This window comes from Lichenostomus cassidix, chromosome 2 (genome assembly GCF_008360975.1).
Source record: "Lichenostomus cassidix isolate B80296 chromosome 2, HeHo_3.0, whole genome shotgun sequence".
NCBI classification, from domain to species: domain Eukaryota; kingdom Metazoa; phylum Chordata; class Aves; order Passeriformes; family Meliphagidae; genus Lichenostomus; species Lichenostomus cassidix.
Genome location: NC_139482.1, coordinates 61,593,578 through 61,654,787, shown reverse-complemented (window position 1 = coordinate 61,654,787; position 61,210 = coordinate 61,593,578). Strand labels below are relative to the sequence as shown.

The 61,210-nt window shown below is 38.2% G+C and overlaps 2 protein-coding genes and 1 pseudogene across 9 annotated transcripts; 2 read left to right on the top strand and 1 right to left on the bottom strand.

Moving 5' to 3' along the window:
• Window positions 1-12,198: 12,198 nt before the first annotated feature.
• Window positions 12,199-37,926, bottom strand: BRD9 (bromodomain containing 9). 6 transcript variants are annotated; one of them, XM_085051760.1, is made up of 18 exons: window positions 37,796-37,926; window positions 36,684-36,904; window positions 35,881-36,013; window positions 34,127-34,187; window positions 33,108-33,252; window positions 31,083-31,193; window positions 30,142-30,317; window positions 27,988-28,077; window positions 27,033-27,165; window positions 24,661-24,736; window positions 23,235-23,330; window positions 22,354-22,486; window positions 21,453-21,564; window positions 19,823-19,861; window positions 19,274-19,345; window positions 17,878-17,980; window positions 15,959-16,126; window positions 12,199-15,259 (listed from the first exon to the last, which is right to left on the bottom strand). In XM_085051760.1, the coding sequence occupies exons 1-18, from the start codon at window positions 37,866-37,868 to the stop codon at window positions 15,159-15,161; spliced, it is 2,043 nt and encodes a 680-aa protein (XP_084907886.1). In that variant the 5' UTR covers window positions 37,869-37,926; the 3' UTR covers window positions 12,199-15,158. The 6 variants fall into 6 exon arrangements, with proteins under 6 accessions (XP_084907886.1, XP_084907887.1, XP_084907888.1 ...); XM_085051761.1 differs by having other exon boundaries at window positions 30,142-30,257; XM_085051762.1 differs by having other exon boundaries at window positions 30,142-30,254.
• Window positions 37,816-50,324, top strand: TRIP13 (thyroid hormone receptor interactor 13). 3 transcript variants are annotated; one of them, XM_085051768.1, is made up of 14 exons: window positions 37,816-37,949; window positions 38,341-38,443; window positions 39,978-40,143; window positions 40,447-40,576; window positions 41,790-41,845; window positions 43,522-43,612; window positions 44,885-44,957; window positions 45,872-45,935; window positions 46,188-46,274; window positions 47,112-47,218; window positions 47,868-48,021; window positions 48,203-48,315; window positions 49,491-49,560; window positions 50,131-50,324. In XM_085051768.1, the coding sequence occupies exons 2-14, from the start codon at window positions 38,352-38,354 to the stop codon at window positions 50,224-50,226; spliced, it is 1,299 nt and encodes a 432-aa protein (XP_084907894.1). In that variant the 5' UTR covers window positions 37,816-37,949; window positions 38,341-38,351; the 3' UTR covers window positions 50,227-50,324. The 3 variants fall into 3 exon arrangements, with proteins under 3 accessions (XP_084907894.1, XP_084907893.1, XP_084907895.1); XM_085051767.1 differs by lacking the exon at window positions 37,816-37,949 and adding an exon at window positions 37,954-38,087; XM_085051769.1 differs by lacking the exon at window positions 37,816-37,949 and adding an exon at window positions 38,116-38,235.
• A 1,168-nt stretch (window positions 50,325-51,492) lies between these two features.
• LOC146441467 (endogenous retrovirus group K member 113 Gag polyprotein-like) lies at window positions 51,493-53,211 on the top strand (annotated as a pseudogene).
• Window positions 53,212-61,210: the final 7,999 nt, after the last annotated feature.

The window sequence follows — 61,210 nt, the reverse complement described above, 5'->3', positions numbered from 1 at the left end:
GAGTTCTAAAACTCCGATTTCTAGAAGGAAATGCAAAATGATGAGGGATTTTTTAAATTATTATTTAATGACATACAAAATCTTGAACTGATGACATGAAATCCTTACAACACAGAGAAATTCATAACAACCCGGTTAGAAAAGATCATTTAATATTAATAAGTTAAACTTGGAAAACAAATTCTTACAATTAAAAAAGTCATACCTTAACAGTTTCATGGTTTGTTTTCTGCATGTACTCAACTGAATATTTTACTACAAAATGTTGGTTTTAGTTCTGATTTGGTTTAGAAATGTATAAAAATGTCTTGCTTTCTGCTGAGTTTTCATACAAGTGTGTGGGACATACATAAATCTCATGTTAAATAATTTACTTTATATCTTCCTCTTACTCTCTCGCCACAATCCACACTCCTCTACCACCCCACTTACTTAAAAAAATAAGCATTTTCTAAACAGAAACTTCTTTCTTCATGTTCATAGATCAGGAATTGAACTAATTTAATTAATTGGATTCTGTTTGCTATAAAATGGAAATTGTTATCAATTTACATAATCTAATAGTCAGCCAGGGAAACTCTTCATTTTCAGAAAATATTAGCAATGCTTAGTTAGTTTCAAACATCCCCATATCCCATGTCTAAAATACATTTGTTGCATATTTTTGAATAGAATACTTTTCCCAATTTAGAATATACAAGACCATAAGAATTCAGAGTTCATTAAGATGTCATAAAAATAAATAAAAATTTAAAATAAACTACTAGGGAGAGTAAATTGCTCAGAACAGAGCAAAAGAAATCTGGTAGTAAAGCAGCAAAATGACACAGGAAAGGTGACCAACATATAACAATCTGCAGCTCTAACTTTCACGATACATATCTGTAGGCTGAAGAATTTTACTTCACTTGAATCTTAACAAAATTAGCTTATCTGTCTTCAAGCCCTGACATTTTACTCAGTGAGCAACTTTTCTTTTTTGCTGTTTATTTACTCCGATCTTCAACCACTGGAACTGACCCAAACCCTCCGGCAACAGAAGGATCAGAAGACATGACCAAAAGAATAATTATCTCAGGGAGTATATAAATAATGATCGCCAATTATTGTTAAAAAAAAAAAAAAAAGCTTATCTCAACACAAAAGGCACTGAAGGATGTTCTTTGTGTAGACACAGAAGTGTAGCAGTGGGTCATTGGGTTCTATACCTCAAGGTGACTAGTGGAGAGATATGTCTCCCTGTGGCAGCCAGACCAGTGTGGGGGAAGGGGGCATGTGGTTCAAACCCAACAGGGAGTCTAAAACTCGAGCAACTGATAAAACATATTTTAATTTGTGCCCATTTTCTCTTGTTCTTTCAATAAGGTGAGAAGAATCTGGTACCCTCTTCTTAACTTCATCCTGTCAGATATTTGTACATGCAGATGAGACTTCTCCAGACCAAAGAGTGCCATCTCTCCCAACCTGTCCTTATTTGAGAGGTGCTCCAATCCCCTCATCATCCTTGTCAGCCTGTGCTAGATTTGCTCCTGGAAGTCCATAAATAACTTAATAAAGCTCAGAGCTGAAGAACTTTTGTTGCATCTTATAAGTAATTTTTAATAAAATGCAGCAAATCTGCATATAAATATTATCTGAGTGAATTACCTGAGGACTTGGAGAGAAACTGGTAAAGCACGCAATGACATTTCTTAAGTTTTGGTACAGCTGACACTTCATCTTTTATTTGGAACTGGCTTGATCTTTGAACACTGGAAGCACTAAAACAGAACATCAGAAATTTTCAAGAAACATCACACTCCAGCCTGATTTCATACAACACCCCAAATGGCTTTCCCTTAGCTTTCTGCCTAAGGCTACAAGATTGCATTTTTAAGTGTAAAATATTATTACACAGAAACCACTGTAGTAGTAGTAGTGTTTTTTAAATTATTTTTAAAATTATTTTTATTATACTGGGACCACTCCAGTAATAAATTCACTATTTGCACAGGCAATTCACTTATGACATTGCAGCCCAAGAGTGAGTAAATGCCTCTGAAGGACAAAACAGCCTTTCTTGATTTTCTGATGATGATTTTAGGGGCTCTGGTCTGCAGGTAGAAGGCTGAACATTTGTCTGTTTGCTTTACTGCAGCCACTGTGACCCACATGGTAGAGGTCATCCTCTTAAGAGACACTAATTGACAAAATCTGTAGGGCCAAAAAACATTAGACATGGCAACAAGAGAAAAATATTGTTATATTTACCAGAACACTGATACAGTTTTTAAGTCAGAGCTGCAGAGCATAAACTGAAATCTAGTACAGAACTTGCACTAGCCTCGTTTATTTCAGATATTCAGAATATCAGCAGTACCAGCCAAGTGCAGTAACGTATGAGGCTGCTTGGCAATTTGCAAAGCCCAAAGTAGTTGGGCTTCTAGAAATACCTGAAGTAAACAGACAATAACTAAATACTACCAGGTGTATAAAGGTCCAACACTAGAAGGCTTGCATTGTTACTATTCCCATCTTTTCCTCCACTTTATAAATGGATAAAGCAGTCAACTTAATCAGTGCTAGAGCCCGATTACAGAAGTACCGACCGACTTGAATAAAGAAAAAAGCTTTCCTCCAAGAGTAGTATTAATCAAAATTCTACCTTACTTTTAATTTTATTAAAATGTAAGCACATTGTTGTGCTGGCTTCCTGTCAGAATTTTCCAAGCAATTCTTTAGTAGCAAACTACAACCCGTCATATCATTCAGAAAAAAAGAGGTATCACAAATTATCTTTCAGAACTGGATATTGCAAATGAAATAAATCTCTGGTTAATCATAATCGGTGTTTTTCTTTTTTGCAACTGCTACATTTTTTACAGGTTTTTTAGTGCACTAGATATGGCTTAATTGTGTAACAGTGCAAAACTATTTTAAGTTTGCGCAGGTGGTGTTTAATTTTTAAGGGGGATTCACAGCTAATACTCTACAAAACACAACTCAAGTTTACCAAGATACTGATCTCTACCTCCAAGGTATAGGAGTAGAAAAAAAAAATCTGCTGAATTTTTAATTAGAAAACAGAATGTGTTTTGCTGATTAACCTGTAAGCCATACGAAGAAAGTATGCCTATAATTTTCCATCAATTAAAAAAGCATTAATGAAATACACCTCTACTCCACTCTCATGAGACCTCATCTTGTGCACTTCATCTAGTTCTGAGGTCCCCAGCACAGGAAGGACATTGATCTGTTGGGGGGAATCTAGAGGAGACCTCCAAGATGATTTGAGGGATGGAGTATGTCTCCTGGGAGGAAAGGCTGAGAGAGTTGGGGCTGTTCAGCTTGGAGGAGGCTCCACGCAGACCTAATTGGGCCTTTCCAGCACCTAAAGGGAGCCTGCAAGAAAGATGAAGGGAAACTTTCTACAAGAGCATGTAGTGACAGGAAAGGGGGAATGGCTTCAGACTGAGAGTAGGTTTAGCTTCTTTACAGAGGGGGATGGTGGGGCACTGGCACAGGTTGTCCAGAGAAGCTGTGGATGCCCCACCCCTGGAAGTGTGCAAGGCCAGGTTGGATGGGGCTCTGAGTAACCTGGTCTAGTGGGACATATCCTGCCCATGGCAGCGTGGTTGGAACTAAATTATCTTTAAGGCTCCCTCCAACCTGAGCCTTTCTAGGATTCTATGATTTTATGAAATTATAGACATATCTAGTTTCTTTTTTAAAAACCAACAAAAAAAACCGCCAAAAAACCCCAAAACAAACAACCAAACAAAAAACCCCCAAAACCAAAACCAACCAAACAAAAAACAAACAAACAAAAACCCCAAAATACAAAAACCAAAAAAACCCCAACACACAAAACAAAAAGATGAGCAGCAAAAGAAGCACTTTGACATGGAGAATTATTTGCATTACTCTTTATCTGAAGTACACACATCTATTACATATACTGGCACAAGATGCACGCCTGTGTGCAGTGCAGGGCTTCACTTAAAGCAAGTCCATGAAGATCTGCTAGAAGATTATGTCTGCAACTCTCTTATTTAGTGCAAATATCAACGAGCATTTCTGTGCTCATCACACCCACAGTGTTATACCTGCCTCAATTCAGTTATTTCTTAAATCAAGTTACAAGGCTGTCCTGAATTACAACAGGAATACTACTGCATAGCGCCATGAGTCACTGCAAGCCAGTTTGTCTAGTAGTAAACTTCAAAAATGTTCTAGTCCCCATGCACCACAGGCCAGGAGATGATTTTTTCTGGAGCTTTTCAAAGCATTTCTGGCAGCAAAGTAGCATGGCAAGAACAGAATGCTAGAGACAACCTCCTCTGTTATCTCAGTTGCTAAGCTATTGCTTGAGTCAGGTAACAATTCAAAGGCCAGTATAAATATTTATATTTTATTAACATTGGCCAAGCCTTTAGACAAAGAAAGCACCTTAAAACAGAGGACCTAAAGATGCAAATAATTTGAAACAGAAGCTACACATTACTGTTTAAGAAAACCTGTGCACACATAAACTCTTCATTCATTCATTGTCATAATCCAGAGGGTTTTGACTTTGTTTTAAAAGCAGGAGTGAAATGTTAATCCTCCAAAAATTATTCAGTGATTTCATTCATCAGGAACAGTGTTACAAATTTTCTGTGTGTCTTATGTCAGAAGCAGTTTAACCTGTATTGTGTGAGCTCAATGGGACAGGTTTCACATCGTAGTTTGCTGACCAGAAGATAAGAGAACAAAACCGTCAGAACTCTGGCTTGGAGGTAGCAGCAAAAGAACAAGAAAATGGAAAAGAACAACAATGCGAAAACCTTCAATAATATTACAAGCTTCAGACTGATTGTTCTCAAAGCACAAAAGAACTTTTGTTAGAGCTTCATCTAGTATACAATGGCACAAAAAATATTAATTGGAAGATCTGCCTCTACTTTCAAAAGGTAGAACCTGTTTGTGCTTGATAAACAGAGTGGTGTTTGCTGTCCAGATTTCAAAATGCAACCCTACATATTCCCGGGGCCCTTTACCAGGATTAACCAAACTGACTAAACCAACAGGTGACCTAGAAATGGAAGCAGTTTTCTCTACACTGCATGGTGTCTACTCAGCTTGGGGAGATACACAATATGTAGCTAAAGGCATACACACAAATGGCAGATGTCCAAAAAACCACACAAATAGACATGTGTTGCAATGACCTTAGCTCAGATAAGCTTGGAGGCAGACCTACCTGAAGAAGAGCCATGGGTCTGAGGAGACCTTTAGCTCAGGGTGACAAAGAGATGGTCCCCCAAGATACCTTGCAGCCAGCCTCCTCAATATGCATCAGGGAACAAGAGTATTGGTTTTTGGACTTCTCCTCCTCTTTATCCTACATGGAGTTAATAGATAGAATGTTCTACTCTGTTCCTTCTACCTGAGGTTTACTATTGGTTTTCAAAGTTCTGTACCCTCCCTCCTTGTATCCCCATTCCCTGGCTTCCCTGCCAATCCTGCATCCCTCGGGTCCCGGTTGGCTCTCCCATGCAAACTCCTCCCATCCTGCCCCCCCGTCTTAACCGCGTGTTTGCCTTTGTTGTGCGCTCTGCGCGCTCGGGAACCCAGCTCGGTCTGTCCCCTCTGTCCCTTCCCGACGCCACGCACCCTCGCCGTCCCGCCGCTCCTTAATAAACCCTGCATTCCGAGAACACAGAGACTACATCTCCTTAATCGCCGTGTCTCCTGCCTGCCTCTGTCTCGGGAACACTCCGCTCGCGCCCCCGTGGCACCCACTGCGGCGCCCGGTCCGACACGTGTGTGAGGCTCGCCGCGGCAGCCTTCTTTCGTGGGGTTTCGGGGCTCGCCACTTTTCCCAGAGCGAGAAACCTCAGACATGATCGCAAACAAATTTGAGGAATTACCATTTCACTCCAAGTGTCAAAATGCAAAGCCCAGTATTTTCAGCTCTGCCTTTGCACAGCATGGCAGAAAAGGGTGACTGTCTACTGTTTTTTTACCAAAATACTTTTTTCCTCTTCTCTCTCCCTCCTTCCTACATTTTTTATAACAGCATCAATTGCTTTCCACAGTTTTACTCTTTGTTTGATTTTTCAACCATCAATCCTTTAAATAATGGTCAACCTACAGATTTTCATTACTTTAGACAACTACTGCTTTCCTTAGACGGCAGACAGGCAGCAAGAGAGAAACACCATCTGGTTGTTCACAAGAAAAACGACTCAGACTAAATGTGAAGAGAAGACCAAGGCAGATCCTGCCCTGTTTTCCCTATCACAGGTTCCCAATACAGTGTGTTTTCCTCCTCTCTCCCTTTGACATTTTCAGATTCTTCTGACCAGCTTCCTCATGCTGTTCATAGTTCAGCAACAGACAGAACAGGAAAGAGCATTCTAGAAACCTGCAGCAAATTCTGCCTCCACTTAAGTCAAATCATCTTCACTGTGATCAAGATTTTGTTCATTGTGTCGTTACAGAAAAAAAATCAAACAAGGTTCAGAATGCATAAGATAGCAATTTCTACTGTTTTGCCATTCATACAAATCTTGCCTGTGAACATTTGAAAGAATACTATACTTTATTAGATTAGCATCCTTCAACTGAGTGGAAAAAAAGACAAACATGGCTTTTCAAAAAACATTTGCACAACAGATACAATAGATATTTCATCCAGATTAATATTTTAAAGAACGCTGTATGTAGAAATTTTTAGATCCAATATCATGCATACTATCAGCAGAGAATACAAAAAATTTTCCAGTTTTCTCTATATAAACCAAATATATACATGAAGTTACAAGCAGTTGGTTTTAGCTTTGTTATATAATATGCATTCAGCATTCAGCTAACCTAGCCTTAGAAGTTCAAATGCCATATTTCTTCTGCAACCATGCAAGTGTAAGATTGAAAGGCGTTTAAAAAATTATACTTGAAAATTTGCATGGCTTGAGAAGTGCTGTTATTACTACTATTTTTTAAAAAATATTTTCATATGTGCTCCAGAAAATGAGACAGAACAAGTATTTTTATAGTGCAAGAAAAATGCTCAGTGAGTGAAGAAAATACATCCCAACACATGCCTATTCAATACATTTCATACCATTGTAAGTAAATGACACTGTTCAGAACTAGGGTAGGGTGACTGTGACCTCCTGGAGTGAAAACACAGCAGAGTTTGTGTTTGTCCATGTGTTTTTACAGGTACTGAGCTCTGCTTAGCAGGGTAAACATGAAACCATGATAGACAGAAATACAAAGCCTATTCCCACTTGCAGGACTAGGACCAGGGAAAAGAGAAGGTTTTGAATTAAAAACTTCAGAGTAGGAATTCCATCAGATCCCTTTTCCTGTGCTTCCATGTCAGTTCTGCAGTCTCAACTTTTCAAAACAATTGACTCCATATTGATGAGCTAACATTATTCTAAAACAAATCAAAACTGTTGATGTCTAACACAGGTATTTAGAGATAGACTAGAAACAAACTGGAAGCACAGTAAGAGATGTAAATTCCTGCCCTTTATCTGGAAGGGAAGCAAAATTTTTGAAGCTGATTTCTTTATCAACTACTGAAAAAAAGGCTGATGGTATTGTTTGATTTGCAGTGAATGTGGTTAACTCTGCCAAGAAGTGAGATATTATGCACAAAACCACTAGAAAGAGAGAGCATTTCTGATTGATTGTAAAACACACATCAGTAATTCGTGGCTTCCACAGCCTCTTATTGTGGTCATCAAAGTCTATAATACCCTTACTATAAGCACCTAGGTTGCAAGTGCTTGGCTTTTTTTGTCAGCCTGAAAATGAATGAGCAAAAAAAAAAAAAAGGCCAACCCACATTTACCATGTTGTATTTTGGAATAATATACAAATATCTAATATACAAATCTCCTACAACCACCTGAAATAGGGTTGTAGCAAGCTGGGAGTGAGCCTTTTCTCTCAGGCAACAAGCAACAGGACAAAAGGAAATGGCCTCAAACTGCTCCAGGGAAGGTGCAGGTTGGACATCAAGAGGAATTTCTTCATGGAAAGGGCTGTTAAACATTGGAATGGGCTGCCCAGGGAGGTAAGTCACCATCCCTGTAGGTGTTCAAGAAACAACTGGATGTGTCACTCCATGCCATGGTCTGGCTGACAAGGTGGTGATCAGTCAGAGATTGGACTCGATCTCAGAGGTCTCCAACCTGACTGATTCTGTGATCCCACAGTGTGAAAGAATTGCTTACTGTGCACTATATTATCAGTCAATCTCACAGTCAGGGATTCTCCCTCCTTCAGCTCCTCACCTACATTTTGATACATAATGATCAGTTCTCCTTACTACCTTGGCAAGCAGCAGGCACTGCGTCCTTTTAACACTGTCTAACTCAGGGGAGGAAGTTAGCAAAGATACCATGTAGTAACTGAAGGAAGGTGAAAAATATACTCAATACAGGTAACATTTCTGAATTTAGCCTTAGTTTAACAAGTATGATAAAAACATGACTAAGTTTGAGTAAGTTTCAAGGCAGATACTGATACTGCAATGGCCTAATTCTACACATAAGACAATGTGACAGACTTTTAAAATAAATTTGTAGAGGTCCATAAGATAGATAGACACAATGCTTTAATCAATTTCATACCTTGAGGCAGCAAAATTATTTTTAGAAGAGCACTTCTAAACATTTAAGAGCAGAATACCCTCTCTCTGCTTGTGAGCTTACAAATTGTAGTAAAAGGCTGCTTTAATAAAAGATATGGAATTTCATATACACAATGACAGTGCATGTATGAACAATTACAAAGTTTCGTTAATACGGCCAAGCCATCCAAAAAACCCTCAAATTCAGAATATCTTCAAAACCTGAAACTTGTTTCCATAATCTAATAATTTACACATTGGCCTTGCAGAGATAAAAGTGTTGATTCCGGATGATATGTTCATGTTTATTTCTGTCAAAGACGGGAGCAGAATCATTCAAGTTTTTCTTAGCACATTTTTTACTGCTGGGTCAATTGTAGCAGCAACAGGTTGAAAAACTGAGATGATGACTGGAAGACCAGTAACATGTTAAAAGAAGTTAAGAAGGCATCAAGTGTATCAATGACAAACTCACTCAAAGGCAAACCAACTGTGACCAAGCATGTGCCCATTCTACCAGTTTTGCATCAAATGACTTAAAATGTTTGCTTTATTGGTAAGAGTTTCAATATAATGAGGGAAAACGAAAAAAATTATCCAGCATAGCTTATCTTCCTCTTGTGCAAGTTAAACCTATGTTAACTTTGCAGCTTTCCTTCTCAGCTGGCAAGAGTGGATTTTCAATATTAAGAAGGGAGAATGTATTTTTATCAGATTTCTTCTACATCCTGACTGAAAGCTAAATATCACTCTCCACCTTTTCTCAAATTTTAGGTAGCCTGTGACATGCCACAGAACTGCGTGGACTGAAAGTCTAATTATTAGTATTAGGAGCTAATTCATCCTCCATTACAATCTTCTTTCTTCCACCTCTTTGAATGCTCCTCCCTGGAATCAAACACGAATGTGGCAAGCATTCCAGCTGCAGAGGTGCTCGGTAGCGCAAATAGCTACTAGGAATAAGCTGACCACTCTGCAATGTCATTCCACTCCCACCTCTAAAGCTGCTGCCCATCGGCCTGAAAAAACCCCAACAAAACAAAACAAAACAAAACAACACAAAACAAAACAGTACAAACCCTCACATACACCCGGGCCATTGTTCAGAAAAAAAATTACACACGCTAGGCTTAAACTAGAGGACACCTCTTGTTCTGGTTACAAACATAAATGTTTTACAGCCAGGAGAGATATCACATGTGCAAAGCTTTAAATAGTTGCCACACCATGTTTTTGTTTTGTTACCATGACAGCAATTACCAATATTTTGAAGAGAATGACTGCTCACTGAAGACAACACGAGGACAATGGGAATGTGTGTTTTCTTCACCAGTCCAGGAAGTCTCATTGTGTGCCCAAATACAATTATTTCCTATGATGTCTAGGCCAAGTTATTATTCATCAGAAACAGAACAGCAGCTAAGCTGGAGGAAAAAGATCTGATTCAGAAAGGACCAGTGCAGAGATATAGAAGTTAAAGGATTTTGCCTCTTCTAATATTTGCTAAAAGAGGAAGAAATTTAAGAAAAAAAAGTCTCAATATTTCTTGTATTTAAATCATCTGTCAGCTAGAACATAGAGACACTTTGGCAAACAGGTGAGAAATGCCTGTTTTGGCTACCTTTTCTTTTATACTTTTGTCAGTGTTAGAATCAAAACCTCCCACTACATTCTACAGATGGTATGCACTAATTATATTTTGAAAAGAGCATCAAAATGAGGCTTCACAACAGTCAGTAGGATTCTTCAAGTCTTTCGAGTTTAGACCTATCTCCTCCTCCAGAGACAGAGATAAATGGGAAGTCCCCTGAATCTGACAACCTCATCTGTCATCGCTTCCAAGAATTCCTGAGCTTCTCAGGAAAATGCAGCATGCTACTGGATTTACAGGTCTCTGTCTTCCTTTCCTGGATCTTTCCAGCATTGTAAATGGTTATGGGACATAACACAGTTAACACACAAGTCGTCAGCTGATAATACAGAGGATGCAAATGATTGAAAAAACAGGACTGCAGGCACATCAGAGCTTCAGCAAGGCTGTTGTATAAAGGCATGTATAAAGCCGTGATTTCATCAGCAACCTGTTTTTCCCAGTGTATGTTCAAAAGAAGCAAAAGCTCAGACACAATTAAGACTGTTTTCTTAAACACATTGCAAAAATCCTTAGGCAGTAGACCTACAGCTGTGCTGACTGCTCAGCCTCTGTTTCAACAAAAATTACAGTGCTGTCATAAGAGTGTTCCATTGACACCCTACCATTTCCTAGCAACAATCTACGTTTTGTTCATAAAAAAGCGAAAGAAATACTGCCTATCAGTGTTTTCCATCTCATTATGCTGTTAAACCTTTCTTCCTCTCCCATGTAAAATGAAGTGTCTTATTTGGACAGTATGCAGAACTTCAGATTCTGCTCTGTCATGTAATGAATTGCCAAAGAATCAAACCAAACACAAAACAAGGTGTTTCATGTTATCTAGATTGACCCTTCTAAATAAAGCTAGTGTTAGTTCACAATTCCACTACAGATTCACCAAGTTTAAATCCTGCAACAATGGATTGAGTGCCCCATAAGCAAACAGAGAGCTGGGCATTCTGCTTTTCACAGGGCTCCTTCTAAGGGGTCTTTCCTTGTAAAAATAACATCCAGTCTTTCTGAGATTTACAGTAATTTCTGATCAGTCTGGGAAAAATCATTCAACTGCAAAGCATTGCCCCCTGGCTTCCAAACAACTGTGGCTCTTCCCACTCTCCCACCCCCTGCCCCTTTACTTCCAGTCACCACCTAGTTAAAGGATCTTTAAACACATAATTCACCGTAATATTTACATACACACATATCCTCCTGTAACACAAACCCAATCTACATGAACTGAGTTCTGCAACAGTCAAGTGAGGGTTTAAACTCACTAGGAATAAATTCCACCCCACGACGATGCCCTAGAGGTGGATGGGCATTTTCTCCCCTCCCATTATCAGCACACAGATCAGCATTTATAATAAAACATATTCCAAGAAGGATGGTAGAAGGGTAGAAAAAAACAAAGAAAGAGCAGTGTGTTTCCATCCATATGGAAGTAATGGTGTACAGACTCCAAATTCTACTGTAGCCAGGTAGATAAACAGCAAAGCAACAAACACAAAAATGAGTGGCGTGGTAAGGACCAGCCCTTTGCTCTGCACTGTAGGGGTGGAGAAATCAGATTATTTCTGCTGGTCAGCTGTTCAGGTCTCATCTGCATAAATCTCTCATCATAGCAATGCATCTGCCGAAAAGGAAAAGAACTATGTGACGTTAAAAATATCTTTGTGCTTTTTCTTTCTTATTTTTTCTTTAATAAAGAGCAAGGGAGGAATATTAGAAAGACTTTTTATTATTATTTTTTCCTAATATTCTTAGGTAAATTCTATCCCTGTACTTGTGTATCTCAGACAGTGGAGTAAAGTTGCTTCATGCAGAATCCTTGTTTACAAAGATGTTTGCAATGTGTGCAATACAGTCACAACATTCCCTTTGCTGCCACCGAAGATAAAACTGTGCTAAAACCCGAGATTGATGTTAGACATACAAAAGAGAAAAGAATGATCAGTTATTTAGACCATTTTACAATTTCACTGATACATTTCTACCCTGTGGAAGAACAGAACTAAAATTTCTATTACCATTGCTTACATTTTTACTCCAATACTCTTTTGGATACAGCAGTTATTAGAGGAAAAAATAAAAGAAATGCACTTAATTTTCTCAATTTTTTACAGAAACCCTGGGTGATACTACAAAACACCCTGGGAAATTCCCCTCTATCTCAATGGCACCATCAGTAATACTCCAACTGATGGAGACTCACATAAAGTTTGTTGGCATATGGTGCCACCTAGCCAGAAGATGTTATGCATGTCATGTATTACAGATTTAAATAGGATGCCATAGACACAGAGCCCTCTCCCAAACAAGCCAAACATGAAATATCTACCAGATACACAAGAAAGGAATGGTGTTCATATCGGATTAAACAAATAATGATATACATTAAAAAATCCACCAAACTGAATTAAGTTTTTAAAATTCTTAACATTTAAATAGGACTGTAAGTTTATGGACATTTACTGGTTAGTTCAAAGCTTTCCGACATCTATGATCTTACCACCTGCAGCGACAAGAGCAAATAAGACACAGTGTAGAAATTTTTTACCTTTCAAATAAGCAGAAAAAGGACTGGCAAATTGCTTCCTAAAGCTTTTTTCAAATGAACCAGAATCATTTGGAAAATGCAAGAGCATACCACTGGTAGAAGCATAGGCACATACACCAATAAGGTAGATGAGCAAGGGATTCTCTTTCAGCTCAAGAATCAGTAAAAATGCACTGTGACAAACCAGTTACTGAAAGAAGTTACTTCAACCACTTCCTTTAAAATTTTAGCTTTTTTTTTTACCAGAGGCTGCCCACTCAAGAGTCCAGTCTTTCTATAAAATACAAAAGAATGAGATTTCTCAAAGAAACATGAAAACTTTTTTTGCGGCATTTAGTGAGCCCAGTCATGCGTATCAGTACATTCAGCAAACAGGGCACAAGTAAATGTCTGCCATTTATGAGAAGGCACCACAGCAAAAGCATTTGTATCTGCTTCTGGGAAGAAGTTTTGCCCTAAAAGCATTTTTTTCCTGGGGAATGCAGGCAGTAGGCCTATTGAAAAGATTGTCCAGCACCCATGGAACTGCAGTTGGAGATTACTGTGCATAACGAACACAGCTTAAGGGCCAGATAGGCTGAATAAATAAGAAAACCTTCCTTAGGCTCTCTGGTACAGTAATGATGCAAACAACATCCAGCCTTTTACACAACCAACTCACAGAGCCCACATAGGTCCATTTACAGAATTTCACAAAATTTGAATGCATTCTGTCTGAAAGCCAAGGTGAAGGCATCAAATAAGATACTCTATGTTGTTTCAGTTTTCAGTAGTTAACACTGAGATTTAAACAAAAATGAAAACAAACTAGCACAATCCTCTTGGGGGGCATTTTAAACATTCTACTGTGGAACTTTATTCAAGAGCTAAGGCAAGCAATTGAACACGAAGTGTTTCAGTAAAGAAACCAATTGTAATTATAATTTAGAGTCCATTACAGGAATCAATTTATATTTACTGTATGAGAAATTTGACCTACTGTAATAGAGATCAAAACCACATTAGTTTTAAAGACACTTTTCAATTAAAATTGCTTAGGGAAGCAGCACACTGACACAAGGCTGTGTGACCATGCAAACCCTTTCCAACAATACTGTCACAGTGCAGCACATCATCCATGTTACTTCCAAGAACCCACAGTCATGATGAGTCAGAATACAGGAGCAGCAAAGCAACCCAAGCATGTTGCCACACACATTCCTAACAATTCCCAGACAAAAAAACCTCGCTGTGTGCTTTCTTCAGCTCTCCTGCTTGGAACGAAACAATCTTTCTATTTAGACTTTATCAAGACTTTGCTATCAATTATCTGATGGACTTCCTTGATAGTTCCTAAAAACTGACAGGTTTTTTTGTTTAGAGCTACATGTGGCATGATGAAATTAATCTTTTGAAGCAGCACATTAATTCAACCCAAAACTCTTTAGTATTTCAGACTTAGTAAAGGAAGGAAACTTTCCCCTGGCAAGAACAACATATTTGTTATACATCAAAACTGCTTTTCTATTTTTATTAATATTTACATAACAATGTAAATCTATAACATTTGTCTGCTTGCATATAGCAATAGTACAAAACCCTTCAGTTTCAGTATTGAAGTATTATAAAAGTTTTATTTTGAAATAATTGAAAAGCACACCTTATCCAGTATTTTTTCCATCCTGTGAGATATACACATCGTATTAAAAAATACAAGTCTTATCTTTTCCTTGTGTTTCAAGATACAAGGGATCACAAAAACATTAATCTTTTTCAAATCCAGGGTAGAAGTCTTGTAAATGAGCATTTTACTGCAACTACCAAGGACTGTTATTCTCATATTAAGTGGTCTCTACTGTGATTAAAAAAAAAATTAAAAAATATTGGAAAATGTTTAAAAACCAACTTGTGTAGCATTAGGTAATGGAAAACAAAAACAATCCCAATTCATGTAGTTCTTTGTTCCTCCTGGGAGATGTTCCGGTTAAGACCTGAACAGAACTAGCAGAAAATTGTGCTGGAAACATTTATCAACTGCTGCCATGATTCTGGGAAAATTATCACTTTTCAGTTTCTATAAAACACAAATTTTTCTAACACATTATTTGCTGTTTTTCAGTCAAGATTTACACACCTGTAGATAACAACGTCCATTAACAAACAAACGGAAAGCAGCTTTTGGTACACTGCTAACAACATGATGCACTAACTAGTTTGGGGTTGAGGGTTTTTTTGTATGCTTGTTTAATCCTGTATACATGATAATATTATACAGCAATCCTCACAGAAGAGGACAAAAATGCAGTTTCTGTCATGGACAAAAACTTTATAAAAACATAATACAATTAAAATACAAAATAAATACAGTTCATGTCATATTAGTTACTTGTAGCATTTGAGGTTTCTGGAGACTGAAGAAATTCATAGGGATCATGAACTATGTCTTGCTGTTCTCCAACACTCAGATGAGAAGGGCTTCCTGTAGAACATGGGAAAAAAAATTAAAACCTTTAAAAGTAGAGAAAAAAAATTAAGTGGTATTTATACATATAAACAACATGGTTATTTCACTTGTTCCTTTTAGACTTTTAAAGCAAGACAGACATTTAAATTACATTTAAACAGAAAATTATGGAAAAGAAATCTCAAGATTCTTAGTAGCACAGATAATTTTTGGAAAACTAGTCATTATGCTATTATTCTGTGTTGAAAAATTATACAAAATGCAACTGAGTATCACCCATCCAATCTACCGTCTCAGAAATGACACCAAATTGTTAAGCAGTATGTCTTATGCAGTTGTAGAATCCCACTTGTTACTTGCTGCATACAACTGTGCTGAAGTAAAATAACCATTATGCAGTCCTCAGTATTACTAAGGGCATTAAATCCAAGTGTTTAGAGGGATTTGCCAGTAAGTATCAATTTACTTCACAATTACTTCAATCACACCTAATCATAAAATAGGAAACTACAATTAGTGTCCTTAATTCTGGAGGTCAAAACTATGTCTTGTTAGTTATCTTTGCCACGTGGACTTAAAAACTAAAACACGATTGGTCAGCACAGTTTTATCAGAGTGATTTCCCACAAAGACTTATGTAAATCACAATGAAAGTTTAAACCAATTTCAATTAGAGGACAAATATTGCAGCTTCTGTGACACAGGTAACTTTACCAAGGTGATGTTGGTCTCTTTCAGAGGTATTGGAGAGGGAACTCAAATTGGATGATGGTCGGGATCCCACTCTGTCAGCTTGAGCTTCATGAAGGTCCTGAAGCAGCTTAGTTGTTTCATCCAGATGCAGATGGTTATCATCATGATCAAGCTCCTTCTTCACTTTTCCTAAGAGCCACCAACCAAACCCCTTAATTAGCAAATACACACGAATTACCAAATCACTATAAAAAAGTTCTAAACTTAATTAACACAAGCATTGTCTGTTACACAAATTACCTCAATCTTGCATTTTCCTTCACACTTTTAAAAAGCAACAGCTGCACATCTGTGTAGTAATGGAAGATGAAGGAAAGTGCCACAGGGGAATGGCTGAAATTGAACTGACTCAGTATTTAAACAGTTCTAAAAGCTTAATTTATCTTCCTTACCTGTTAAACTCCAGACATGGACAGACTGACATGGGTTGGAAGGGACCTTAAAGGCCATCTTGATCCGCCCCCCCTTCATGGGCAGGGACACCTTCCACTAGACCAGGTTGCTCAAAGCTCCATCCAACCTGGCGCTGGACACTTCTAGGGAAGGGGAACCCACAACTTCTCTGTATCAGTGTCTCACCACCCTCACAGTAAATAACGCATTTAGTTTGTGGCAAAAGACAGTCAGCAAAAAGATCATTTAAATACCTAATTTAAAATACAGTTAAAATAGAGCATGAAATCTATGGAGGCAAAGAAATCCCCATCACAGAAGGTTCTAAGAACAGTATCTTCTCCAGCTACACTGATTTTGTAGTAAGCCAAATAAAACTGTGAAATGGGAAAGAACTGCAAGTATGTGCCAATATATGCTATTCTTTTATATGAAGACCTAAAAAAAATTCCTTCAACTTTAAACAGGAAGATAAACGCCTTCCCTTCTCTTTCTTAAATGTTAATTTTGCAAGAATTATGATAAGAAGTAATGCCATAAACACCCTCTGGAAGCCAACCAATCTAGAAGTATGATTATTTACAGAAAGGTCAAATACAAAGAAAATACAAGCAGCTTTCAGTGGTGACTGAAATTCATAGTAAGACTGATATGCCTAAACATTTTCTTTAAAATGGATATTTATTCATTTTTTACTGAACTGCAATAAAATTAGAGTGTGACAGCATAATCAGATCTTACAAGTGCTTTTCAAAAAGCACCTATGTGAGAAATCTGTAGAAATCTTTTTTCCCTTCAAGTCTTCAATTAGTTTGGTTGTGTTTTATAATAGATACTTCGGTGTCTTTCACATTCTGAATTAAAAGTACCTTAAAACATAAGCAGGTTGTTTGCTTGGATGACATTTTTGAAGATATTTGACCAGCTCAGCTGCCTGCAGAAATGGCAACAGTACTTTTTGTGGTATTTAAAGGATAACTACCAAAGGCATGTATTTGAAACAGCATTCAAATTCTTTTATACAATTGCAGATCAAATCTATCCAACACCAGAAGTTTCTTCTGATTTTTGTTTTGGGATAGTCTGAGTGGCAATATGATTGAGTTTCACATACTTTTCTAATTCCCAGGTTATTTTAAAAAACATCATATGAAGCAACATCACTTCTGAGTCAAAGCTCCACACTGATTCTTAAAATTTATGTTACTATGAACACATAAAATACAAGCAAAGCAATTAAAATAGTTAGGTACGAATACTTTGGTTCCTTCAGTTGTGCAGGAAAAGTTACCTTGGATAACACACAGATGTCTCAAAGAAAAAACAGAGCAAGGTTTCATTTATCAGCCCTAGACTTTTACCTGTGTCAAATGCAGACCTATTGCTACTTTTCAGACACTTTTTTTAGGCTTAGCAAATCCAGCTATCATTTTGTCTAAATAGTACAACTAAACCATAACTGGTATCTTGTGTATTGAGTTACTTACCTAATGAACTTAACATAGAAATATCAAGAGATACATCTGAATATGGCTTCATAGAGAGGAAGTCCAAGTCAGAAGTGTTACTGTCTCCAGCAGATTCTCCAACCTATTAAAATACAAGAAACAGAAAGACTAGCAAGAGTGACAAGCTGTCATATTAACTTTCCAATGTCTAAGGCACAGATCCATTCTCTCAAAATTGTGTATCTTAACACCTGAGACTGCTGCACCCATAATCATCCTGGCTAACCTGAAATTCACAGACCACTCAAAAAGGTTCCCAGACAGACCAGTCACATGAACGGCTAGGGATGCTCACTGTAGTCCAGGTCTTTTACCTCATGATCCAAGACTGGTGAAACTCAATTACACACTCAACTCATCCATGTCTCATGGTGGAATCCCGGCAGCTGGAAGTATTACCAGTGTCCCTCATCTTCTCCATGTGTGAACACTGGATTTATTGAAATTTTTAGTACAGTGGGCCTCCATCTTCACAGTATCAGCTGGAACTGGCCTCTCTAGTATTTTTTCTATACATTTGGATAATGAAATACAGCCTGCACTGCACAATTCCCTTTCTTTCCACACCTGCTGCAATATTGCTAATGCAATGGCACAAAGAAACCAGAGTCACTAAGCTTCAAAATCAATTCTAAGAGAATTCTCTGAGGATCCCTATTCCAGCAGGAGAAATGAGACACTCACATAAACACACAACCAGGTATTATCTTTTAGAAATATGAAAATGAAATGTAGCATTTTTAAGAAAAAACTTAACCAGTCACCTTCTAGAGAAATCCACACCTTTCCACAAAACCCAAGGAATATTTATAAAACTATAAATTTTTTTTAGTTGCTATATTGTGATCCACATAAATTTTTATGTGAATTGTCATGGAATGCAATGTATGTCTTCTGTTGTCATAAATAATTTGCAAAATAAAACCTGTACTATTTAAAGAAAGATTTGATTAGTAGCTGTAAAAGCATAAGATATGCATTATCTACCCATACTTTCTAATAGACATTTACAATGCATGTGGTAAAACTGATTAATATTAATGGGTTTTTTCCTATTTTACAGCAGGCTGAATCTCCAATAACCATCAGCAGATGAAGTATCTCTTTTGGATTCCTATGTGATCTTTCCGCCTCTGAGATTTAGTTACTCATGCTGAAATAAACTGGAGGATACAGAACAATAAAGCCACCAACTAAAACAGACTGAACATCAGATAATTAATTTTCAGTACTGAAACCTTATCCTAGATACTGTAATTTCAATATGCTACCTCAGACAATGCACAGAAACAAAACAATGTCTCAATACTACTTTTTCTTTGTCTTATGTTTCTTTTCCTGTTGTTCCCCTCCCCTACCCCCCCAACCATTTTACCATCATCTGTTTGGAAGAATCCAGACAGGTATTACGCAACTTGTGTTCTTCTTTTATAAGAACAGGAAGAACCTAAAGAACAAAGAAATACTTTAGATCTTGGCATTTCATAGCACATACTTATATTTACTATATACATAGCACATATTTATATTTACTAAGAATGTTCCCTGAGTCCCTGAGAATGTTTGTGTAATTTACTGGTTTTCCACAATGAGGTCCTGGACCACCACAGAATATTGTCACATTTTGTGATGTTTGAGCAGAACCTTCACACAAAAAAAGACCAGCTCTTCTCTAAGGCAACCACATACTGTCATGCCAACAATTTGTAACTAACCAGGACAGCCTCTCTAGGAATAACCTAAAGCCTCTTCTTTTTCATATACTCCACTTACCAATTTTTTCTGTACTACTATACACATTAAATAAAATAAAGAATTTCAATGTTGGAAGCTCACAGAACATCACTTTCTCTGCTTTAAATGCCAAAACACTTTTTCCAGTTAAAAACCCCAAACAAACAGATTGAGTATCAGCATAACTTACTTTAACTTCATCCAGTGGTTTTACTGGGATGTTTCGCCTCTGGAAAGAAAGAATACCAACAATTGCTTATGTTCAACATATGAGAAAGACATCTTTCTTGTACCATTTCAAGTATATTCAAACTTCACACAAAAAAGGAGGCTAGAGACAGCTAACTTTTCCACGTATCTGTAATGCAATTACAATGTAATAGTTGCTGTTCTTAAGTATTTTAGTATTTTGCATTTTAACTGATCTTTGAGCCCCCTTACACTATTTCTTCTGCTCACAAACTTTATATTCAAATGCAGTATCTTAGTCATTACTTTAGTAATTTCTGATTACAAGTCATTCAAGGTTGTACTTTTAGAGATCCTAATTCTTACTCAAATGCAGCAGCACAAAATGCTCAGGCATAAAACACCATGACATATGATCACTGAAACACACTCAATGGTGTAAAATCAGTGGATATCCATATATGTCACAACCTAAGTGCATTTTCAAGTGTAAATAGCCATTGACCATTTGAGGTATCTTCAGAAATTCTCACCTGGAACAACATTCATAGAAAAACATGGCAAAAGGCAAAGGCACATTTTATTTTAAAGCTGATTATGTTGCATACACACATTTCTAGATGTAGAAGAGTATTCAAAATACTGGGTTTTAACTTTCTGAACTAATCCTTTACATTTCTTCCTGTTATATGTACAATCTTTCTCCCATAGGGAAAAAACAGCCAGAAAATTCTAAAGGATTGTTAGTGTTTTTCACTCTATTGTCTTCCTTTTTCACACCCACCCTATTCCACTTCAAAGTCTGCAGAGATTTAGCATAGCCTCATTTCCACCATGTCAGGATGTCTAAGTACCTTCCATCTTCCCACCCTGCCTACCTTTCTTTATTCTTCAATCTTTCAGAATGTTGGCATTGTAACGAGCAGACAATTATTTCAAACTGAGTGGTATTCAAAGTCAAGATTACATGAAACCAGATTTTGCAATTTCTTTGAGCTTATTTTGTCTTGGGAATGGAAACATTCTCACTAGAATCATACATATTTCTGAGAAAACTCTCTTCTCCAATCTCAGTATGAATCTCCTCAGGAAAGTGCTTTTGTAAGTTAAAAGCTTTTCCTGTCAACACACTACATGAATGTAGAAGTTAGCACTGGGGGGTAACAGACAGCTGTACAGTGATAATTAATCTGTTCTTTCATTTTACTTCCACATTCCAAACAATTAATCTTTCCATGAGAAATATATTTTGCCTTTTAATTAAGAAAAAAACCTTAGCAAAAGCATTGCAATGTAACTCAGAAGCAGGTATGTAAGCTATGACATTGAGTGACAAGGCTGCACAAACACTATCCACTTGGTTTGTCCCTGCTATGTTGCATCCCTTGCCTCTTCCTTTCTGCAGTCACATAGTGAACCACATTGGAGAACTGATCTCGCTGGAGAAAAAAAAAGATTCCTCCTCTGTTGACTAATTGAGTCTCTAATTTGGTTCATGGTTGCTTGAACAGCTAAGCTTGCGCTGCTTAAACTGACAGTGGAAAACAAAGCATCTCACACAATATTAAAAAGCCAATAGGTTCATTCTTATTCTGATGAATTTGTGACATTTCAGTGCACCCAGGACACACCTGCTTTAGCTGATAAATAGTTTTGGAATGGTCACCGCTAGTGATCTGGTCCAGAAGATCATCAACTATTTTCTTACTGTAACTTCCAGCATCCTTCACGAATTCTTGTAAACTAGCAGGAGAGGAGATAAGCATTACAGGAAATATTTACTCTCGTCAATACTTAACTTAAAATATGTTTTTCCCCAAATACACTGCATTACACCTACATTTTCTTTGTTCTTTAACTCCTTTATGCTTCTTCAAAAAAGCAATTAAGGCCTTCAAGACACAGAGATTTTTCCGTTTTTTTAAGAGTAAAGTAGATCTGCACCTTGTTTTTCAGAAGTACCAGCAAATTTTGACTTGAACTACCACTGATGGTGGGTTAAAAAACAAAACACAAAAGATAAAAAACGTGTGATTATTTCTTTGCTTCCAAGATCAACAATTTAATGGTAAGTGGCATTTTTCTTTTCAAGTAGCTTTAACTCTTTGAAACTCCTTGAAAAACATGATTTTTTTAAAGCCACTGAAATGTATTACTTGCCTTTTTAAACTTATTTAGTACTGGGTTTAAAGCAAAACACTAAATCTGTAGCAACCTATTAACTGCAGTTGAAGACCCTAATAAGATCCATAACAACCTTGCAATAAAATAGGATAGCTTGAATGGACAAACGGAAAAAATCCCCAAAACAGTCCCCACCCCCAAAAACCCAAATGCAAACAAACAAAACACAAAAGAAAAAAACCCACCAAAAAGGATGAAAGTGAGCTTCAAATTTTATAGTGATTTATTTTAAAAATAAGTTTCGGAAAAAAAAATCAGGGTTTGGAGGGTCTTAGTTGATATTTAGTTTAACCTGCTTTGCACAAAATTGCTATGAGAAGTCAGACTTCTTAATAAGGAGGAATTTACCTTAAGGCACACTGGATTCCAGTTTCATCACCATATGCTGAGTATAGGAGCTCCATCTCATCTGGTTTCAGATCATGAAATACAGAGTTGTTTTGCAAGGAAGGTGCTGTATTGACACTTGTAAGAAAGGTTACTACACAAGTAGAAGAAAGACACAACAAATTAACGCAAGTGTAAAAGATCACCTGGGGGGAAAAAAAAAAGACTGCTTTCTGAAACAGATACTCAAAGTGCCACGTATTTTTTTCTCCAACTGAAAGCAAGAGCAGTATCTCAAGGACACTTCCAGACTCTAGAATCAGTGAAACTATTTTAACCATAGAAACAAACTCGCTACTGGAAAATCAAGAACTAAATTATCTACCCCACACCGAAAAGAACATTCATGGCCGCACCCCCTTTTATATTTCTGCATTTTGTGTTTTTGCTGCTGGTTGCCAGTCAGTTTCTGGGAAGCAGATTAGAAACTATTAGAAACTGTCAATAATACCAGGAAAAAAACCCAGAGTCCGTAAAATCCTTGTCATATGATTCAAAAATGCAAATGACCGGAAGTTTTTTGCCTTTACTCTAAACGCAGTTACTCTGGAAAAATTATTTCCCCCAGAGGAAATGAACTACCATTATTGGAAATCTTCTAGTGTGGTTATAACACTAAGGTAAAATATTAATCCATGAACTGCTAATTAAGTTATGTTTAATATGCAAAAATTTCAATTTAATAAAAACTGCATTATGCTGTTAATGGAATCATTATATATTATAAAAATAACCAACGGAATTTTCATACTGAGAGAGGTATAAACTGAAATTATTTTATATCAAGTAATTGCTCAAACATTTAATAAACACAAAGTTAAAACGTGGTCTTTGGTATTTACCTTTATTTCTTCGTTCATCTTTGAAGCCCAGCGTAGTGAAGACAGGTAATATTTTGCTTGACAGAGAACTTAAATCCACTGGGTGAGTTTCTTCCTCTAATAATTTGATTTAAAAAAAGGCTTAGAAAAACATTTCTGTTTACAATTTATGGTGAATAATTAGATTTTGCTATTTTAGAGTTGTAATTAAGATAAAGATTAAATGTCTTTTAATCTATATATTAAGGGCAGGTACTGTAATTCAGGTTCCCCATTTAAATATCAAACACAAGCTTTAAACATGCTTCCATGTCTTATCCACGAGATCTGTGGCTTACTTAAGTTACTTCACTTTCAAAGTATACAGCAGCATCTTTAATTATTTTAGTAGCTGATTCAAAAATTATCGAGATCCAGATATTACTGAAGTGATAAAAGAAGTTTCTTATGTTGACTAAGTGGTTGTTTGTTTATAGAAATTCATTACCACCACTCTTTAAATTTTCAGAAGCATAATTTCAGAGACATTAAATCAGTTTTTTTTTAGAAATAGGTAATAGTCACGAGAGCAGCCAAAATGCGCAATTTCATTCCAGAAAAATGTACTACGAAAGGAAAAAGAATTTACACAATAACAGTTACAGGCTTGTGTCTCCCAGTGTGATTCTCAAAAGCATTCATATATTCATCAGTGAAACATCAGAAAAGCTGTGAACAAATTCTAATCTCAAAAGTTGCAGAGAAGTGCTAAATCAACAGGACACAGTACCAAAACACTATGGCATTTAATTTGTTATAAATTTTCAAAACTTCTATATTTTGAGTTTGAAATTAAAACAAGGGAAAAGCATAAAACAATATAAATAACCTGCAATAGTAACAGAACAAAAAAACCCCAAAAAAACCAAAACAAAAAAAAAAATCAAGAGAAAAGATCAAGGAAGTAAAGAAAAAAAAATGAGCAAAACCACATATACTTAAAACTGAAGTTTAGCTAACAATTTAAATTAGGAAATAAAGAGGTAAAAGATTATTCTGAATTTGCATCTGTGCATTGCAGATTACACAGGATTACAGCATTTCCATTCACCTTTTGTCTGTTAGGTATTAACACTACAGTGTACTTGCAATAAAAGCTGGTCTTCCAAGCTCTTTATCAAGTCATAGCAATGCATAAATGCCTATAAAGAGATACTATTTTATTTTCTCACTGTTAGCATCAGTAAAACAAAGTATCTGAAGAGTGAAAATATGGAAGGCAAACAGAAACACCTTTGGGGTGTTTGGGGAAATGGTCTGGGTAATAATTAATGAAATTTTTTTTTTAATTAAAAGTAATTTTAAAACTCATCTATACTACACAGGATCTGTATCTACAGTTAAGACTTCAAAATCTGTTAGAACATTCAAGACTAGAAATGTTTGCTTGAAAGAGTATGGCTTTTACCTTCTGCTTCTGGATCAGATGAATTTACTACACTAAATAACAAAGTTCCATCTCCATTTTTTTTCAGATAACCGATCTGTGAATAGAACCATAAAGATATAGGAGCAATCATTCAAACTGTTCATACCCAAAGAAGGAGTTGCCCATTTACAGAGAAAACTATAAAAAGCATTTTTAGCTGTATTGAGATCTGGCACTTTCATATTCCCTTTTTTCATACAGAGAATCTTGGGTCACAACTACTTAACACCACTCAGCAAAACTTTCAGAACAGAAGACTTAGGAGCAGAAGCTCATATACCACATATAGAACACCTTATTCATTTTTCTAAATCAGATCTAAAGTTTTCACCCAAGACAAACCCAATTCCATTATCATTAGCATGGAGCCAGGCTTTCCCACTGCAAAGTCTGGAACAACCATTCTATTTAGAAGCAAAACTGTAACTCCTATACACAAAGTTACTGCTTATTTTCAAATCTACATTGAACTGCTTGTTTTCATATCTCACCCACAACTTTCTCTAATTATAAGTACTTTTATGAACACACTACCAAATTCTTCAAGAGGAAGAAATGCTGTGACAGACCTATTGAAGCACACGAGCACAGTGCTAAAAAGGCAGATGTGAAAGACAATAGAGCACACCAGGGTCTATAAAGGTAGAGCCAGATCTGATGCAACAAGAAAAGCTGATGTCAGAAGCTGACTAAACATGAATTGAGAAAAAAACCCCTGTAACCTCTCAATATAAAGGGAAAATGAAAATGGTTCTTTCCCTACAAAAATATTAGTAAATACTTCCAAGGAAATCAACCATAAATCTCCCCTGTTTTGTTTTTTATCCACTTCCATGTGAAAAAGTTTAAAACTCTCCCCATACAGAGGGCCAAAGCTAATATTGGCATACAACAGAGGTAAGAGATGCTGGATAGAGAATTAACTAGAACAGTATCTTCAAGTGATGGCAAAAGTTAGCAACAGCTGAATTCTAAGAACATGCCAGTGTTACCTAGATTCAGTGGGACATGCAGTGGGGCTCTCTAGCTGATTAACAGCCTAGGCAATTAAGAGCTGCACACTTTGAGATACTTCCATGAACACTGCAAAACTGACTGCATCAGCATGAAAGACTGCTATTGCATCGAAGAGACTGAAAAAGCCACTCTTTGGGGGTTTCAATCCTAGAAAGTAGTCTGACAACCCAAAGAAACAGAAATACACTGAAGCTAAGCCTGCACTCTCTATTCTTTGCAGTTCTACTTCCTAATCCAGGTGAACCTAAGGTGATTTCATAATAAGGTCCACTGCCCAAGAAATGGACATTTAAGTTTGAAGACACAACACCACTATTGCTTCAAAAAAAAGTTTCTTCTGCAATAGTTAAAAAAAAAAGAGGTGGAAAATGCAAGATGTGGCAACATCCTGCTTCTTTTCTTGACTGGAGTGGCCACTAGAGTGACAGATAAGAAATGAGAGCAAAGGTGGGATTAAGTCTCTGCACAATTCAAGGGAAAGAGAGTAAATGTATCTCAGCACAGATCTGTAGCAAACACCTGGAGCATTCACTCCAATCCTAGCAAGAAGAAATGCAAGGAATACACCACCATCATCACAGAGCTAAAAAACCCACGGCTCATTAGATCTTTCAGAGAAAACTGCACCAACAGCACCTCTGAGCTTGTAGTTCTAAAACCCTTCAGGTTCTGTCCTTCTTCCTCTTGGAAGAGCAAAATTCCAAACACACGGAACAATATCCAAATCACACTCAGGACTGTCAAACCTTCTATCTAAACCTAGTCAATGAAAGATCTTTGTATTTGGTACTAATGCTACAGCTGACAGCTACTGCCCATAAGTACAAAACTGCAACAGTAGTTTTGTACAGACTTTTTGTACAGACTTAACAAAGGTTACAGATTTTTCTCACTACAAAAAATAATTTAACACTTAAATATTCATTAATTCCTTGGGTGGGGTGGGGGATGAGGAATGCTAATAGCCCTTCAACCTATGCTATAGGTTCCATATTGCCTTTCCTCAGGTTGCAACAACAAAGAGTGTGATGTTATTTCAATCACTTTTAATGCTAATGGCTGCAATTCAAGACAGAGCAACATTTCACTGTTTCCTGCACGTGAACTTCTCGATATGTTCAACACACAATAAAACTTCAGATCCACTTATGACCCCCTACAATGGCTTTCAGTGGGAACTAAATGATAGACAACAGCCATATTGGTATTGCACACAGAACACACATCCCAGATGTTCCAGTCTCAGAAGGCCTAACAATAAGGCCTCTTTCCTAATGTGAAACAACAAATAGTCAGACACAAACTGGAATTGCAAACTGCCATGTGCAGTAGACCTTGCTGTTGGGTAGATATCGATTGATCCTATCCCGAGCTTCATCTGCTGCATGTTCCACTAGAGCCAGGACGTGTTCTTCAGCAGTGCTGTCTGTCAGGCTGCACGCATTTCCCTCAGGTTCAAAAATGCAGCTAAAAAAGAGAAGAGGAGGAGCTGTAGAAATTAAAAGCTAAAACACAGCGCTGAATTCTGGCTTTGCTTAATAGAACAATCAGTCTCACTCTTCTCCCAGTGTCAGTCTACTTCAGTATTTAAATGGAATTATAATCATATTATGAAGTTTTACAGCAGAAGCTGCGAACTACAAACTACTTAAGTTCAAAAATATAATTGTTTCGGTACCTTGATGAAAATTAAGTATAAAATAAAGTACGAAACAGAGACTGGGAGTAAAACTGCACTAATACAGGGTGAATGCTGTATGCATCCTTAGTCTCCCACATGCATGAATATGCTGTTTTCAAAAATTCTGAATAGGAAGATGCAGAAAAGAAATTACGTAATGAGGGACAGAAATTGTAGACAATCAGAGAAAAACCCCAACAGGCTACATTTATGATTACATCATATAGCTGCTTGCAGAAGTAGGACACAACTCCCAGTCTAACAGGGAGTCCTTTAATTCCTATGTTTGTTAGCAATGGCAACTAGAATTCCTAATCTGTATCAATCATACCCCTGCTTGTACTTGAAATTACAGAATTTAACATTTATCTTTCAGTAGATCCATTTTCATTAAGCATCAAAACAATAAACAGTTACAAAGAAGCATACCCAAGGATGGAACAGGACATAGCTATTACATAAAATCAGAAAAAAGGTAGTATTATAAAGAGAAGTGTGAAGATATCATAGAATATGGCAGTCTTCATTATATTTCGTATCTAAAATAAATGTTGTACATCGAAATATTTCAGGGCATTATATGGACATTAGACACTAGGGCCAAACACCTTAGGTACTGGGTAGAGCATCTCCTCACACCAAATCCATTTCTCTCTCCTGGGTTATCTTCTTCCATTTGCTTAGCTAAGAATTTCTCTCTGTATAGAGATTCAGATCCGATACACAAGTAAGTTTTGCTATTAAAGACAATAAAAAGATCACAGGATCATACTATTATGAGACAAATGTGTTATACGATTTTGTTTCATTGAAACTTTAAGAAAGAGTGTACACAGCAGGAAACTCCTCAACAATTGGCACTTTTTATCACATTCTGAATACTTAAAGGACAATAATTTTGAGAGAATGTTCAGAAGATTGCAACATCCTGAACAAAATTTTCAAAAACTACTTAAACATTAGGATGTTCAACTGATCAAGTTACTTTTTAAACTGTATAGAGGTCTAAGCTGCTTTAACACTTTGCAAACATTGACTTCAACTCTTCTCTGTTTTTAACCATGAAATATGAAGGCAAAAATATCTGCTATTAGATTTGATTTTCCCCCTCCAAGGGTCTTATTGTTCATCCAAAAAATAAAGTATCAATCCTACAGATGCAAAAATACAGGTGTTTAGAAGTTCAAGTTAATTAGAAAATAACTAATTAATTCCAACTACTAAAATTACATAAACATTGAAAAGAACAAGAAAGTCAATTTATGTCACAACTAATTGCAGAGAAACTGCTACCACGATAAAACTAAAGGTCATAATTTTTAACTATCTGAACTCTATGTTAAGGTAGAAATTAAAGACAGAGCAGCACTGTATAGTTTGGCAGTGTCAATTTCCTGCTCTGTGACAAAGTATAAAATTACTGCTGTCATAGACTCTATGCAAGAATTAATCCTAGGCACCACACAAACCAAATCATCATGTTTTCTAAAAAAATACAATCAATCACAACCCAAAGCACCTCCTCCTCAACTCAGATTTACAAAAAGGCGCTTTCAGTTGATTCCTATACACAATGCATTAAACAAGGGACAAATTACGCTTTCTTAATTCCCCATGATACAACAACAGATTCGTTTGTGTATGTTATCATTAGAATAGTTTCCACAAAAAAAAACCCTGTTTATTTTTGAAGATACATGTTCCAGTCTTCTATTTCCACAAAATAACTATATGAGAGAACTACTTCTTCCATCAGACATTAAGGATTACAAAAACGATGAAAGTGTAAAAAATTAAAAAGTGGCTCATGAGAACTCTAAAATACACTTTAAAAAACAATGAGACAAGGTATATTTCACTTTTTTACTTTGAAGGTTTAAAAAGAAACCTGTGGAATATATATACATGATCAGATTATTTAGGACATGACTAGTGGTGTTCTGTTGGAGTATTTTTTCCACAAAATTCCAGCTGATACAATGCTCTACAATTTAAATTCACAGTCTATCTTTGGATGTCTATGCAAGAACACTGAACAACATAAGCTGCTTGTCTATGATGGCTTCTGTTAAAATCTCATAAAATAAATTTACTAAATCTACATTAAAAAAAAAAAACTTTACTAACATTAGATCTTAGCTATAAAAATATGAATTTGTGACATGGAGGTGCCTATTAGTTGGAGGACTACTATTGCACTAGCAATGGATTTTACAATGAAGGTTGATAAAATTTCATTGGGGAGATGTTATCATCTGCTCCAGAAATAATCTCCTGTACATTCATAACCTGCCAGATAAGGTTAAAGTTAAATAAAATCACTCACTGATCTGGGGCCACTTTGCCCTCCTGGAAAGAACCTGTTACATTCTGGCACAACTATTTCGGAAAGGAAAAAAAGGGACAAAATGCAAAAGGTATTTGTGGCTATATCCAGAATAAAATAACATTTTAAACCATCAGGAGAAGAAGCCAGTAATTATTTTATACAGATATGAAGAAGAATAAAACTATCTATATGGATATTACTTGTAAGTGTTTAAAAGAATATTCAGTCATCTTTAGAACAGTTTGCTTCAAGTTGGGATTCACTGGGTTATTAACCAAGTTCTACAAATAAACAAATAAAATACAATAAAATTGCCCATTTGTCCTATGGACCTCAAGGAAAAATGCTGAAAGAAGGTTTTCTCCTCAATTCTTTGCTGCTAAGACAAAAAAAGCTGCAACAAGCCAGTAAGCATGCCTATTAAAACCTTTACCTAATAACTTCTTTATTTTGCTTTTTGGATTTCTTGGTAGTCTCTGCTTGTACAGGAACAACTTCAGGAACAGGTTCTTCAACTGCTGTGTCTTCATCACCCAAAAGAGCTGCCTGCTGAGAAAAATCCATGTCCTGCATAAACGACATGCTGCGCTTCAAAGCTAACAGCCGTTCCTAGAATCAGAAAGGACAGAGCGGCAGGGACTTAACCTTTCCCTCATAGCCAAGATGCTATGATAATGGGATGGGATGGGAATGGCCATGGCCTTATTTTGTTCTTAATGTCTCGTTTCCAATGACGATGCAACATGATTTGGTCATGGTAGCATGGCATCAGAATTTCTGCAGCCCAACTATCAAGAGAGAAACAAACAAACAAACAAACTGCATATGCAAAAACAACTGTCTATTTTACACAAAACTTACCCTCACTGTAACACATGCACGCACACACACACACACATGCACGTGCCCACACGCAGAGCAGCTCACAAAAACCTTCATTTGACAAGCCAACCACTGTATTTCAGTAAAAAGTATTTGCAACACCTTTGGACACTCCCCTACACCCAACACCTCGAAAAAATTAGAGCTTTCTTGTTTATGCAGAAATAAAATTTAAATGAGATCTTGTTTTCAAAGTTTCAGCCAGAAGTAAGATTTTACAGTAGAGTTTGATATATGTGGATCTTAACTGCGTCCACTGAAAGAAGCTCCTATGGACTTCAGTGATGCAGGTAAGGTTGTGAAGTTAAGTAAAAATTACTGAGTTATAACAAGAATGCCATCAATAAATATAGCAGCACTAACTGGCACTGCTATAATTAATCACAAAGGGGTAAAATAACATTTATAATTGTTACTAACTATGTTCCTTTTAAGTATGAAAAAATAAAAAACCCCAAAGTTTCTGCTTCTTGTTTTTAATAGGTCTCTTACTTTGCTCATCATCTTAAAGCCTGTGTGCAGTATCTTCTTGGCTAGCTTGTAGTAAACAGTATCTGGTCTGTTGTAAGTCATTGCATTATCACACATCAGTTTAAAATCTGCCTGTAAGACATAAAACAGAAGAACTGTTAACCTTTAAAGTCCTTTGTTAAATGACTGGAAGATACCACTCCATCTTAGCAGCTCTGTGAAGAACACACTTATATTCTAGCAGCAGGCTCATGAATGCAAGCCAAAAGCGGAACTGCAAAGGTTTGAGCCTTTTTTACCTCTGGAACATGCTCAGTTTTCTTTGAAACTGGCTTTTTGGTTATAAAAAATACACTCTTTCCTGAACGTCAAATTAAACGTTTTCTCCTTAACAAAATGGACCAAACAGAAGAAATGGAGAAATCCCCACAAGGACCAAGCCACCAAGGTAATGTTTCAGAGCATTTAAGCCCTCTGCCTTCAATTAACAAGACAACTACAAAGACAGAAATTGAGAAGGTGACATGGAGAAGCAAACTGTGGGCCAAGATGCAGACAAAGAAGTGTATGTAAACTACACATCTAGTGATGGCCTTTCAAGTGCTGCCAAAAAGGCCAGTCTTTTGCTTGCCCAACTTTGAAATAGACCTTTTTTTTCTGCAGCAAAACAGGTGAGCTTTCTGCAGCAACTGCCCCTCTTCTAAGTGTAGGAAAGAGTTCTTGTGGATTCTACTCTTAGACAGATTATTTATTGCCTTGTAACTAGCCTCAGCTAGTTTTAAGAAGTATATCAGAAATAAAGGCAAGCTTTTGAACAGACCTTATTCCAGAGGTTAAACACCTATGAACTCCATTTCTGTATTAAGCTTATGCCTTTGTAATTCTGGATAATTAGGTACTCTCAAGTATCTAGAATGGGAGTCCCACTCCTTTTTTTAATCTAACATGTACAGACTTTCAGCAAACTTTAATTACTTCTCAGACTACCAGCAGAAGCTAACTCCTTCAGAAAAAAGAATCTGTTAAACAATACTGCCATTTTCTTTTTTTTTTTTTTTTAGGTTTCTATCTCACCACTTTCAATACTGCAACCTTGCCTGTAACTAAACAGTCACAGAGATCCCACTCAAACTTCCCTTTTAAGTTGTTAGATAAGACAATCCAGCAAGACAGAATTTAGAGACCTGAAGGCATTGCTCATAGCAATGCTATTATGAAGCCTTTTCTATTACTTCTTATTAATCTCTATAGCATATCTAACAGAAGAGAATAATCTTTGTCAAAGCATCTGTAAGAAATGCAAAGCATCCTTTGCTCACCTTGCTGGACCTTTCAAAAGACGAAATTAATCCTGAAAAGAAGCCAATGCTTTCAGCCAACATCACTCTAGGAAAAAGCAATTCTGAAGGCAGCTAACAGACCTTCACGAATCATTTAAAGAAAATTCCTCTCCTTCGGGAGATGGCAATACCATGAAAACATTTCTTACTGCACTATCTGTAAAACCCTGATGCATCTAATAAATTATTACAGCAATAGCAACACATTAAATAACTAAGTCAAGTTGCAAATAACCTTGACAAGTAAGTTTCTGCCAGAAGACAATTTCAAATTAATTTATATGAAAAACAGGACAATTAAAGATAAAAAACATGTAGTTGTTATTGACTCATACAAGATGCTTTAGTATATCCACAGTTTTCTTGCAGACAAGTCAAAATCACATTTTAATCAATCTAATCAGGTCTAGATTAAAAAAGAAAAGGGAAAAAAAAAGAAAGAGCTCAATGGCTTAAGTCTTTGTGATAGTCATACTTCAGTTTAAGTTTAGTAGTGTGGATTCCACAGCACTTTAGAATGTTCTTGGCTCCCACAGTAATTTAGTAGATTATAGCAAAATCTGACAGAGTATTTTTTAACACACTGAATATACAAAAGTGCTCAGTTCTGAAAACAATGAGCATTCATGTAAGAAAGGCTTCTACAGTTAAAAACAATCTTCAGTTTCTTACTAGCTGTGAAATATCTAAATCTTTATTAATTCACCTTGAATTCAGTGACTGATTTGTATTCATTTGCTGCAATTTTTTCCTTCATAGTACCAAAATCCATAGGGTGTTTTATTATCATGGAATATCCTGGAGCAATGGCATCTGTGACTGGAAACGCAAAAAACCCATGAGGATCTTTCCTAAAAATAAAAACAATACATTTAGATTTATAGCAGCAAACAAAATGATCCTTGTTGTATCACATTAATGACATAATAGCACTACTTGAAAAAATACTAAAAGCATTCTCATAAAACAGATGTTTGAAAAATTTCTTGATAAGGGAGAGCATTTTGATTTCACATATGTAGACTTCTTGAAAGACATTAAAAATGTCTTTCAATTCAATTCAATGATCAATCAACTCAAGCTAGTTCTTGTATTTCTTAATTAATTGTGCACTTTCTATGTCTCTATACTCCAAATTGGTCTTTTGGCTTCACTGAGTAAAAAACCTCAATTCTTCTTGCTCGTAAGGTCCTCTACAAATAAACACAATGTTTAATTTTTTTAATTAGTTCCAAATTCAGCTCATTGCCACATAATAAAAACGAGTATTTTTTCTAAACATGACATACAGCTTTAAGAAAGCAGTATAATAAAAAGCCTCTCCAAATTAAGAGGATTATCAAGTAACCAGGTCTAAATTTGCATTGTATCTGACAGCGGACACTGAATAAAACAAAGTTTAATTAAGAGAGTTCAATCTTTTTAAGTATTATAGAACCATACCTGGCTTTTTATCCCTAAACTAAGTCATTAATATATAATAAAGTTATAATGGCAAAACACTTACTTCCCTGACAAATGCTAGAATTGCAAAGTTGATAATAATTTTCCTCATCTTTAGAAACTACCAGGTCTGACATGGCTGCAATGTTTAACAAATATATTACAGTCAATCCCTAGGCCCTATTTTCAAAGAGAAGACCAGGATAAGGAGCTGTAAAGTAACACATATAAACACACATTAGAGACTGCCAACACAGTTGAGGATACAATAATGTTTACTACCTTTGGAGCTGGCGAAGGAAGTGTTCCAGTAACTGCTGGATTGGTGTGCTCTCACTTTCAGCTGCATTTTGAGATGAAAACACAGGTAAGTGCAATGAAACAGAATACAGGTGTACTTGCTCATTTAAAAACATAAATACCAGAGAGAAAGTCTTACAGCAAGTACAGCTTGTACTGGTCCGAAGATGAACATGAAATGGCTTTGAAAGCAGAAGCACATCAGGTTTCTAAGCACACAGTACCTATTTCTTCTTCTTGTATTTTCTAAGCTTTTTCGTCTGAGCTTTTTTCATCACATTAAAACCTAGTACCCATTAAATCAGATGTAGTGCTTAGTGTAGTAGCCCTAAGAATATGTACTAATAAGATTAAAATAAGGTGTTACATATTTTTTCAGGGAAAGTGGAACCTGGTTGCTCAAATACTGCAGTTGGGAAATCCACACTCTTACAATATGTTAGCCACGCAATTTTAATGGTTTATTTACCATACACCGCATGAAATCAGCTTCTCTGAACCTTTCAGTCACAGAGTGACAAACAGACGGAGATTTGTTGGCAAGAGGTACTGATTACAATTTCAAATTTCACCTCCCATGCAGGTTACACAATAAACGCTACGGGTTAATTACCTGTTACTTCAGAGAGACTTGCTTTAGTAAAGTTTGAAACACTAAAGAAGCATCCAGAATTAAAACGCCCACTCTTTACCATGATAGAGTCATTTAATTTCTTAACCAGAATGGGCAATTTATATACTTTCCAATACCATTTCACAAGCAGATGAAAAGAGAATAATAAAGGGACCAGTTTTTAGCTAGTCATTTTATAAGGCTCCTAACTACCCAGAGACATAAAACTCTGACCAAGAAATTTCAGTCACCTTGACAACTGAAGGCCATCACTCCTCAACTTAATGCACAGTCACAAATACAAAATTCCTTGGAATTACTTGACCAGTCAAAGGGCAGTATTCCAAAGACTCATAATATTCCTAAAGACACAATTTTTTGCTACTAGGCTCCATTTTCAGGCTTACGTGTAACTGAGATCATGATGTATTTGAAAATTCTCATAAGTTTCCACTGAGTACTGTTGAGTTTTAATTATCAAGCAATGGCTACAGGTAGAAAAAGCATAGGAAAATCTAAAAGGATTAAACACACAAGAGTTGCCACACACAAGTGACAAGTATTTTGCCTGGTAATGAGAATTAAAGAAGATCTGTAAATGAAAAACAGGGGTGGTGGGTGGTGTCTACAGTCTTTAGAGACACTATCACAACTTCCTTTTGATGACAATAGAGATACTAAAACTCCACATAGGTTAGAAAACTAGAAGAGACCATAACAACACCTAGGAAGTCTCTACAGGAGTTTTTTTCCCTTGAACTAAGCAAAACTCGGTTTCAGACTTTCTGATCACTGTTGTGTAAACGCTAAGCAGAAAGAACCAGGGGAGCACTACGCACAATAATACTTTTATAACCAGGTTTATTCTGCCAAGTAACAGAAGCCAGACACATATGTCTTTAGCAACATCAGTCACTTGAAAACAAACCTACTAAAACCTGGGAGCACCAAGAGGAATATAGACTTTTCAGACAGCAGAAAGTTTTGAATGCTAGAAAAGGTAAAGTCTCTAAATTTCAGTAAATCTTCATGAAAATTTTACATTTTGGTACCTTTTGACAAAAGCTTTGATATGTGTGCTTTTAAAAAGAACCAAAATGATTTAATTTTTCACACTGCTCACCTGGCTGAGTTCTGCATGCTCTGACAGGACGATCTGGAGGAGGTTCAACCTCCACCTTTTTCCCAGGATCAAAGTCATCAGTTTCTCCTTCAGTGTCACACTGTTCTTTCTCCCTTTTCCTCTTTTTCTCTTCCTAGCACAGCAGAGAGAAGACATATTTTAGAGTGACATACTTGGAATGTGCAATCCCACACACCAACAGTTAAGAAACAGTGATGTTTTTAACTTGGAATACTCATTCAATATCTGAGTTATAATATGGTTTAAACAATACTGCACACATTTTCACTATCACTTTTTCAATTCTTTTCTCTGAATAAAACTAAATTGTTCATCTTTTGCTACTCTGTATTTAATACAGTATTGTTCTACCATTCCTGCCCTTTTATTGAAAAGAATGTTGAATTCTGAAGCTATTCATATGTAACACTGCACAATAATAAGCTACACCAAAGATAAAAATACCCTCCCTAAAAGGGTAGCAAAACACGTTTGTGACTTGGCTAAATTAAAAAGCATCCAACTGAAAAAGGGAACCATTCATTCAAGGCAAACATATAATAAAAATCAAAAGTTTTAAGAAGGAAGGTTTTACTTTGTTCACAGAATCATCACAAGGGTATCTCCTTTACATGGCAGAAGTGCACCAACTCAGTCACAAGGGTTTTCCACATTTCTGAAGCACTGTCTCCAGACAACAAGCTTCTCGCAACAATGATTTAAACAAAGCTCTGCACCAGATTTCCTATCTGATTAGCGAGCATGAAGGCTGGCATGTCTGAATTCTAAGAATCACAGCTTACCTTTCTCTTTCTTCTTTCCTCATCATCTAGATGTTTTTCTTTTTCCTTCTCTGATTTTTTCTTCTTTTTTTTCTTCTTTTCTTTATGTCGTTCTCGCTCGTGATCTGATCTGTCATCATAGTAACTAGAATCATGCCCTGATCCAGAGAGTTCGGTCACTTCACTGCCTCCAACTTTAAGAACCAGCTTTAAGGGCTTTTCCAAAGGCTTATCCACATAATCTAAATATTAAAAAAATAAAGTAAATAAATGCACAGGGAGATAATAGCACATGGCAGTTACAGTATCAGACTCAATTACTTTGGAAACAACCTCTGAGATTGATCCCAATCTATGACCAAACACCACCATGTCAACTACATCATGGCACTAAGTGCCACATCCAGTCTTTTCCTAAACACCTCCAGGGACAGTAACTATGCCACCTCCCTGGGCAGCCCATTCTAATACATAATCATCCTTTCTGTGAAGAAATTCTTCCCGATGTCCAACCTGAACTTCTCCATGTACAGCTTCCGACCACGTCCTCTCGTCCTGTCGCTGGTTACCTGGGAGAAGAGACCAACCCCCACCCGGCTACAGCCTCCTTTCAGGCAGTTGTAGAGAGTGGTAAGGTCTCCCCTGAGTCTCCTTTTCTCCAGGCTAAACAACCCCAGCTCCAAAACTTCTAGAACTACCGTTTATAAGAATTCGCTGCAGGTCAAAAATATGCACAATACATTTTGGGAAGAAAAATAATAGCTGAGGCTAACAAATCCAAGCTAACGAAGTTCAACACATCTTACGCTGTGATTTTCCAGAAACCTGCAACCAGTAAGAAACCCACTCCTCGCCCTCCCGGAAAACGCCATAAGATCCTTGTCAGAGCAAGGTGAAATTAAGCATCACTCAAGCACCGCAGCGACTGGATCCCCTCAGGAACAGCCGTGGGAAGCACGGAGACGCTCGGGTTCACACCCCACCGCCCGCCCCGCCGCCAGCAGCTCCGGCACTTGGAGCAGGGGCTCTGCCCAGGCCTCCCAGCCCGCGCAGGAACGCCGGCAGCCGACAGCCGCACCGGGGAAGGAGCGGGCGCGTCCCGGCTGCAAAGAGCTCCTCCCCCCGGCCCTTACCGCTGTAGGCGGTGGCGGGGGTCGAGCGCCATTCTGCCTTCTCGGCTTTATGCTTCTTATGTTTCTTCCCCATGGCGAAGCCGGAGCCGCAGCCGGCTCCGCCGGAAGCACTGGGGCGGACGGCCCCTCCCGCCTGCCGCGGAGGAAGATCCGGGTGAGGGGCCGGCCCTGCCTCGCCCAGCGCGCCCTTTACAAACAGCAGCAGCCGGAGTGTGTGCCTGGTGCCTCAGGCTTGTCCCGCTCTCCTCCCGCCGCTCCGGCGCGTCGCTGCCGAGGCCGTGCCTGCCGTGAGGTGATTCCCTGTCCCCGGCGCTGAGGCCGGAGCAGTCCGCCCGCCCGGACGCGCGACTGCGCTCGCGGCGTGTCCCGAGGCTGCCGTCGCCATCTCCTGAGGGAGGGAAATCCCGATCCCGGTCCCAGTCCCGTTCCCGGTCCTTGCGGTGGGCGGCGGGCATGTGGACGGGGCACCGGGGAAGGGCTGTCTGTGCCGTGGGCGTGTAGCAGTCGCTGGAAGTGGCTTCTCTTTGGTATCGCTTTTCCCCTAGGAGTGAGAAAGATGGATGACGCCGCTGGGGATTTGAAGCAAGCGCTCCCAAACGTGTGTGACAGCGTTGAGATCCATGTGGAAGTTCACCAGAAGTCGAGCAGGTCTCTGATCAGAGCGTTACTTGCTGCGAGTCGTGCCTGATTCCTTTCGGCCTCATTCTGCGCGCCTACACGAGCCCGCAGCACCCAGCTCTGCCTTCCCTGCACTCTCCCAGGACTTTCCACACCTGTGTCTCTTCCTGACACTGAACAAATCAATTTCTTTCAGTTTCACCTTGTGTGTCATATCATTCCAGTCTCATAATCAAGTTGGTGGCCACATTCTGGGCTTGCCTTAGTTTATCCTTGTCTGCAGAGCTCAAAACTGCGCACAGTACTCCAGACATGGTTTCACAAAGCCAGCAGATGGAGAGTCACTTTCCCTAACATCTGCACTCTTGGTACCACAGCCAAAAACAAGGTTGTCCTCATATGTAGCAGGGGCACACTGCTGACTCATTGCCAGCTTGTCCACCAGTACCTCCAGGCCCTTTTCTGTTAAACTGTATATCATCCAGTTGGGCTCTGATGTGTTCTGTTATCTGAGCAGTGGGTGGAGAGACAAGATTTCATGGTTAGTTTTGTTGAACTTCAGGAGGTTCCAGTCAAACCATATTGCCAATCTGAAGAGGTACCTCTGAATGGCAGCTCTGCTCTCCAGAGTACTGACAGCTCTCCCTGCTTTGGTGTTATCCACTGACAGCTCTGCTTAATCTTTGTACTAATCACAGCCCTCTGAGCTGGAGACAGTCCAACCCACCTTGTTAATTTATCCAGTCTCCTTATCTCACCACTCTGGATATCTGGATGCTATGGCAGAGTGTGTCCAAGGTGTTAGGAAAATCAAGGTGTAAAATATCCACTCTGCTATTTTTCTCAGGCTTAAAAAAAAAAGATCTAAAAATTTGCACTGGTTATACATCACTGAAATTTGCACTCATTGTAAATCATGGAAATTGCAAAATTAAGTCTTCAAATGGTATTCCTTTTTATGTATTTTTTGTCTTTTCTGGAATTGTCCTTATATTATGTCCCCATCCTGAGGTTTCAGCTGTCCTGAAAGTATAATGGAGCTTCCAAGCTAAGCTCACCAAATTCATTCTAGTAGCTTGGCTTTGAGGTTTTCTGCTTTCCCTGCTGAAACACAGCCATATTGCATAACTGCTTTCCATTCTTGAAGTCTTCCAGCTGTGTTATTCAGTATTCCCTGATATGACTTCAAACAGAGCAAACAGTATTATTTCGATTATGTCGTTTAATGCACAAATTAAAAACAACTATCAAGCTTGTTGATTTTGCAAACAGACTGAATCGGACAGGTTCTTTTTCCATGCAGAATGTTGGAGGAAGACTGAGTGAGGTTTGGGTTTTTTGTGTTGGTTATTTCTTTGGGTGTGTTTTTTTGTTGTTGTTGGGGTTTTTTTTTGTTTTATTTTGGGTATTTTTTGTTTAGTTATTCAGTTGGTTTTTTTGACATGTGTGAGATGGAAGCAGTTTTCCATGAAGGCCTCATGTATGAATTAATGCATTCCAACACTAATTCAAATTTCCTTATAAATGTCAATGCTCTGAAGTAATGATGTTTCTTTCTTGTTAGTGTGGCCAAAAAAGAAGATATTAGGATGAGTGTCTTAAAGCTGCTGAACAGACACAACATTGTGTTTGGTGATTACAAGTGGACAGAGTTTGACGACACTTTCCTTAACAAGAACGTGCAGTCTGTGTCGATTGTGGATACGGAACTGAAACTGAAGGACAGACAGGTATTCCCACTCAGGAATGTGCGGCTCTGTTCATGTGCCCCTGAACCAGTTGTAGGTTGACTGGTGGTACCCTAAGGGCATAAGCAAGACGAGGTCTTTAGGCTGATGTAGTATTTCTTATTAGGCTGACTAGTATAACTAGGAAAAGGTAGCTAAGTTTGTTTTTTACTGCTTAGTAAGGTCTGAAACAGAAGTTTTAAGCTTCAGAGATGAATACCAGGTGAGAGCTGTAACCTTCTTTTGTTATAACTAGCTTTGAATAAGAAACATGATGCGTGACAAGTATTTTTATGTTCATTCTAGCCTATTGACCTGAGCAAAAGCAGTCTTTCTCTTCATATTTTTCATCTGAATGAAGAGGGACCAACCTCTGAAAACCTGGAAGAAGAGAATGAGGATATCACTGCAGCTCACCACTGGGTACTACCAGCAGGTACCTGTGAGATATTTTTGGAAGTTCTAGAGCAATTACAGTGAAAGAAAATATTGCAAAGGGTGAAAGTGTTTATAGTGTTACCTATTAAAGGTATTATTTGTATTTATTGTTTGTCTATAGAACAAATATATTTGGATGTTTTTCTTTGTGGTTTTGACTGAACTGCTGCAGGTGATTCCAAAACACGTCATTTGTTTCTGCAATGGTTGTGGATGTGTGGAAGGAACTGGTCTTGTGGTCTAAAACATACAGTCATAATCAGACGCATACAAGTTTTTAACCCTGCAAACTGAATTCCAAATTTTGACTTGAAGATCCACAAGAAACTCATCACTTCAAACATTCATTTTCCAGAGCCCACTTTTGGCTTCCAGCCACCAAGAGAGTAATGCACTTATATATGAAACAGACAAACAAAGTAAAGAGCTTTAGTCCTTTTCTTCTGGAGAGGAATTTTGCTTTGTGATAGAGAAAGGCCTGCCTCTTACTGTCTAGTACTTGGGGAAGCTGGATTCTCTGCCTGGAAGGAGAAGCACAGGTGTGAGCTTAAGCTCAGAGAGACAGTAGTTCTGAAACATTTCCTGCTCTTTCCACATTGTGAAATGCCTAACTATCTGTTACATTTATTTTCAGGAAGAATTCAATTTGATAATTGACATTATTCTCACAATTTTTTGGTTTATAGTTGTTCAGTGTTTTTTGCTTTTCTTTGTTGCAAGTTGGAAGCTAACAGCTAGGAATGATAGATACTCAAATGACAACTTTAGTTTTTTATGCATTGTTCAGCTACATGCTTTTTTTGGTCCTCTGCATCTTGATGTTAAAAAAAAAAGCAAAGATGAATGATAAAATCTGTCTTAGAACCCTCCTCCCACCACAACTTTTCATTGCTCTCTTGGTGAAATGTGAGTCCATCTCCTACTGAGGATGGAAGGAACAATATTTTTCATTTCATGTTAAGAAATGAACATCAATTTCTCGTCACAATTATTTGAGGAAACAGAAGCTGGGAAACTGCTGAATAGTGGTGTTTGCATTTTCAGAAAAATAACTCACTTTTTTTTCCCCCAGATAGTTTGCTTTCATATATCTGTTCTTAATTCTTTTTTTAGTTGAGCATAATTTGCAAACTGTTTTGTGCTGCAATGATGAGTTACAAGTTCCAAGACTGATTTATCCTGAACAGCTATATAATACCTTGCTTTTGCAGCTGAATTCCATGGCCTTTGGGAAAGTCTTATCTATGACACTGAAGTAAAATCAAATGTAAGTTGAAAATGAATAACAATTAAGATTGCTTGAGGAGAAGTAAGAGCTGAAATGAAGCCTGTTTGGAGTTTGCTGCATGTGGAAATATGGGTGCAGGCTGGGCAGAAGGGAATGGGAGTATAACTTTGTTTCTGGCAGCAGCCAAAGAGGGGATGGGCTTGGCAGTAACGTGGGCCAGCATTGTTACTGTTCATACAAATGTGCATTCCATGATTTCAGCAGGGCTGAGTGCCCTCCCACTTGAATGCTGGTAAGACATTGGAGAGAAACAAAACATTTCCATGGAGTAATTTTCTAGCTTGAAGATCCCACGAATTCATCAAACGTTGTGATGATAACTGCCAAAGCCTGTAGAATGGCAATGCTGTAATCTGAAATTTAGTAATTGTGATGCAAGTGAAACCCACAAATAGTTCAATTCAGCTTCTAACTGAAGTTTTGGACACAAATAATTAATTCATTAGTTTATTTGTAATACCATAGATACAGTATTCTCACTTAAGTCTTCATAACCAAATACAGTAAAGCAAAACATTCCATTGATTATACTTCTTAATTTCTTAACTATCAGTTAATACATCCATGTTTCTCTAATTTATGGAACAGCTTTCCAAGTCATCTGTGAAATGACTATTTAATTAGACTTGCTGCTGTACTAAATAACAGCAAGCTGATCACTGTTGAGTGCAAGAGTATATGGGTAGAAAGAAATGGTTGCTTTTAATGACTAGAACTACTTTTGTAAAATTCTGATAATTCTTCATTCTTTTAACCATGGAAATGCCTGAGCATGGTTGGGTTCTGAAATGGTTGCTCTGGATTTTCAAAAAGCATAGTGTCGATAGAATTTTGAAAAGCATGTCGATTAAGTTGATTAAGTTGGTTTTGCTGTTGTGAAATTACTCCATCTTGAGCATGGGATATTGCAGGAGCACCATTGTATTGTCCCATTAACACGTAGGGATCAAAAGCTTGTTACAGGTAAGAGCAACAGAAGATAATGTGATATCAGGTGTTCTTATAGGTAAAAGTCTGTATAGAGTCACACCTGAAGTTCATATTCATTTGTTGAAAGAGTTCTCTACTTCCTAATTGTAGATAATTCTAAAATGAAGCTGCAGTATTTTTAGAAGCAAGCATTCAGGGGAATACATGCAACTTCCCTTATTTGGAAGGATGTATAATCTACAAATTCCTTGCAGTAGCTGATACAAATGCTTTGGTTAAAAGGAAATAAAATGTGACAGGAAATGCTTTGTATGGTGGGCTGACTATCAGAAAGTGAACAAATGTAGCTGTACAACATCTAATCAGGATGCAGAGTTTTCATTTTTGACATCTGTGCTTGGGTAGCTTATGTTTTATGGACATACAGTACATGGAACAATGGAAAATGAAATTAATTTCACTTCCTTAAAGTATTTAATTTATTCATTTAAAGGTTTTGGTACTCCATATGTTCGAACTACATGCTATTCTTATTGTTGAGGGCAGGACAGGAATTAATTTCCATCCTTTGCAGAAATAAATTTGCCTATGACTAAAAGACATGAGCTTTTTTTATTGTTGTTGTTATGAGCACAAAAGATATGATTAGGAGATTGATTTTATTTGTAGTTTTATTTGCTATTATGCCTCTAACTTGTGTCTTTCTTTTTGTCTTCTTCAATTAGTTACTTGATTATGTGACAACAACGTTATTATTTGCCGACAAAAATGTTGACAGCAACCTGATATCATGGAACAGAGTTGTTTTGCTGCATGGTAAAAATGATATGTTTTAAACCAAGTAGATTCACTGGCTGTCTGTTTATATTTGCCTTCTGCAAAAACTTGTATTGCAGTCCTATATACAGAAATGAGGAGATACGAAAGCATCAGAAAAGTATTCCTTCAGTAGCACAAATTTAGATGAAATGTAATGTCAGAGTCAAATCAATGTTCACGTGTACTATATTTTGCATGAATTTAAATTCTAAAGTTTACAGTGCAGTGCTACTGTGAGTTTTTTAATTTTAATTTTTAAGTGATATTTTTGCATTTTTACATAAAGTGCAAAGATAATGCAGATACTGAAGATATTAGAAGGCATATATTAGTTACACTTCTATCACAGTATTAATTATTTTGTTATTTATAGCTTTATAAAAACTTTGAGGAAACTGGGAAATTGATCTTTGTGTTGTGTTGTTGACACTGTGTTCTGTTGCCAACCCTTGCTAGTTTAGTTGCTGTTATTTCAGTGAAGCTGAAATCTTCAGTCTGTCCTAGCTTACTGTGGAGGTTATACCACAAACGAGATTAGCATCAACTTAATCCACTTTCTTGCAAAATGCATCTTTGCCATTGATTTTGTCATCAAGGCTGGTATTCAAAAATAAAGGGTCATAGTGGAAATACTTTTGTATTGTACTTAAGTTACAATTGTCAATTTAGAAGCTTCAGGATGTTTTTGTTTGATAGACTTTATTTCAGACTCATACTCTGTTAACTGTGCTTGTACTGCCTGTTTGGAGAAAGTCTTTTCCACGGGGTATCGAGTCAGATCCAAAAGATTGGTCCCAGAGTGTAGTTCCCAAGATGATCTGGATTCCCCAAGGAAGAAATTCCTGGGAAAGTGGACAGAAAGTGAATGAGATACAGTGAATGAGATATGTTTCTGTTTTCCACATTAGAAGAGTATGTTTCAGGAAGATGCAAGTTTAAGCAGAGCACTGATTACTGAGAATGCTGATAACCATTCGCGCTGCTGGGCTGATACACTTTACTTCTGTGGCTGTTGAGTGTTTTATTTGTCTGCATACAAACTGTTACGCTAACTATACTAATAATTGAAAAGTGTATAAAATCAAACATCACCTCTAGGATTGTACTTGAGTAAGCAATTTTCTCAAAATACTCTGGTGTACACAATCATTGGCTGCTGTGTTTTTACTCTACAATTAGTGCTGTAATGAGAGTAGTTAAAAAGCTGTTAGATGTCATTAGCAATCTAATGCAGACTCTGTGTAATGTGTGGATCTGATTTCAAACCAGGCCCTCCTGGAACTGGGAAAACATCTCTCTGTAAAGCATTGGCTCAGAAGCTGACAATTAGGCTGTCATACAGGTGATCATTTTTTGGAAATTTTTCACTTTAGCTTACTGTACTTAGTTGTTCTTTTTCATTAGCCTGAGTTGATTTCATATTTGATTTCAAGTACTTTGTACCTAGTGCTAATGTGTCTTCTTTTTTGTAGTGCGCCAGGCTAGCAATAAAAGTGATCTGCTAGACTGCTTAGGATATTTTGATGCCTTTTAAAATGTGTAATTATTTGTGCCCAGGTGTATAAAAGGAATTCCAGTGGCAGTACAGTAACTTTTGCTCACATTGTACATCAATGAATATTAAAGAGCAAAGGGTCAAAAAGTATTTTGGTTTTTTTATCTTCATGTTTGACAGAACCTGGTTTTAATAGCTAGTGATTTTTAAACTAATTTCTTTTGTACTTGGATTGTCTGAATGCCACAGTCTGCAGAGGTCAGTTTGTATATCAGACAGGTAATAAGAATTGGCCTAAAAATTCATAGCAACTTAACAAATCTATATTAAAAAAAAACCTTTTATTAAATGCAAGGCATAGCATAAATAATGTGTAACTATTGGCATGATCTGACTCTAGCCCAAGCTGAATATATGAAAATCGTGGGCTGTATAATGTGACTTTGTCACTTCTTGCTACACTGAAGAAAATCTTCCATGAAGAGAATAATGAGGCAATTATCATGGTAACTGTTGCTTACCCTGTTCTAAGGAAGAAATTCTAATAGCAATTTAATATACAGAATTCTAGTGAGACAATTTCCAGCAGCAGAAATACTAGTGATAAACCATGTGTTATGTTTTGAAAGGTAAGTAATTTCAAGTTCTAATTCACAGAATTCCAGGATGAGAATGTCAGGAATGAGACTTATAGAAGTTAATGATATCACTGATTTTTATTTGCAGTAGAGTTGATACTTCTTTATTCCTTCATACTTTAGGTATAGGTATGGACAATTAATTGAGATAAACAGCCATAGCCTTTTCTCTAAATGGTTTTCTGAGGTATGTATTGATATAGCTAATTAAATAAACATTGTGTTTTAGAAATTACACTGTAATTATTCCGTTCAGCTTGTTTTGTAATTATGCACACCAGAGATCGCTCAGAATAATTAATGTATTTGAAAATGCTTAAATAGAAGTTATATTAAAAAGTTATTTTAAAAACCAGGTGTTTACACCTTTAAATATGGTAAGCTTTGGAAAGTTTTGTGGTGAGGAAATAGTTAAACATAGCATATGGTGTCTTTCTAGAGTGGCAAGCTTGTAACCAAGATGTTCCAGAAGATCCAAGAGTTAGTGGATGACAGAGACGCTCTTGTATTTGTACTGATTGATGAGGTATGATTCCAATAGCATCATTGTACATAAAATTTAACAGGAAAGAAATTGATGAGAAAAAGCTGCAATAGTGCTCATTTGTAAAGAACAATAAAAGCACACTTACATTATTTCATAAGCTACATAACTGTGCAGATGAGTGAATTTTAGTCTTGACTGCTGCAGATTTGATAGATTTGGAAGGAACATAGTATGACTTAGCAGGCAAATTCCAGCTGAAGTTGAATTGAAACCTTTCTTGGTGGAACTTCCCTTGCTGCTATGTGTTTACAAGTGGAATATTGTTTTAAACTTCAAAGTAGCTCAGATATGTGATATTTGCACTCTTCCATTTGTTATGAAGCTCTGAAAAACATTAATATGGTTCAGTTCATTGTCATCAGATTTTCTCCAAATTTGAATACATAAGCAACTTAGTAAGTATACCTTATTAAGTACCTTATTAATTATTATACTTAGTATCTTATTAGCTTTGTCATATTGGAGTTCCTGTGGGGAAGTTCACTTTAAATTCAGTCTATTAATTTCATTATTCTGGTGGTGTGTCCCATTCTGTCCACCCCCAAAATTTAGAATGAAAACCAGCCTTTGTTTTGCTGTCTAAACAGGAATTTCACTCACTACACTTTGCTTCCTTGATATGCCTTTCTTTCTGCCTGGAAATTCCTACTTAACAAAGGATTTTGATGACTTAAGTTTTAGATACCAGGCACAGGAATCTGAAGGTGTATTGCATGGGTTACTTGTTTGCTGCCAAGACTCCAAATGTGTAATCCTCGTGGGTTGTTTGGTGATTTTGTTGTTGTTGTTTTGGTTGATTGGTTTGGTGTTTTGTAGGTGGAAAGCCTCACAGCAGCCCGCAGTGCCTTCAAGGCAGGCACAGAGCCTTCAGATGCTATTCGTGTGGTAAATGCTGTACTGACACAAATAGACCAAGTTAAAAGGTATTGTTTGCATATTATTGCAACAGCAAAAGATAATTGACAATTTCAGTATCCCTATTCCTGCTAAATTTGAATTCCTGCTTGGAATACTAAACCAGACTGGTTAGTGAACTATTCTTTGTTAATGATGCTAATTTTGGAAAAAAATAGGAGTAATCCAGCAGAATATTTTGTCTGTATCTGGGTGGACAATCAAATCTACAGGCAGTATGCTTCCCTTAAAGATAGGGAAAGAAAAAGGATAGATCATCATGATGTCTGCTTGGAGAATAGACATCAAAATTGAAGTGGAAAACATATTAATTTAAGGTTCAAGTTTACAATTCTTGTTTTCATAATTTTTCTCTGTGTGTGTCAGAAATTATGCCAGTAGGCTGTAGATAGGTAATGTATTATCACCTCTGAAATAGGGTTAGAGGAGCTATGGACTCTTGAGAAACAGCTGAAGGATAGAGACAGCGTTGAAATAGTCTGGTGATAACTGACCAAGAGGTTCAGGTAATTTAATGTAATTCATGATTGACAAAAGTGATGTCACTGCTTATTGCATAAAATTATTTGAGTCATAAGAAAGAAGGTCTCGACCTGCCAGTAGCAAAAAGAGATAAATCTTTTGCATGTGACCTAAAAATCTGTTTTTGTCTTGAAGGTATCCCAATGTAGTTATCCTGACTACTTCAAATATTACGGAGAAAATTGACATGGCCTTTGTAGACAGGGCTGACATAAAACAATACATTGGACCTCCATCTACTGCAGCAATATTTAAAATATATCTTTCTTGCTTGGAAGAACTGATGAAGGTAATACTAGAAAGCAAAACTGTAAAATGTCATATTTTAGTAAATTTGACATTTTAATATAACTTCCTAAGTAACAAAAATACTTACATTTCATTCCTTCTCTGTATTTCTACTCTTACTCTGTAATTTAATTTTGAATGCATTTCATTTTCATGCAACAGTATGTAACTCTTCTTTCTAGTGTCAAATAATATATCCTCGACAGCAGCTTCTGACACTCAGAGAGCTTGAGATGATTGGCTTTGTAGAAAATAATGTGTCACGGTTAAGCCTTGTACTAAAAGAAATCTCAAGGTAAGATTCTGAAATTCTAGTTTTTTCATATGTATATACTGAGTTGTGGAATAATGTATAAAAGTCACCGAATTTCCTAACAGCTAAAGATCGGAAACGTCTTGATTTTTTTTTTCTGTTGGGGATAATGCAAAAACCAGGGCACAAGAAGTGGAAGCAATCCTAATTTGCTGAAATATCTTAATCTCAGCTCTGGCTTGGCCTAGTACTGCTTCTGGTTTCTGCTCTGCCATTTGAAGTCCTCTTAACAAATTGCTGGCTGGATTAACCTTTGGTTTTAATGGATGTTGAGAAGTGTAATGTAGTTTAGCAGAAATAGCATGAGCCTTAGGTTCTGCTAAGAAAGTGTCTTGAAATGCCTTACCATCTGCTAGATCAGTATTTAGCATGGAGATCCAAGTGGACAGAAACAAGGAGGAAAGGAGTGGAGTGTAAACGGACAGTGTTATGGTTTGCCAGTATGCTGGTATAGAGTCTTTCACTGCAGCATAACAGTTCTTGAAACAATAAAAATGATACAATATCAAGCAATATTTTTTTCCAAAGTGCTGGTCCCTATGGAACAAAATAATATTCATAAAAGCCAGGCAAGTGTGGTTTTTTTCTATTCCTGAAGTATCTAGTCTTAACCAGTGAGAAGTGAAGCAAAAGCAAGTAAATTTTTCCAGGCATAGAGGTTTGCATTTTACGTGCACACAGTGGTGCTTAGAGAAGACGAAAACAAATCCAAATGGGTGAGGTGAAGGAAGCTGTGTGTAAATGGTGGGAAGAAGGAGACAAGCAGCACCTGTATGGTCCAGCCTTCAAAACAGTTTTTTCTCCAGTCCTTCCAAGAGTGGTTGTGTCTGTACCATGCTGTTTCAGTGCAGACATTTCCTCAGTTCATGAGATATGGCACAATGATGTGAAGGGCCTGATGTAAGCGTTGGCAGGCAGCTGTGCCTGTGCCATTTCTGTACCTTGCTGCCTTTTCTGTACTATGCTGTGTAGCCTCCCATAAGCAGAATTTGTCTGTTCACTCCCTGCTCCTGCTAAAAGAGCTGCAAGTGACCTGCTGAATTGTGATCTGAGGTTTTTTTAGAGCAACTTAATGGAGAAACACAGAAAAAGGAAAGGCCTTCTTTTAAGAGCAGATATTTGGCATTTGAGCAGCATTTGTCTCTCTTTCACCATAGAAAAAGTGAAGGTCTTGGTGGCCGGGTCCTGAGGAAGCTTCCTTTCCTAGCACATGCACTTTATATTCAAGTAAGTTTATTATGTTCAAGTGAGTTTATTCTATTCCTTATATTTTGGGTTGGGTTTGAGACAGGCAGGAAGACATTTGAACACTGCCTGAAGTGAAAGATCAAGCCAAACCCCCCTTTTAATCTAAACTGCACTTGTTTCTGCAGCTTTGTAGGCTGAAACAATTATGTGCTGCCCATAATTTAGAATGGGATTGAAGAAGGCAGGTGGGATTGACCTGCCCAACAGCCTTCTACTTTTAACTAAATTAATGGACATTAATATTTATACACTGATAATTTCTTGCTGAATAAAAAAAACCTTCTGCCACTTTATAAATAACATTCATTTCTTAAAAAACTTTTTTTAGCAAGTATACAGTAATGGTGATTGACTCAAGACTGCATATGTTGACTTTGGCTTTGCTATACAAGCTGGTTTAAAATAAACTTGGAGTTTGTTTTGTAGCATTCTGAAATTTTTGTAACATGAAATACCAAATATTTCTCTTTTAAGTACTGTGATTTGTATGTAAAATATTATGTCTGCTATTGCTATGGTGTGTCTAACAAAATTTTCTCTTATTTTCAGTCCCCCAGTGTTACAATGACAACTTTTCTTCAGGCTCTTTCACTTGCAGTAGACAAACAATTTGAAGAAAAAAAGACTCTTGCAGACTGTGTGTGATACTCTACTGTTTTGCAGTTGACTGTATTGTTATATTTTTTCATACAAGTTGTGCTGCTTTTATGCATTAGTAAAATAAATTGTCAGCACCTTAAAAAGACTGGAATGCCTCTTCTTGTTTTTCAAAATATTCATTAATAAACAATTAAGGAAGTTTACAGCATATTTTTGAAGCCTTTATTTCAAATGGCAGTAAAAGGATTGTAAAAAGTTTTTGTTTTAAGTCAGTTTCCATCTTTTGCCATTATCAAAAGTGGGCAGGTTTCTGTTCCTGGTTTCTTAATCCCTAACTTTCTATCCATATATCAGCTTTTATATTTCTGATTTCTTTTTATATGTTTAATAGCAATAGAAATTCAGTCTTTGTCTCTGATACTTCTGCCGTAAATGCAGTATTTGTTACTGCTTCTGAAATAACAAGCATGGAACTGGGAAGAAGAATTGTTCAGTGATGGACCAGATCTTTCATACTGACATCTCTTAAACACAAATTTACTTAACATAAATTACTACGTTTAACATAAATTTAACATAAGTTACTGCATTTTTGAATTACATCAGATTCAAAAATTTAAAATCAGATGATCTGTGGAGAGCTGGCTTGTAGAAAAGGGGCATGCCGACTTAGACATGTTGCTTCTTAACACTTAGACAAGCTGCTTCTTAACAATAGCCATATTCAGCTAACTATTGCTTAAGATGCCTGTGTCCAATCAGCGATTTAGGGTGCAATAACCTTGCTGCAACATAGAGGTGGTGGGAGCCGTTGAGAATGCAGTAATCACTAGCAAGAATGCGGAAATCAGACATTATAGCTAATATGTATCTATGTTTAAGGCAAGTAGCCAAACTTAGGGCGTGGAAGTATATAACCAATAATATTATACGATTACAGAATATGCATGATCTAGTTAACTACACTATAAAACTGTATACTGCAGATCAATAAACTGAAGCTTGTAGTAAACCCATATTGGATTGTCAAGCCTCTGTTTCTCGGCATTATGGTGACCCCGACGTCCAAGGGTCTTGCTCCCCTTTTGGCTGGATCTGTTTGGGAGGCGATGTAGCCACGACCGAGAAGGCACCTGGCTTCGATCACCCAGAAGGGTCAAAGCAGTGGGGCGCACTGACCAGACGACCGTTACAGACGAGATCCAGACACTGCCGGACTTGCGAGGTGGGATCTCCACATACGCACCAGGGAGGAGAAGCAGCCGATAACCTCGAGGGGGTGGAAGTGAGTGTGCAGTTCCATAAATCGGAATGGAGAGGGAAGCTGCTTTAGACTTGTTATTTTGCTTTTTAGAAAAGCGTGGGGTTAAGGTTAAGGACATAAAGAGTGATTTAGTGGGGTTGACAGCATGGGGGTTGGCTAAAGGTTGTTTTATTGACCCTAATACCCTTTTTGACCGTGATGAATGGCAGAAAGTAGGAGATAAGGTGGGGGATGCTATGTGTGATGATGAGAAACTGGGGAAAAAGCTAGGTAAAACATGGAAGATAGTTAGCACTGCTCTTGATCAATATCATGCAGAACAGAAAGCAGCTAAAGCTGCTGCTGAACACTTGAGACCACCTTCCTCATCCCCTAAAGAGCAGCCATGGCCGCTCCCCCCATTAACAAACACAGTACATATTCCCCCTACTAATCCATTTGCTGAGCCTTCTGAGGATGCGGTTAAGCCTTCCGCTCCGATCGAGTCTTCTGACCCAGTATCTCACGATGCAGTTTCTCAGTCACCCGATCTTCCACCTACTGGGAGTCTGGCCGCTCCCGGTGGTGTCGGGCCGGGGTCTGTGAATCGGCGTGAAGCTATGTGGAAGCAGATTGCTGCACAGGCGGCACAGGAGGGGGAGTTAGAGGCTGCGACTGACATGCTGAGTGCATTCCCAATAGTTTTCGAACCAGATGCCGGGGGGGGGTTTACTGCTAGTATTTCACCTTTAGATTGGAAAATATTATCACAGTTACGAGCTACTGTTAGCGAGTTTGGAGTTACGGGGGAACCCAGTAAACAAATGTTAGATTATATCTGGGGGTCAGGACTTCTGCTCCCCTGTGATATTAAAAGCATTATTAAATTAATACTTACTCAACATCAACAATTGCTGTTCAATGCTCATTGGCAGGCATTCTGCCAGGAGTCAGTGGGTGTAAATTGCCAAAAAGGTGACCCACTATATGGAGTTACTCTGGATGAATTGATGGGGTTAGGTCCTTATTTAAGAAGTGAGGCTCAGGCATTGTTGGGATCAGATAAGATTAGAGAATCTATGGATTTGGCTCGACAAGCTTTGAATAAGTTAAAGGTACCTGGTGGTCTTCCGTCCTACATGTCTATAAAACAGGGACGGGATGAGCCCCTGGGGTCCTTTGTAGATAAGGTGGCAGGAGCAATCAAAGCAGCAGGAACAGCTGAGTACATGCAAGGGGCTATATTAAAGCAGTGTGTATTACAGAATGGGAATGCTTCAATCCAAAACCTTATAATGACTTTGTCAGGGAATTGGTCTATAGAGGAACTTTTAGAAAGGGCTATGATGATTCCCACAGGCAATCAGGCTATGTTAGTCGGTGCTATTGAGGAACTAGGAAAGGGCTTGAAAGCACAGGCAGAAACTTCTCATACTCAATTACTGGCCGCACTTGCACCCCTCCGACAGCCAAGGCCACCTCCAGTAACTCGAAAAACAAAGCTCCATTGTTTTCGCTGTGGACAGCCAGGGCACTTACGGTGAAACTGCTCTGCTGGAGCAGTGTGGTGTTCTCATTGCCAGTCTCCGTCACACAGCTCTGCGGCTTGTCGGAGATCCCAGGGAAACGGGAATCGAAGCGCGAAGGGGGGCCGCGCTATGACACAAATAGTTGCCTCCGCCCAATTTCAGCCGCCTTACAACCAACCACTCCAGCCTCCTTACAGCCAGTTACCTGGCAACCAGCCACCGTCGGGAGCCTCGGGGTGGACCTGGCAACTGCAGTAGACGTTACCTTGGTGGATAACACCCCCAAGCGGATACCTACTGGAATTACAGGACCAATTATAATCAGGGGGCAACCTGTGAGTGCTCTTTTGATCGGGCGTTCATCTGCAACCATGAAAGGACTGGACATTTTAACTGGATTAATCGATGCTGATATTCAGGGTACAATTGACATTATGGCTCGGACATTTCATCCACCTATTCATATTCCCGCTGGATCTAAAATTGCTCAACTTGTGCCTATACCACAGTTGCTCCAAAATCCATCTGGCCGTCCTCATCGAGGAGCAGGAGGTTTTGGCTCCACAGGCCCTGCGGTTATGCTAACAGTGGATTTGGGGCAACGTCCACAAAAAAGGATATCTTTGGAATATTCTGGCCATTGGATACAATTAACAGCACTTTTGGATACTGGAGCTGATGTCACAGTAGTGGATGAAAACAAATGGCCTGCTCACTGGCCAGCCTACGCATCTGGAGCGACTGTTTCTGGTGTAGGAGGTATCACCATGGCTCGTCGGTCACCACGTTTAAAAATCACCATCGATGACAAAGTTGTGGACTGTGTGGTACAGTTGTTACCACTTCCCCCAGGAGTAAATGCTTTGGTAGGCCGTGATGTTTTGGCCCAAATGGGAGTTGTATTAACATCAGAATCGCATTTCTAGAGGGGGCCATTGCATGGACTTTCCCCATCCGTCTCACCTAGATTACAAATGAACCCATATGGATGGAGCAATGGCCTCTGAAAAAGGAAAGTCTGGAACAAGCACACTCCTTGATACAAGAACAATTCCAACAGGGACACTTGCATTTATCTACTAGTCCATGGAATACTCCAATTTTTGTTATAAAGAAAAAATCTGGAAAATATAGACTGCTCCATGATCTGCGTGCTGTAAATGATCAAATGCAACAGATGGGAGCCTTACAACCAGGGCTCCCCAATCCCAGCATGCTACCAGATGAATGGTTTCTACTTGTTGTGGATTTAAAAGACTGTTTTTTCACCACTGGACTACATCCAGACGACATGCAGTGTTTTGCTTTTACGCTGCCCTCAATTAACCGTGAGGCACCTGCACAACGTTTTGAATGGACTGTATTGCCACAGGGAATGCGGAACTCACCGACACTTTGTCAACTGTATGTGGATGCTGCTCTCAGGCCTCTTCGGACGGCCTGGCCAAAAGTAATCATCTATCACTACATGGATGATATATTACTGGCGCAGAGCGCACCTTTTACCGCAGATCAGTTATATACCCTGACTCATCACCTGCATGCTCAGGGCCTTACAATCGCCCCTGAAAAGGTACAGAACACATCACCATGGCGATATTTGGGATGGACAATAACAGACCATCAGGTTCGTCCTCAAAAACTGCAAATTCACACAAACATCCAAACCCTACATGATGCTCAGAAACTGATGGGTGACTTACAATGGCTTCGGCCTGTCATTGCTATTCCTAATGAACTGTTAAATGTCTTGCAGCGTCTACTGAAAGGCACTGATCCAGCTACAAAAGTCACCTTGTCTACAGCACAGCAGGCGGCGATCCGGACTATCTCAGAACCTGTTGTACAAAATCATACATCTCGTCGTCTACTTGATGTGCCACTGAATATCACTGTGTTAACTGGCTCTCAGTACCTTTTGGGTGCCATCACTCAGCATAAAAAGAAAACGGGGGAAAATACCCCCACCACAAATGAGGATTACAATGTTTTGGTGCTGGAATGGTTAGCACCACCCCTTCAACCGCGAAAAACGATTCAGGAAAACATAATTACAATGGCAAATCTTATCAAATGTGGCCGCCAAAGGATAAGGGAGATCCAAGGAACATCACCAGGGGAAATACAGGTACCACTGAAGCTGGATGACCTGAACTGGTACTTACAAAATTCTATGGAACTTCAGGCAGCGTTGCTGGAAGAGGGAACACTCATCAGTATCCAACCTCTCCAGCCTTCTACGCTGGCATGGATGTCTAATCACCAATGGCTAATAAAGCCATTGCGGTCATCCTCTCCGCTTTCAGGAGCAGTGACTGTCTATACAGATGCTGGCAAACGCTCCCGTAAAGCTGCTGCGACGTGGATGGAGGAGAAGCAATGGCGACACAAAATTATTCCTGCAACACCGGAGGACTCTTTACAAACCTTGGAACTATCAGCAGTGGTCTGGGTCTTTACCAACTGGATAGACCAACCTGTTAACATCGTCACAGACTCTCTCTATGTTGCAGACATTGCTAACAGAATTGAGGAAGCAATGGTTAAGGACGTGCAAAAACGCCGACTAGCGGAATTATTGATGGTGCTTAAACGCACCATTGACCAAAGGACTGACCCATATGCCGTGTTGCATATAAGAATTCATCAGTGGTCAGAGGGCCTTGGAGAAGGCAATGCCAGAGTGGACCGATTGGTAGCGGTGGCGGAAGCTCCAGTGTCTTCCTTTGAGAGGGCCCGCCACGCACACATGAACTTTCATCAAAATGCAAGGAGTCTCCATAAGGGTTTTGGAATTCCACTGGCAGAAGCCAGGGCCATAGTGTGGGCCTGCCCTATTTGTAGTTTTCATAACCAGGGTGTTGGTTTGGGTATGGGAGTGAACCCCAAGGGGTTACAAGCTAATGAGTTATGGCAGATGGATGTAACACATTTCCCTGAATTCGGTAGATTAAAATATGTCCATGTTTGCATTGACACATACAGCCACATGATATGGGCAACATTACAGCCCGGCGAAAGAGCCCGGGATGTTATAAGGCACCTTACTAGCTGCTTTGCGGTATTGGGCAAACCCAAAGCTATCAAAACAGACAACGGACCAGCTTATTGTAGTGCCTTGGTGAAAAAATACATGCAACTCTGGGATATAAAACATACTACAGGAATTCCTCACTCCCCAACAGGGCAGGCAATGGTAGAACGAGCAAATGCAACAATAAGGGGTTACCTGGCAAAACATAAGGAGGTTTCAGATAGTAGAGAAAGGCTTTCTAAAACCCTGTTTGTACTAAATCATCTGTGTATATTTGGAGATCAGGATTTACCACCTATCTTAATGCATCACAAGGGAGTGGCACAGCCACCGGTACCACGCATGAAGGTCCTATATAAGGACCCCAAAACAGGCATCTGGGAGGGTCCAGTAGAGGTCATATATTCTGGCAGAGGTTATTTTTGTGTATCTTCCTCTACAGGCCCCCTTTGGGTTCCTAGCCGCTGGGTGAAGCCTGCACTTGATCAACCTGGCACGGCTACAGGTGCCCCCGATACCGCCGATCGATGAAACACCACGACTGATCCGGCTTCTACATTGTGCTCTTGATCCTATCTTGCGGCGAGCTGGGGTTCCAGTCAAGCGTTGGCAAACTCGCTTTACTTGCCATGAATAAAACCACTGCAGCCACTTTAATGCGGTCCAGAAAGAGACGCAGTCTTACTTTGGATGCAAACTGCAATGATGAAGTAGGCCTATGGAATAAACCGTCTCGGATTTTTGCTTCCCTTTTACCACACGTGGGCACTGCACATGCATTAAAAACCATAGGGAGATTGGCCTGCTGGGTAAGCAAGCAGTCAAATGTTACTACAGAAATAATAGAAAAGCTATCTGCTGACATGGATAGCTTAAGGCATTCCATACTGCAGAATCGTGCTGCCATAGATTTTATATTGCTTGCTCAGGGGCATGGCTGTGATGAATTTGATGGTATGTGCTGTTTCAACCTTAGCAATCATGGTGAGTCAATACATAAACAACTTCAATGGCTTAAGGAGCATACGGCAAAGATAACAGTGCAAAAGGACGATGGCCTATTCGGAATTCTATGGGGCAACTGGGGTATAACAGGATGGCTTCGCTATATCTTGCAAGTAGGATTGGTGATTTTACTTGTCCTTGTTGGCATAGCTGTTATTCTACCTTGTGCTTTGCAATGCTTGAAGAAATCATTATCACAGACAGTAAATCAGCTTTGGCTTGCACAAACACGTAAAGAAAACAGGGGAATTGTGGAGAGCTGGCTTGTAGAAAAGGGGCATGCCGACTTAGACAAGTTGCTTCTTAACACTTAGACAAGCTGCTTCTTAACAATAGCCATATTCAGCTAACTATTGCTTAAGATGCCTGTGTCCAATCAGCGATTTAGGGTGCAATAACCTTGCTGCAACACAGAGGTGGTGGGAGCCGTCGAAAATGCAGTAATCACTAGCAAGAATGCGGAAATCAGACATTATAGCTAATATGTATCTATGTTTAAGGCAAGTAGCCAAACTTAGGGCGTGGAAGTATATAACCAATAATATTATACGATTACAGAATATGCATGATCTAGTTAACTACACTATAAAACTGTATACTGCAGATCAATAAACTGAAGCTTGTAGTAAACCCATATTGGATTGTCAAGCCTCCATTTCTCGGCAATGATCACTTAATTGTATTTTGTAATATTGCAGGGGGAGGGTATGTTTTGGAAAGGATGTGAACCTTTCCAAAGCGGACCATGTTTTCTCCATGAAGTATAACTACACTATGTAAGAAAGGTTCTTTAAAATGCAAATTTGTTTTAGTTTTGTTTTATAAGAGGGCCTGGGACTTTTTACAAGGGCGTATAGTGATAGGAGAATGTGGCTAGCACAGGTCTTTCCCATGAGAACTTTCTCCTGTGTTTTATAAACAAAGATAAAGTTTGGATGTTGTTAAAACAGTGTCTCGAGATTTGGACAGTTCAGGCCTGCCCAATCAGGCTTAGGGGGAGGTTTCTGACTGACCAATCTGGGTGACCTCTGAAAAGTCTATATAGGTTGGATTCAAAATAATAAAGCTCTCTTTTCTATGCCATGCTGAGAATCCAGGTTTTTCTTCTCTGCTGGCGGCTCAACAACGACAGGAGAAGGGGGAAAAAATTTAAGCTGAAAGAGGGTAGGTTCAGATTAGATATTTGAAAGAAGTTTTTTGCTGTGAGGGTGGTGAGGTACTGGCACAGGTTGCCCAGAGAAGCTGTGGATGCCCCATCCCTGGCAGTGTTGCTGGGTTGGATGGGGCTCTGAGCAACACGGTCTAGTGGGAGGTGTCCCTGCCCATGGGAGTGGTGGAAGTTGGAACTAGATGCTCTTTTAGGTCCCAACCCAAACCATTCGATGATTCTGAATATTAAAAGAGTTTCCAGAAGAGTTTTTTAAAGTGAAAATGGTGAGATTTAAGTTGATGGTATCCAGTTCAGAGATGCTTCCTAGCTGTTGGTGTTGAAATACTTTAGTGATAGTGCATTCTGTTGCTTCTGTATTTGTATCTCTTAAATCAATGTTATGCATTCATAAAATGAATTTTTTTTTATCCTGAGTTATAGTTTTTAATGAACACTCTGCTAATTTGCATGGAACTTGTCAAGTTCTATTAAATTTTTATTATGGCATCTACTTGTAAAAACAGTGTATGTAAAAAGACCATCTCTGTTGAGCCTGTCTAAGTGTCTGTTCATTATATTTTGAAAAAAACTCATTAAAGATCATTCTGTATCCAGCCCCCAAAAATAGAAGGGAGGTGGGCAGCAGAAGAGTGTTCTGCTTGGATTGTCTTAACGGTTTTCCCAGGACTGCTATAAAATACATTGGGTATAAGAAGTCCTCCGAGTAACCTTCTCCCTCAGTCAGTGCAAGTTCATCCCACACTCCAGTGCAGTAACCTCAGCTGTTCTTTGCACAGGAGTCTCAATAGCCACACATTAATCCTCAGTTTTCTTTCAGTGTTCAGTCAATGATTACATGGAATTTCCTTGTTGGAAAACGCAGTTTTCCAGCAAAACTTATGCTAACTAAACAGGCCTGAGCAAAGCCTCAGCATAGTCAGGTCTCAGTAAAAATCCTAACAAGCTGTTATGAGAAACTAACACCTGGGAACCACAACTGTGTTTCTGAGCTGTGAGAAGAATGTCATGGGAAAGAATAGGGAGTCAGAAGTGTTATGAGAAAAGAATAAGGGAGTCAACAGGAGGATCCCTGAATGTGTGAGAACAGGCTGCAGATACGTGTGTAACTATAATTAGTAACATCTGTAACAGTATATAAGTTTCTCGTTTGGTGAAATAAAATGGAGCTTACTCTATATCTCATATTGAGACTGCCGTGAGTTCCCTCTCGTCGTTATGTCAAGTCCTCTTTTTCAGCTATAGTTAATTTGTTCAAATATAAATTAAAACTGCTATCTTTTTTCACAAACAATAATTTCCAAATTTGTTGTTAGCAGATTTCTTTTAATTCTGCTCAAAGCCACTAGATGGCAAAAATGAATCCTTGAGACATAGCAAGTCATGTGAGAATGGGCATGCTGACTGAACTTTTCAAAAGCCCCAATGAACAAGGTTTTGCTGCAGTGAAAATCCCTCTTCAAGATGTAATATTAGCTGTAATGTGATGTAATAACATAGAAATTCTTTGCTTAGCCTTAGAGAAAAATTCTGGGATTTAAAATGTTTTGCCAAATAAAAGGAAACTCTAGCAGAATTTAATCCAAAGACAAAAAGCCGTGAGTTTTCTATGCTCTCTATGCAGAAGTTATTTTGCAGTGTACTTTTACCATCTCATCCAATGGGTGGTGGGTTTAGAAAAATATCCGGTATCTAGGCCACTATAAGCCTAGATAATGAAATATTGAGCCTGTTCAATGCAAAGACTTTCAGCATAAGCACATTAAAGTGTGGGATTTTAGAACAGTTAAGTAATCCTGAAATAGAAAAGTAAAATATTTTTTCTTTTTCTTGGAAAAAGTAAATATAGACTCTTTGCCAAGCTGAGCACAGCTTATTTTATGAGATATTTCCGTGACTAATGTTTTCCCAAGCAATGAAAATGGTTCATTTCTGATCCAGATCCTGCGACATGATTTTCAAAATTGGGGTAGAGGAAGGTTGAAGAGAGAAGAATAAATGACCCAATTTATTCATTGGAAATGATGCAAAGACAGTGATTTTTCTAAAATTAATCTTGAAGGTTAAATAACTGTCTGGAACTTTGGACCTGCAGAAATAATCATTTCAAAAGATCCTACTTTCATAGCTCACTATCAGTGCAATGTTGCAATTTTTAATTCTCAGTTCAGAAAAGGATGATAGCCCAGGGTCAGAGAGGCAAGGCCAGACACTGAAAACAATAGCATGATTTTTGGAAATCAGAAGAGGCTTCATATTATACTCAGACATATGCAGCAAGTGAGGCTGGGGAAATACTTTTCCAAGAAACTTTTCTTTCTCTCAGAATTCTTTTTGTTATGGCACAGAAATAAGCTGTAGTCATTGGAACTGCAAAAATATTTGTACTGTAGTTTGCTTTGGAGTTCCAACTCTGGGGAAGAAGCGAAGAGCTGTCATGGAAATATCTTTAGGATTTTTGCCGCTAGAGAAAATGATCATCAAATTAATCCATCTGAGGTAATCATTAATCATTAAACAGGGCACTTGCCTTATTTAATGTCCAATTGTCCAATTGATAATCTTCTAGGAATAACACTAGGCTGGTACTCAGCCTCCTAAGCAATTCAGATGTGAAGCAGTCAAAAATCTCTCTGATCCCAGGGAAGGCCATCATCCTAAAACAACACAGCTATGCTTCCATTCAAAAGGGGCTGGAGCGTCATGCTCCTGATGTCACTCTGGCTTAGGATCATCACAGCAAATGCTGCTTGAGGGACTGTGGGCTGGCAATTTCTCATTCTAACAGAGCTCGGTGTCATTTTAAAACCACCTGCAAACATGTGGTCCTGGTGTCAAACCTGGATGTGGGCACCACAGCCTGGGGAGGACCATGAGCAACGCAAAGAAAACCACCAGTCAAGGCCACTCAGTTACAGAATTGTCTGGTTTTGACTATCTGTTATCAACAAAACTGCAGAACCCCATTTTTTCAAACATCTTGACATTATAGAGACAGGAGTTTGCTATATTTCAATGTAAAACTGAGCTTATAATTATAGATAGATACA

Bases quoted from the DNA above. Each gene is read 5' to 3' on its own strand.
- BRD9 (XM_085051760.1), bottom strand. From the start codon at position 37,868: ATGGGGAAGAAACATAAGAAGCATAAAGCCGAGAAGGCAGAATGGCGC. The intron at 36,905-37,795 runs GTAAGGGCCGGG...TTTAATATTTAG, and splicing joins CCCCGCCACCGCCTACAGCG to ATTATGTGGATAAGCCTTTG. The intron at 27,166-27,987 runs GTGTTTGGCCCT...TCTCTTTTTTAG, and splicing joins TGCTCTACCCAGTACCTAAG to CTGCATTTTTGAACCTGAGG.
- TRIP13 (XM_085051768.1), top strand. From the start codon at position 38,352: ATGGATGACGCCGCTGGGGATTTGAAGCAAGCGCTCCCAAACGTGTGT. The intron at 40,577-41,789 runs GTACCTGTGAGA...TTGCTTTTGCAG, and splicing joins CCACTGGGTACTACCAGCAG to CTGAATTCCATGGCCTTTGG. The intron at 41,846-43,521 runs GTAAGTTGAAAA...TTCTTCAATTAG, and splicing joins ACACTGAAGTAAAATCAAAT to TTACTTGATTATGTGACAAC.